The sequence below is a fragment of the Zingiber officinale genome, chromosome 8A, assembly GCF_018446385.1.
Source record: "Zingiber officinale cultivar Zhangliang chromosome 8A, Zo_v1.1, whole genome shotgun sequence".
Taxonomy (NCBI): Eukaryota; Viridiplantae; Streptophyta; class Magnoliopsida; order Zingiberales; family Zingiberaceae; genus Zingiber; species Zingiber officinale.
Genome location: NC_056000.1, coordinates 61,113,385 through 61,185,473, shown reverse-complemented (window position 1 = coordinate 61,185,473; position 72,089 = coordinate 61,113,385). Strand labels below are relative to the sequence as shown.

The window sequence follows — 72,089 nt, the reverse complement described above, 5'->3', positions numbered from 1 at the left end:
AGTTAGTTCCACTGGGTCAAATGCACCAGGTTGAAGTCATATTTTCCTAGACATGCATAAACAAAGTTTCCTTAACCTACTATTATCCAAAAACTTCACCAGTATCGTAGGTTAAGTTAAACTTTTGTCTCTTTCTAATCTATTCCTAATTAACCTATCGGGAAAGTTATTCTTTTAGAGGTGTCATCTAATTTAGAGTCTCCTCCTAAATTATTGATTTTCCTTTTAAAATTTTTGTATAATTAAAGTTAATTTTATTTGAGATTTAATGTTCAATTTGTAATTTAAATTTAAGTTTTTAATTTTGAATTAATTAAATTCGTCAGATTATTCTTCTTTAAAAGAGTGTATTTAATATTTAATATTTAATATTTAATATTTAATATTTAAATTTTCTTTCAATCTAAAGTTAAGGTTATTTTTAGTGTTTAAGTTTTTATTAATTTTTAAATTTAAATTGATTAAATTGTTTGAATTATATTTTTTAAAGGTTTATCTTTTAATTTTTTTAATTATTAATTTCAAATTTTCTTTAATATTTAATTTTGAATTTATTAAATTTATTTTTGATTTTATTGGAGTGTTTGAATTTATTCTCATATTTTCTTTATCTTTAAGCTTATATTATTAATTGAATTTATTATATTAGTCTATCTTTAATTTTTTTTTTGTTAATTAAATTATCTTAGTTTTAGATAGAATTTTTTAGACTGATATTATCTAGATTATTAAATACTTTATTAAGGTATTTATTGATTTTATCCAAATCCATTTTCTCATTTTAACTTTTAAATTCGAATTTATTTTAATGTTTGACTTACTTATGTCTAAATGTTCACTTAATTTTAAATTTTATGAATTAACCAAATTATTTGAATTGGTTTGGTCATTGTTCTGTTTGACCAAGTTAAGGTTGATGTCGAATTGATCAAAGTCTTGATTAACTTGATTAGAATCTAGATTATTTTGTGGTTTTGAATTTAAATCATGTAAATCTAGATTATCTTGTACCATACTTGGGATAATTTCATATTTATCTGAATTATCATACAGATTATTTAAACTTCTATTGTTAGGGGGTATTTTGGTAAATTATACTAACCTTAAGTGCATCCCCTAATTCAATAGGCTTTTCGATTGGATTTGACTCGAGTCCATATTTGATTTTGACTTTATCCTCTAGCTCTAACGACTCCTCATGTAGCTTGATCAACTGGGTCCAAAGTTCATGTGCGTTATTGTACTTTTCAAGTATGCATAAAACATTGTTAGGTAAATATTACAAATAAGTTTACTTACATTTTTGTTCAGTTCTGAGTCCCGAGAAGACTTTCTCAATATCAACAAATTATCAAAATTTAGACTTCCTAAGAACCATTCCATTGCTCGCCTCCAGTAGTTGAAATCTTCTTGATCATATTATGGTGGTTCATGGATGTTTCGCCCTTCTTGAATATACATTGGTATACTTGCAAAAAAAATAGACAAGAAGCAAATTCCAAGACTTTTGTCTTGGGGTAAGTATTGTGTGAGATACAGAAATGAAGATATTTCATCATTTTTCTTAATAATAAAATATTAAAATAATAATAACAAGTATTATGACAAATTTTACCATAATGGTTATTTTGTCAAGTTAAACTAATAGTGAAAAAAAAATGAAGTGAATTTTTCAAAAAAAGATTGGAGGGAAAAAACGAAAGTCGTAATAATAATTTTTAAACGAAAATGATATTAAAATTTTCTTTTGAAAAGGACCCCGTTTGCCTAATTGGTGGTTGCACCAATTCAGAGAGGTACCCGCTCTGATACCACTTGTTGGATCGTAAAGAAACGCTAACGGGGGGGGGGGGGGGGGGAAATCAAGTACGTAACGGAAGAGAAAAATTGAAGCAACGCTAACACACCAAGGTTTACTTAGTTGAGAGCCTTCGTTGACTCTTACTCCAAGGCCTGCACATGAGAGTGCTTTCAGTGGACAATTTACTAATAGTTCGGAAAAGTATTATATGATAAGTACAAGAACTATAAAAGTTATCGACAATAAAGAAAACAAAACTGAGTCGCAGGTTGTCTGAGAAGATTCGCAGCGTCGCAGGAACATCTTTGGAGCAGCGCGCAAGAGCGCAATCGTAGAAGAAAGTTGTTTTACGGCTCTTGGTGGAAGGCTACTTATATAAGCAGTTCTGGGCGCTTGGATCCCTTTCAGGTGCCTGGACCGTGACATCGGTTTACCCAATCAACACGCTCCAAGCTGACAACAAAATTAGTTTTGGCATTCCGGGCGCCCTGACCAGTTTTGGGCGCTCGGACCAGCTCCGGGCGCCCGGATCCCTTCCGAGCACCCGGACCCCCATTTTCCAGCAACTCGTTTTCCTACAAAAAAAAAGATTAGTCCGAGGTAATAAAAATTATACTACCCTGCGAAGCAAAGTTAGCACAATATAATGAATAAAGTAGTAATTAGATTCTGCCTGCTTGAGACCATAATCTAGTCAAGATATCAATTTAGATTTCCCAAATTGATCTAAGTTGGATCGATGCCTACTATTCCCTCAAATGGGGAATGCGTCCTCACAAGTCACTCCCTTCCAGTGACTTACCTTAACTTACCGCCTTGCCAGACATCTGGTCAGCTCGTCGACCTGTCCGAATTTCGTGCTAGCTATCCGGTCAACCCGTTGACCTAGGTGGACTTCGTGTCAGATATCTGATCAGCCCGTCGACCTATCTGGAATTCGTATCAACTATCCGGTCAGTCTGTCGACCTAGCTGGATTTATTGCCAGATATCCGATCAACCCGTCAACCTATTTGGACTTTTCCTGCACACTTAGTTACATCATTAGATCATAACAAACCTAACTTAACTTACTTTGTCATTCATCAAAATTTGAGTTTGACCGTTATTGCAACCTGCACCAACAATAACAACTTTAAAAATAATAGGTATAAAGGCAGAGTTTATTTGATTACAATCTAGGTGGTTGTTAATCCAAAATAGATGAAAGCGTACTAAAATTTTTCTTAGTTGAAGGTGGAGAAATCTCTTGCACTATTTGAAAGCTTACAAATTAACTAGAAGTTTAATATAGAAGTTATTGTTCAAATTATTTTAATTACTATTATCAGGAGGCTTTTTGTAACCTCCTGGGATAAACTAGCCGTTGCTTTTCGTTGCTCGGAGGTGCCTTCAAGGAGATCCAAGGCGCCTCCAAGAAGATAAACTTTACCCTCTAGAGATAAAGCTCTATAATCTTCCAACGGCTATTGAAAGCACCTCCAACATGTTTGAGGGTGCCTTCTACATACTTGAAGGTGTCATCCATGATCAGACATTGAAGGCGCATTCTATCTCCTTGAAGGCGCCTCCAGCAGCTGCTTGCATATTCTAAAGTAAACCTCGAAGTTGGCTTTTCTTCGCGTGGGTGATACTTCGGCAGTCCGAAGTTGAGCTCACTCTAACCCAACTCCGACTTTTTCCTTGAGCAGGATTCCTCCTCGGCTTCTCGTCTCTCGGTTACGTCGTGTGGGTCCTTCTTGTCCATCGATGCACTCTTCCGTAGCTACTCGTCCCTTGGATACGTCTAGCCCGTCAACTCTCCTCCCATGCCATCCTTCTCGTCCGCTATGTCTTCCGCTCGACTTCTTGTGTTCCTAAGTTTCTGCACACTTAGACACAAGGATCAAACACAACATGACCTAACTTGACTTGTTTAACTACATCAAAATCAACTCGGTGCACTTACAGCTATAAGCGATTCTGCACTTGTGCCTGTGGTCCAGACTCTCATGCTGCCCAGACGAGTTATAAACGACCATGCCCTCACACCTGTCCCATACTCTCGTGTCGTCCGACCGAGGTATAAGTGAGCATACCCTCACACCTATGTTCTAGATTATTGTGTTGATCGACCGAGTTATAAGCAAGTATGCTCTCGCGCCCATGTTCTAAGGCATTCATGTCATACACTGTGCTTCAATCTCCAAGTATTCAAGTCATACACGATGCTTTCACTCTCCAAGGCATTCTGGTCATACACCATGCTTCCAGACTATCATGTCGACCAACCGACAAAGTTATAAATGAGTATGCTCTCATGCCTATCCCAAACTCTCGTGTTGTCTGGTCGAGTTATAAGCGAGTATGCCCTCGCGCCCGCCCCGAACTCTCGTGTTATTCGACAGAGTTATAAGCAAACCCACCCTCGTGCTTGTGCCTCCAGACTCTTGTATCGTCCGACCGAGTTATAAGCAAGCATGCCCTCGCGCTTTTATTCTAGACTCTCATGTCGCCTGGTCGAGTTATAAGGGAGTTTGCTCTCACGCTTGCCCCAGACTCTCGTGCCGCTCGACCGAGTTATAAATGAGTCTGCTCTCGCTCTTGTTTCAGATTCTCGTGTCATCCGATCTAGTTATAAGTCTGCTTGTTCTCACGTATGTTCTCAACTCTTATCATAACTGTGAACTATTCGAATGGGCAATGCTTCCAGATAAAACTCGAACAATAGAAATAAGATCGAGTGTCTGAGCCAATGACACTAAAGAACATAAGTGTCCAGTCAGTCGAGTTTGCAACCACCTTTGATTAGACTTGAAGGGGAGGCTAGTGATACGATGAGTAAGGTGGGATCCTCGAAGTTGGGTTTGACATCAAGAAAGTAAGATGATGTGGCAATCAAAGTCAAGAGGAGGTCAACTCTCGGGTTGTATCAATGTCATCCTGAAATAAGTTCAATGTTACTACCAAGTGCTCTAGTTGATTAGACCAAAGGGTCGATCGGACACGCTAGGTGCATTGCTCGGCTAGACTGAACTCTATATTCAAGTATTGAAACCGAGTGCAAGATGAACCCCAACATAAATTAAAGGTCAATCAGACATATTGTTCGAGAGGATGCCGAATCCCCAGTCTACAGTCGGTTGGCCTAGAGTCGGTTGAACTCATAGGGCTTGTCTCCCCACTACGCAAAGGCATGACCCCTAGTCTATATCTAGTCAGCCCCATAGTTGATCAAACTTACAAGGTCCAGCTCCCCACTTATCCAAAGACAAAGCTCTCAACTTACATCCGCTCGGCTCTAGAGCCAGTCAGACCTCCAGGGCTCAACTTCTCACTCATGGGCATGACCCTCAACTTACATCCACTCATTCTCGGTGCTGGTCAGACATCCGAGACTCAGTTCCCCACATGAGCATATATAGCTCCTAACCTATAACCGGTCAAACTCTCTTTAGGAGATAACATTATCAGAGAATTGTAGCAACCTGTCAGAAAATATGTTATTATTTCGACATATGCATGCAATGAAATCTTCCTCTGCCTATAGAAAGATTATCGTACATACTCTGACATCTCATTAATGCGGAGGTTATGAGAAGCAATATTAAAAGGGCTCCTTTCCATTAGCTAAGTACGTGCATAAATGCATACACATTCACACACTCATGCATTTACATTATTGTTCCACTATTCATCATCTTCTTCATTTCTCGCTTGGTTATTGTTTTGACTTTGTTGGTGCAACATCCCTCAGGTCAAGGTTGACCTGGGTGACCAAGCTGAGTCTTGGTTTGAGTTTAGATGTTTGACAATAAGAAATTGATTGAAGAAGAGTCAAGTAGGTCAAGGTTGACCGGATACTTGACAGGGAAGTCCTGGTGAGTGAAGCCAGACAGAAGGAAAACCCTAGTGAGTGAAGCTAGGTGAAAGTCCTGGTGAGTGAAGCCAGGTGAAAGCCCTAGTGAGTGAAGCTAGGCAGAAGGAAAACCCAAGTGAGTGAAGCTAGGTGAAAGTCCTGTGAGTGAAGCCAGGTGAAAGCCCTAGTGAGTGAAGCTAGGCAGATGGAAAACCCTAGTGAGTGAAGCTAGGTGAAAGTCCTGGTGAGTGAAGCCAGGTGAAAGCCCTAGTGAGTGAAGCTAGGCAGATGGAAAACCCTAGTGAGTGAAGCTAGGTGAAAGTCCTGGTGAGTGAAACCAGGCAAGGGAAAATCCAGATGGATCAGGGATGATCGGACATCTGGTGTTGGGAAGTCCAAGTAGGTCAAGGGAGTGACCAGATACTTGGCATGAATAGAAAAGTCTAAGTGGGTCAAAGGGATTGACCAGACACTTGGTGGGAAGTCCTAGCAGTCAAAGGGTGACCGGATGCTGGGCATGATGTACCAACAGTCAAGGTTGACCGGATGTTGGTTTGAGAGGCTTGGAACTTGGTTTTAGGCAAAAACCAAGTGTTGGATCGATCGATGGATCGATCCGGGATCTGATCGATCGGTGGATCGATCCGAGCTTTCCAAGCGAGCGAGAGCCTGCGGATCGATCCGTGGATCGATCCGGATGTTCAATCGATCGGTGGATCGATTGGGGCCTGGAGTTCGCGTGCAAGGATCGCGAGAAGAGCACAGAGGCGCTCTGGATCGATCCGTGGATCGATCCAAAGCCTCCCCGATCGATTGGGAACATTCGAATCGATCGGGATCCGACCGTTGGCGTCGATAAAGGCCGCAGGCGTTCATTTCCTTCGGTATCCCTTCTCCGATTCACTCCAGATTTCTCGCCAGCTCCTCCACAGCACTCACAAAGCTCAGATCGCCAGTTCTTGAAGGATCTGGGAAGGTTTCCAAGTCAAGAGGCGGATCAAAGTCAAAGAAGAGAAGCTAGGGTTAGGGTTTGTACTTATTGTAAGCTTGTAAGCTTGTATTTCTTGTATCCTTTCCTTCTCTTCTTGTATTGAGTCTTGTAGGGCTTCTCCGCCCTTGGTAGTTACCATAAAGGAGAGTTTTATTTAGTGGAGGGTGTGTGTGTTGGTGTGGATCCTTGGATTAGTCACCTCTTGTGAGGTGGATACCAAGTAAACCAACCGTGTTAGCGTTGTGTGATTGTTTCTGTATTTTCCGCTGCACATCTTTGAAGAAACAAGCACCGAGCGAACGCGACGAGCTATTCACCCCCCCTCTAGCTACTTTTGGTCCTAACAAGTGGTATCAGAGCGAGGTCGCTCTTCACCGGAATCATCACCGGAAGGGTCAAGCATAACAAGAAAAGCTAGAGGGGTGAAAAAGTTGGAGCAAATTCTTCAAGTTCAAGATTTTATCAAGCTCAACTTCAAGATGCAATTCCAAGATGGACTTGGATTTGACACAAGGGTGGCTCCACCATATTCATCTACAAGCTTCGATTCTTGGAAATCAAGAATCGAAAATTTTCTTATGATGGAGATAGAGCAATGGTTTGCTCTCATGGAAGGTTTTGAAGCTCCCACAAATTCCAAGGGCAAAGTACTCAAAAGGAGCAAGTGGAGCAAAGACCAAATCCAAAGATGTGAGGCCAATGACAAAGTGACCAAGCTTTTGGTCAATTTATTGCCAAGCAACATCTTGGAACAAATTGGAGAGTTTGAAGATGCCAAGGAGCTTTGGAGCAAATTGGCAAGAATTCATAAGACCCCCTCCACTGTACCAAATCAAGGAGAATCCAAAGAGGGCGACTCATTGGATCAAGACCAAGAGGAGGACTCCGAGGTTGAGAGATGCTCAACCTCCGAAGAAGAAGTTCAAGAAGAAGCTTCATCTTCAAGGGAATGCAACGAAGGGAACAAGGAGGGAGCATACTCCTTGTTTCATATTCAAGATGATGAAGCCTCCACCTCTAGGATTGAGGGGGAGCAATCCTTGGTGACACCGGATCAAGAAGAAAGAGAAGCTTCTACATCCGGGTCAAGAGATGAAGAGATTGAAGAAGCTTCTACCTCCACGAGTCAAGAAAAATCAAATGGAGGAGAATCAAGATCGGATCAAGAGGAAGCTTCTACCTCCGGATCCAAAGGGAAAGATGTCACCCCTACAAGCAAAGGTATAAATATTTCAATTAAAAATAAAAATCATATTATATGCTTTGAGTGTAGGAAACATGGGCACTACAAGAGCAAGTGCCCTAAATTGGCCAAGAAGAAGGGCTAAGTGGCACAAAAGGGCAAGGCGAAGCCCAAGGAGACCATCCCCGGAATAAAAAGGAGCAAGGAGCACATTGTGTGCTTTTCTTGCAACCAAAAAGGGCATTACCGAAGTCAATGCCCCAAGGGGAAGAAGATGGTCAAGGCTCGAGGAGGCATTCGTTAAGGGGGAGCCTCCAAGGTAAAGAAGAAGGTAACATTTATTGAGCCTACCCCTTTACATTATGGTAAAAAGCATGATAGTTCTAACTTATATCATTTTAATGCTATTTACCATGAAAATAGAAAGCATGATAGCGTTAAAGAAAAACATATAGCTTTTCATGCTAAAACCACTACACCTAAGGCTAGGAATGTAGGTAAAAGTCTAGGCAAGAACTCTAAGGATTTTAGATACAAGCCCAAGAACAAATATGCTCATGAATCAAATGAAAAATCTAAAACTAAGGACTTAGTGATAGAAAATCAAGTCTTGAGGTCAAGGCTTGATAAAATGGAAAGGACCCTAAAAAGGATGGAAAATATCCTAAAAGGGCAAAATGAGCATAGCCTAGGTCTAGGAGCACAAAGGTCATCTAATGGCCATAGAGGTTTGGGATACAAACCAAAGGCTAAGAAGGATGTGCCCTCTTACCATAGAGTTCCATATAGTTATGGAACAAACCCTAGGTCTAGTGGTCAAGCCAAGAATACTAGGGAAGTCATCCCTAAGAGTATTTTTGCAATAAATGTGACTAAGACTTCTAAGAAGTCTAAGAAAGTCACAAAGAAGGTTATAAGGGAAGCTATCCCTAGAGTTGACCTAGAAAATGTGACCAAGGCTTCTAAGAAGCCCAACATGGTCACTAGGAAGGTATCTAGGGAAGTTATCCCTAGTGAGTACCTAGAGCATCCAAGGAGCACAAATAGGTGTTGGGTTCCTAGGAGCATCTTCTCTACCCCATAGATGGGTTAGAGAGTGTCAACTCCGATTAGAAGGGTAGTTAACCTGACTTTGAGGAAATTGACACTCAAGGAGCATTTTCAAGGTTTTTGTTAACCTTTGAAAATGAAGTGGATCTTTGTTTACTCCTTGAAAGAGTAAAATGTGCCTAATGGTGGAAGAATTGATTTTAATCTTAAATGACACATATTGGGAAATTCATAAGAACTATCAAGTTGGGATTTTGGTATGTTCTTAGGCAATTTAAGGCAATCCGGGCCTTAATTTAAAAGTGCTACTCTTGAGGAAAAATAGAATATGCCAACATTTGAGGACATGTTTATTTTCAATTGGCATACATTAAATCAAGGAAATTAGAAATGCCAATTTAGGCTTTGGCATTCTCTTGTAGCACTTTAGGGCAATCTAGGTTTAAGGTGTAAGTTTAGCTAAGACTTTAAGGATACTTAGATAGTTAATCTAGGTATATTTTATTTATGCTAAATCTTGCCATGATTGTTTGCCCATCATATGCCATGACATCATGTCTAGTTTTGCATTCATGTTTTATTATGAAAAATCCAAAAATACCATGTCATGACATTCATACATCATGTAGTAATAGGATATTTTCTTTTGATGTATGCCATAACATAATCATGCATTAAGTTTAATTCCTTGTAATTAAGGACAAATGGCATTTAACGACACTTATTGACAAGTGACATCCTAGGTGGATGTCTAATATTTCTAAAATGCCTAGATAGATATGCATGATCCCTAGATTAGGGCAAAAACCAAAATTTACATCTCACAAAGACTATAAGGTGACTTGTATGTGATTAGTGCACATTAGATACAAGTGAGATGTTAGGAAGATGAACAAAACTCAAGATGTTGATTTAGTGCATTCTTTTGAGTTTTAGGTTCATCAAAACACATAGTTATGTGTTTTCCCATCATTGGGAAAGCTAATGTACAAGTCATGTGCATTATGCCCAAGGAACATGATGGGATATTGGTTTTGAAAATATTTTTAAAATGTTTTTGGAAAACCTTGGTGAAGGCTATCTTTTGATAGTAATCACCATTGAATAGTTAGACACAAACTTGAAGAAAAACACTAAAGTTTTTGCAAGTTTTCAAGTTTGTGTCAATCTTTGAAAATATGATGTATTTTCATAGAAAGCTATTTTTCCATGATAGTATATGCCCTAAATAATGTCTACACGAAATTTCATGATTTTTGGATTTTTGTAGAATTTTCTAGGGGTTTCTGAAGTTGACTGAAATGGAATTTCAGCAACTATCAGAGCTCCGATCGATCCATGGATCGATTGGAGTGCCCGAATCGATCCGTGGATCGATTCAGAAGGCAAGTCTCCCGCGAGCAGAAGCTCGCTGGATCGATCAGCCGATCGATCCAAGTAGTCTGAATCGATCAGTGGATCGATTCAGAAAGGTTCAATCGATTGGAACCCAACTCCAATCGATCCAAGTTGCTGATTTTGGCTGGGAAGGCTTGATTTCAGCATCTTTGAACCTCTTTGAGTCTAGGTAACCATTCCAAACCCCTAAAATACATTTGTATACATACAAAGGGTGTTTTCATGAGAAAACAAGGATGGATTGGTTAAGGAAGGCTTCATTGAAATTTAGGTTGAGGTCTGTTTCAAATTTTGAGTATTTGAACCTCAAAACTTCTAAATTTGGGTTTCCTAAAGGTTTAGGGATTCCAAGTCATTGTTGGTGCAATGACAGAAGTCACCACCATGTCTTTAGGGGGAGGGACTCTTTAAAGACATGAAAAATTACTTTTCATGAACCTTGGAAGGTGGTTAACCTTCTTTAAAGAAAATGCTCATGTATGAGCTTTTGAACTTGAAATGGGGAGTGGATCTCCTCATTATTTCAAGTGGGAACTCAAGTGGTTAGATAATGCTCAAGGTTGGGTATTTGTCTACATTGAGGGAGAAGTTAAGGATAAATGAAGGGTATGGGACCTTCATTATCGTGTTGATCACAACGAGTGATGTTGTGAACAATGATGAGTAACTCTTCATGGGGAGAGTCGTCAACAAATGGATTTGTTGATGTGTACCCAAAATTGGGGCATGGGTTGATGTGTGCCCAAAGATGGGTTGATGTGTGCCAATAGGGGAGAATGAAAGGACCTATGAATGGGTGTAAGTTAGGCTTTCATTACCTAGAGGGAGTGTGCCCTCGTAGGGGAGAATGAAGAGCTTAATTTATATGTTCATTACCTAGTGGCATGAAGATTGAGGCTATAGGATTAGCCTAACTTACATGTGGTATTGTAAGTGTTATTGTGGTATTGTCAAACATCAAAGGGGAGATTGTTGGTGCAACATTCCTCGGGTCAAGGTTGACTGGTGACCAAGGTGAGTCTTGGTTTGAGTTTAGATGTTTGATAAGAAATTGATTGAAGAAGAGTCAAGTAGGTCAAGGTTGACGGATACTTGGAAGTCTTGGTGAGTGAAGCCGGCGGAAGGAAAACCCTAGTGAGTGAAGCTAGGTGAAAGTCCCGTGAGTGAAGCCGGGAAACCCTAGTGAGTGAAGCTAGGTGAAAGTCCCGTGAGTGAAGCCGGTGAAAGCCCTAGTGGTGAAGCTAGGCGGATGGAAAACCCTAGTGAGTGAAGCTAGGTGAAAGTCCCGGTGAGTGAAGCCGGTGAAAGCCCTAGTGAGTGAAGCTGGGCGGAAGGAAAACCTTAGTGAGTGAAGCTGGGTGAAAGTCCCGGTGAGTGAAGCCGTGAAAGCCTAGTGAGTGAAGCTGGCGGATGGAAAACCCTAGTGAGTGAAGCTGGGTGAAAGTCCCGTGAGTGAAGGCGGTGAAAGCCCTAGTGGTGAAGCTAGGCGGATGGAAAACCCTAGTGAGTGAAGGTGGGTGAAAGTCCCGGTGAGTGAAGCCGGGCGAGGAAAATCCAGATGGATCGAGGATGATCGGACATCCGGTGTTGGGAAGTCCAAGTAGGTCAAGGGGTGACCGGATACTTGGCATGAATAGAAAAGTCTAAGTGGGTCGAAGGATTGACCGGACACTTGGTGGGAAGTCCTAGCGGGTAAAGGAGTGACCGGATGCTAGGCATGATGTACCAACAGTCAAGGTTGACCGGATGTTGGTTTGAGGCTTGGAACTTGGTTTTGGGCAAAACCAAGTGTTGGATCGATCGATGGATCGATCCAGGATCTGGATCGATCGGTGGATCGATCGGCTTCTCCGCGAAAGCCTCCGGATCGATCCGTGGATCGATCCGGATGTTCCAATCGATCGATGGATCGATTGGGGCCGTCGCGCGATAAGCGCCGGATCGATCCAGGGTTCGATCAGAAGCTCGGATCGATCCGTGGATCGATCCAAAGCCTTCCCGATCGATTGGGAACATTCGAATCGATCGGGATCCGACCGTTGGCGTCGATAAAGGCCGCAGGCGTTCATTTCCTTCGGTATCCCTTCTCCGATTCACTCCAGATTTCTCGCCAGCTCCTCCACAGCACTCACAAAGCTCAGATCGCCAGTTCTTGAAGGATCTTGGAAGGTTTCCAAGTCAAGAGGCGGATCAAAGTCAAAGAAGAGAAGCTAGGGTTAGGGTTTGTACTCATCGTAAGCTTGTAAGCTTGTATTTCTTGTATCCTTTCCTTCTCTTCTTGTATTGAGTCTTGTAGGGCTTCTCCGCCCTTGGTAGTTACCATAAAGGAGAGTTTTATTTAGTGGAGGGTGTGTGTGTTGGTGTGGATCCTTGGATTAGTCACCTCTTGTGAGGTGGATACCAAGTAAACCAACCGTGTTAGCGTTGTGTGATTGTTTCTGTATTTTCCGCTGCACATCTTTGAAGAAACAAGCAACGCCAAGCACCGAGCGAACGCGACGAGCTATTCACCCCCCCTCTAGTTACTTTTGGTCCTAACAGACTTGAGCGTCGGAGTACCTATGCCAGAGATCCCTTCCTTAGTTCTCGCTCTAATGTTTCCGTTGACTTTATCTATGATGTGCATAGGTCCATAACTCATAGCTCCAGAGTCACTTAGTACAATCTTTTTTCAACTCACAGTTTTCTCCCAGTTAACGTACAAGGCACTTGACACCACGCCTAATCAGCGCGCCATCTCTCTCACTTCCATAGGCGCGCTGCCTCATTTCCAGACAGAATCAGTGATATTGAGCCATTTATACGTTCCATTTGTATCTTTTAATTTACCCTGATAATTAATAAAACACCGGTCTAAATCAAACCCTTTGCCCTGTGAGTTCTGTTGTTGCAGAGAAATTCTATATTTTCGTCCCTCTAATAGTCTAATATGCGCTGAAAGTAAGAATATTTTCGGGATAAAAAGAATATAACGAGACGTTTATTATAATAAAAAGGCTTTTATACGTGGCCGTCCTTTTGATTTTTGTTTTTTATAACTAATTATTTAAAAATAATAAACGTAAAGTTTTAAAAGGACAAGTGACTGAATTATATTATTTTATATAGTTCGGAAAGTACAAAAAAAATTCTTATACGGAATTAAAAAATACAACATATAAAATACATACTATTTTTAAATTATCCCTCAAATTCTCATTATTATTAAAGTTATCTTTTAATATTTTTTTACTCACTTCAATTACATCTTAATATTTTATTAGACCTTTAATAACTAATTTAGATTAATCCTAAAATAAAATTATGTTATTTTTATATTAAAAATAAATTAAAATATATTAATAATTTTTAAAATTATTTTATATAAAAAATGTATATTACAATACTGCGAGGGAAAATTTTTTATAAATATTTTAAAATATCTAATATAAAAAATTAAATTTATTTTTTTATAAAAAATCTGTTATAATAGTTTATTATTATGATTATTATGATAGCTTCCATTTATTATAGTAGGCATTACTGCCTAAGGGCAATAACATTATCATTATTATCACTCATGACAATAGATTATCTTTTTAAGTCTTTATCATTTTAGAAATTATAATTATAATTTGAGCGTAGTTTTTTAAAAACAGCAAAATCTTGAGGCCTTTTGAAAATTCGCCATTTTAACTTTGATGAGGCTATTCTGGTCATTTAATACTTTTTTTAATATATATTCTGAAGACCTACGAAAGAGAAACGAAAGAGAAAGCGAAAAGAAGAAAGAGAAAAGAGGGATTAGAGAGAGAGAGAGAGAGAGAGAGAGAGGGATACGGAGAGCGGGCGATTTGAGTTTGGGCAGCCGCTCCGCCTCCCTGGAGCCGCCGTCAGACGGCGCTGTGCCGGTCATCGCCATGGTTTCCGATCAAGAGATCGCCAGCTGCATCGAGTCCGTCCTGCGGCAGTCAGCAGATCCTGTCGGCACCCTATCCGGAGTCGTCCGCCAGGTCGAGGCCAAGCTAGGCGTCGACCTCTCGCACAAGTCCACCTTCATACGAGACCAGATCGAGCTCCTTCTCGGCCCCTCCAGGGCACCTCCGGCCGCCCTTCTTGCTCCGCAGCAGCCTCCTCCCACTGCTTCCCCGCATAACCCCTACTTCCTCCTGCCCCACCTCCAGCTACAACATCAGATCGCCAGTCAGCAGCCAGCTTCCTCCGTGTCCCCAAATCCTTTTCCCCCTCAGCAGCACCCTGGAATCGCCTTCCAGTATCCCCCGCCACCGCCTCTGCCAGCTGCTGCTGTCATGGCGGCATATCACCTCCAACAACAGCTCCACCAGACACCGCAGGGCGTCTCTTCTGCTATCCGCACCCCACCTGTGGCTGTCGCTCTGTCTGCTCCCAAGGAAAGGTACTACCTTTTGCTCGTAGCACATTATACACATCAACCGCGTTATTTTGAGGCTTGTATTGAGCCACCCCTTAATTTTAAACTATCGATGCTCCACCCTTTATTTGATCCTATTTCCATTATATATAGATATATTTCTTTTTCCTTATTTGAGCATGGAGATTAATGGTTTGGGCGTCCATAATAAGGAGTCGGAGAGTTTGTTCAACATATTAGTTTATCTTTAGACGCGTGAGTGAGTTAAATGTGTATCACGTCTTGTTGTTATTTTGTGGGCTCATCTTAAGATTTGGAACATCCAAGCTTAGACAAAAAAGATAAAACAAAAGAACACGAAGAAAGAATATACTGCAAGATCATAGTCGCAAATGCGTGCTTGAGAACTGCAGTTTTTGTAATTTTGTGTTGGTGAACTAGAGTGCTATCAAACATTTAATTGATTGCTACTTTATTTGCCAAGCCCCTCATGATCCTGGCTGTTTACCTATGTAAGAGATTTGAAAAATCAAATTCTGGTTTCTCTACTTCTCTTTATTCCATTCATGGCTTGTACCAATTCACAAGGCTTGCAGCAGTTTGGAATAGGTAGACCCGTAATGCAATGTGCTTAAGCCTTAATACAGTACTATTTGTAATTATACTTGATTTGCATGTAACAGAGAATTTTGGTCTTATTCTTACAATTTTTCAAGAGAAGATTTGTTCTCTTTTTTTGTGTATAGATTGGTAACTGAACCTACTCATGTCATAATCTTAATCATCATCGTCATTATAAGGATTAAATTATTGTTAGTCCCAAGGATTTGAGGTCAGATCCTTTGGCGAACCATATAGAAAGCTACACCATTAGTAACCTAATCTGTTAGTCTTACCCTCTAGAAAAAGGATCTACTTATTCCACTTCACTATGGCCTTTGTTTCCCGACCCCTCCCTGGTTCCTTGATGATTTTATAGGGAGGGGTCGAGGAAAAGTGACCCTTCCCTCTCTTGACTCATTATGTCAATTATGTTTCAACCCATTTTTATATTGTGTAATTAACTTGAGACAAGAACCAAAACATATACTTCATGAATATTTCATGCAAGGATGTATGCTGGGCCTTTGTTTTTTCGAATTTTATTGGGGAGGTAATCAATTGAAGGGGAGCCTTGGCGCAACGGTAAAGTTGTTTCTTTGTGACCAAAAGGTCACGGGTTCAAATCTTGGAAACAGCCTCTTGCAAAAAAAGTAAGGTAAGGCTGCGTACAATGGATCCTTCCCCGGGACCCTGCATAGCAAGAGCTTCGTGTACCGGGCTGTCCTTTTTTTTTTTTATTTTTTTATTGGGGAGGTAATCAATTACTAATGAACTTGAATTGGTAGTGTTGTGGCAGATAGATGTTGAGCCTCAATGACAGCAGATAGATAGATGTTGAGCCTCGTGTTCTGGGACCAACCTTCTCTTGCATTTTTAATTTTCATAGCAAGATAGATGTTTTTTTTGTAAAAAAAAATTATTTATAGTTCATCAATACATTCTGTCGATGAATATATTAAAAAATGCATAAATTTGGTACTTTATGTATTATTCTGATCTGTGGGGTTCTGTGGTTGGTATTGTTTACTGTTATTTCATGTACGGTACAGTGCACCACCTAAGGCTAAAAGAAAAGGTGGTCCTGGTGGTCTAAACAAAGTTTGTGGCGTTTCACCTGAACTCCAGCCCATTGTTGGTGAGGCAGCAATGTCAAGAACTGAGGTCCTTCTTACAATCAGCAAATTCACTGTTCCAAACCTTGCTCCAACAGTTGCTATTGTTCTATATATACTCATCACACATCTCACTGCAGATTGTGAAGCAGCTCTGGGCTTACATCCGAAAAAACAATCTCCAAGATCCTAATAATAAGAGGAAGATCATATGTAATGATGAACTGCAGCGGGTGTTTGAGACTGACAGTACTGACATGTTCAAAATGAACAAACTGTTAGCTAAACATATTCTTCCTCTTGATTGTGCAAGTATGCTGTTTATCTTGCATATTTGTGTGTGCATCTTTGTCATGAAAAACTGAAGAATAGAATGTTTTGTTTCTTACTCAGAAGAGACTGCTCCTGAGATTAAAAGGCTAAAGGCTGAAGAGACTACACCTGAAGTTTCTGAGCCTGGTTCTGATGGATATCCTCTTTCTATTTCTGATGCTCTAGCAAATTTTTTTGGATGTGAGGAAAGAGAAATGCTCCAATCTGCTGCTTTGAGCCGTCTATGGGACTATATAAAGGCCAATCAGCTGGAAGTAAGTTCAAACTATTTGCATGAGATAACATTGTCAGTTTTCATCATATATGTATAGTTTGTTATGCCTAATATATTCTGCTCAGAGGCCAATAATTTCTGTTTGCATAGTTATTTTTGCTTTTATGAGTATTTAAAGATAGATGTGTGCCATTACAACAGCAAACAATAACAACAACCAAGACTTATCCCATTAGGTGAGATAGATGTGTGATGTTACTAAATAAAAAATACTGTGAGAAAGTAGGTTAAGGTGGAATGAGTATGCTTACAGCGATAATAAATTCTATCAGTTAGGAAAGTTGATCTGATTAGATTTGAAGGTGTAAAGGCGGGAGGGAGAGGGAGGGAGTAGTTAACACAATCAGAAGTGATTTAAGAAATATGAAGATTTGGTGTTGTTTATTTGATCATAATCTTATTTAATCTAACTTTTTTGATGCTTATAATGCTTTTGCATTTACAGATTTTGAAAATTTACCAACTTCATTTATAATTTAGGATCAGCTGCATCTATCTGATATATCCCTTGTTTGCCAACAATTATTATTTGTAACCAGATATGCTTCCTTATTTTTTGTAGGATCATACAAATATGGTGATTACATGCGATACCAAGCTTGAAGAATTGTTTGGTTGCAAGAGTCTTACTGCCACAGGTGTAACTGACATGTTGGCAAACCATTTACTCAAAAAATCATGATCGTCTTAGGTAACCTGGTTATATGATCTATGATTATCATCTCCTCTTTGCACTGTTTTTTTTAATCTGTTGTTTGTCTCTATATACTCTTTTCCCTCTTTGTTGATCTGAGGATATGCTGACAATTACTGAGACTTGTTTACTCTGGATGAAGTCTTTTTTTGATTGTATGCACTCTTACATGGTGAGATGAGTTGATGTCTAGTTTATATTACCAAATTATACTAGACTATTGTAACCATTATCAATTAGGAAAATTTTGTAGCAGCCTTTTTGTAGAATTTTCTAGACTAATGCTTTGAAATCTCATGTTGACATGTGTTGCACTCTCATGTTTCATCTTCTGACTTTGCAATTCAAATTATCATCACAAAAGCACAAAAACATGGTCATTCTGTTAGTGTGCCTGTGCAGTAATTTTTTTAAATTCGGGTTTCCCATTTTTCATGTTGCTCGCAGAAGTTAAAATGTCATGTTCTCCTTAGTATGCATATAGTTGAATTCAACATAATCCTTAGCTTGTTATGATTTGCTTTCCATAAAATTGAAATCATGTTTGGACACTCAGCGAAAAGGGCATGCCTTTGCTTAGAAAAAGCAACGTATACATTTCTATAAGTACCACATATAGGTCAATCTACCATATCATACCCGTTTTAATTATTTTTACCAAAATACATCTCTCATTGTTGAAGGAGAGTCTTGGCGCAACAATACATGCTCTTACCAAATGTAAGGTAAGGCTGCGTACAATAGGGTCGACCCTTCCTCGGGACTCCACACTAGCGGGAACTTCGTGCATTGGGTTGCCTTACATCTCTCATTGTTATTGTTCCTATTTTACATCCAATTTCAAATATACCTTCAGAACTTTCTTTTGTCTATTTTTGCAAGTTGATTTGTAGATTCACCTTCCATGTGATTTTCACTCAAATCATCTTGTTTTTGCTCCTCTTCTTGATGCACAAGGATGGATTATTATCTTGAACTCATGATCCAATTTTTTGACCCCTTGTTGTACGTCATCAAAGCTATCCTTGTATCTACTCATGCAGAGTGTCCCATTAGTGCCACAAGACTCCCTATTCTTCCTGAAGATTTTTAAGTTACTTTATATTGCTTTCCTAATCTGGAAATATATGTTTTATGCATTGAACATCTTCTGCTGCTTTATTTATGGTCACTCCCTGCTAAAGATGAATGTGTTTTTCATGATTTATTGCACATATTCATTGTCCTTCATGGGCAGATCTTTGCTTAAGCTTGAAACTGCTCTATGGATCTTAAGAGCGAGATATCTGGATTACCAAAAAAAGAAAATTAGAATGTCTGCTTCCGACTTTAGCTTAATTGGACTGCTAGTTTATAGAGAAATTTATTGTTACTTTCTACTAAAGTTGACTTAGTTCTTCGTGTCATCAATGCACTTTATAATTATATGACGAAGTGGTGCATATCTCACTCTTTGATAATCATTATCAGTTTTATTTTTGTATAATTCTTATCGACGATCTGTTAGACAACCATGATGCTGTATTTGGTTGTTCTTTATATCTGTCGATGACTGATGTGTAATAGCTTCTCATTGCGCAGACATTTTTTGGTTTTGTCAGGTTGGTCTTAACACTCACAAAGCTGGAAAAAGGGACTCTACTACCAAGTGTTCTTACTGGTTGTATGTTACAATGTTAGAAAGTAGTTTCTAGTTAGGTTGTTATGTAACTTATTCACTGATGTTCCTAATCAAGACAGTTGACTTCAATTACTTTCTTTCGATTCTACCTTTATCTACATCGGAGCTACTGACACGAATCGACCTTACTAAATTATATCATTGTAAATCGAATGCTTTGGAGATAGATGAATACAGATTGCACCCTCCACCTCTCGTGAGAATCTACTTCAGATGGATAATCTTTCTTGGTAAGTTGAAAGCTTCTCCTCTAACATTGTGTCTGGTTATACTCCTGTTTGAATCGCTTGAAATTTCAGGCAATGCCTTATTCAGGTGGTTTTTGTTATTTTTCTAAGTTGATGAATACAGGCGCTCCTTCCATTGGAAGAACCAATTTTTGATATTCTATCTTTTTCTGTATGTTGAAAGTTTAACGTTTCATGTTGAGTTTACATCGTCACGAGTTGGGTTGTAGTGTAATCTTTCTTCTATCCTAGTTCAAAATTTTGCTTGATTTCTTTGCTAATATAGTTAATGTCACCCAATTGATCAATGATTAATATAGATTAATTTTAGCATATACTTTTTTTTTTCAGATTTAATTGTTGTCAAGGAAAACTTCACGTAAAATATTATTAATGTGTGATTTTGCTTTGAAATCAATCTTAATTTTGAGCCGTCAGATTTATGCGGTTGCTACTTACGCTCCTCATCTAGTTCGGTTATCATCGACAATCGCAAATTATAGGAACGTGCGCAGAGATGGACTAATGCGGCAGAAGCCTTCTATTACGTAAGGAAACAGAGCGAGCGGTGATGGCGGCGGACTCATTCGACGCCCACTCTGAGGTCGCCGATGTTCTCTCTGGCTTCCTCTCCGACCCCTCTAACGCCTCCTGCTTCCTCCTCGATGACCTCCTCCTCCACCCTACACTACCTGACTCCGCCGCCAGCTGTGGCAGCATCCACCCATCCTTCTCTGCCCCTTCCTCCCTCTTCGCTCAACCGGCGGTTCAGGAGTCCAGCGGCGTGGCCCTGTTCCGGCATTGGCCGAAGCGCCACCGGAGTTGCGGCGAACGGTATAGCCACCGCCGGATGCCGGCGCCGGAGAGGAGGGCGGAACTGTCAGCGCAGAGCACGGCGGCTCGGGCGAGGAGGAAGAGGATCGCAGAGAAGATGCAGAGCTGGGGCGGCTGATTCCCGGTGGTAACAGGATGACGACGGCGGAGATGCTGCAGGCTGCCGCAGGCTACGTCAAGTTCATGCAGGCCCAAGTTGGGCTTCTTGGGCTCTTCGGCGGCCCAATTAAGGTCCAATTAATTAACAGTTTTTTATATAAAAAAATAACAATTATTTAAAAATGATAACCATTTGATTTTCTTATTACATTGTAGGATTGGATCGCTCCATTAGAGATTGAGAGGAGGACTCGAGTCCTCATGTCATCGATACAAGTGCAAGAACAGTTGGCTGCGGAAGGCCGGTGCGTGGCGCCAAGAGAGGTGGTTAAGACTATGGTGAAGGACGGCGATATCATGTCAAACCTAGCCATTGCTTGCGACCTAACTCGATTCATCGAGTTGATCAACATTGGACTACATTAGTCCTCAACTATAGAGTTACCTATTGTATGTATATATGCCAATATGCAATGTTTTACTCTCAAGGAAGAGGTTGTATATACGTAATTTCCACGCGACCAAACCTAACAAGTAACAACACTACTCGATACATAAATTTCACCCACATAACTATTATAGTTATAGGGGAATCCAAGATCATATCCTCCCTCAAATTATTATTACCCTAAATTTTATAATTATAAATCAATCGCATCTTTAATTTAGGAAACTAATTCTAATTTGTTCCTCTCTACTCGAATCTAGGTTCATCACTAGCCATTCAAATCATAATATGTTATAATCAACACGGTACTTTTTTCAGCATGATAAAATTATCAAGAATCAAATGAGGTCATCTAAGAAGAATGAGCTTAGCTTCTTAAATGTAAGATAGCGAAAACTATTCCTAATTACTTTGGTTGGAAATTAGAAGTTGAGAGAAGACCAATAGGGCACGTTAGAAGACTTGAGGTGGTGCGTGAAGGTCATTTTTTATTTGCTATTTTAATTTACTAGTCGATTGAAATTAGCATTTATATATCGAGAAAATTTAGCGTCATTCTCTTTACAAATAAACTAAGAATGACTAGAAATCGGAAAAAAATTCACAAAGAAAACAAATGTAAAAATTACCATGGATTAGCTAATAAAGAGTAGATAAAATTTGCCTTTTGTAAGCCCATGCTTGATTTTGTTCTTCTATTTCAAACGATCTTCTAGTTTCTTCTTCCTTCTCTCTTTCTCTCTTAATAGAACTTGAAAGAGAAACCACCAACTTATAAATTTGAACTTATCGTCCTTGTCGAACTCAAACTCTCCTATGGCCACCACCACTTCCACCACCTTGCACAATTTGTCTCCACCTTTGCAAAAAGCCCTCCCGCTCATCGATCAACTCATGACTCCGACTAACGGCGAAGAAAAGAGAAAAGGAGATATCGAATTCATCGCGGAGGAGGAGGAGGAGGAGGAGAGTGTGGCACTTCAAATAGGATTGCCAAGTTTCAATGGAGTCGATCTCATCTCAAGAGACTCAATTCCTAATGACCCTTCTACGACATTGGCAATCGAGGAATTAGAAAGAAAGACCACAAGGGGTACCGAGTATTGGATCCCTACCCCGTCGCAAATCCTCAGTGGGCCAACTCGATTCTCCTGCTCCGTTTGCTCCAAAACTTTCAACAGATACAACAACATGCAAGTAAGTGTCCAATTCACTTTCAATAGATACAACAACAGCATGCAAGTAAGTGTTCGATTCATTTTGTTCTGGTTAATGGTACCGTGTAGATGCACATGTGGGGGCACGGGTCGGAGTATCGAAAAGGGCCGGAATCCCTGAAGGGGGCGCACGCGAACACGCCGGTGCGCAAATTGCCGTGCTACTGCTGCGTCGCGGGGTGCCAAAACAACATCGCGCACCCGCGCGCGAGGCCGCTCAAGGACTTCCGCACCCTCCAAACGCACTACAAGCGCAGGCACGGAGCCAAGCCCTTCGCGTGCCGCAAGTGCGCCAAGGCCTTCGCCGTGCGAGGCGACTGGCGCACCCACGAGAAGAATTGCGGCAGACTCTGGTGCGGTTTCGATCGGTCTAAGCTCGAGCGTGCACTTCGTTATGCATAATTAATAATGAATTGGGGTTAATTTATTAGGTACTGTGTGTGTGGATCGGACTTCAAGCACAAGCGATCGTTGAAGGACCATATCGAGGGATTCGGCACCGGCCACGCGGCCTACGAGATCGACATCTTCGAAGATGTCGACAATGAGCCCTCGTCAAAGATTGATCAAGGTCGTAGTGTCCTCGGAGAACAACTATCTTTCTCCTTTTAATATATATATATATATATATATATATATATATATATATATATATATATATATATATATATATATATATATAAAAGAATGAAAAAATTTGTCGATTAATTTAATTAATTATATTAAATTAAACTCGGCTGAATTCATTTGGCTTAATAGAATTTGATATGGCGATTGGGATGTCCCTGAGTCAGAGTTAAAATCCAAGAGGATTGTTGACATGATTCTTAAAGTCAAGATATAGTCAAATCTTGAAGTTAGCATAATCAATTTTCACGGCTAAGAGATTATCAGATTGGATCAGTGGACTGATCAGATGCTGAACCTCTCAATATTGACGAATATCTCAAGAGGAGTTAACACTCTCCAGAGCCCAGATTTCTTTAAGATAGTAGATAGCTCGGCTGAACAGTTTAGCTAATCGGAAATACAATTCGATCGGATAGAATGGACGTTCGATCGGATTAAACTTTTTGGTTAAAATCAATAGACTAAGTAAATGACGAGTTCTCGATGACATTCTATATATGCCCAGTCGGCCAAGCCACTATCGGCCGAATCAGGGGAAAAGCTCTATCGATTTGCCAGGGAAAAAGGTTGCGGGTCCCCTAGCCCAACTACCTCATATTGCTTTTTGATATTTTTGTACCATAAAGGACAATGAATATTCTATATTGAAGTTGTACATTAGAAATTTTTTCTTTGTCAAACGCAGAGATTGTGAATATATTTTAGGAAAGGTGTTAGAACATCTCTATAATATGTTCTTTTTTAAAAATGTTTTGAGATTTGTATATAAATAAACAGTAATATTATAAAAGGGATTCTTGTACATGCATAAATAGACTCACATTACGCAAAACTACGTAATTTTTACTGTTCATAGCTTTTTACCGATTACCGACTTCAGAGTCGGATGACTTACATTGATAACCTCTTATCTAATACAGTCAGTAACACTCCTCTTGATACGTTTGAGTACTTGGAAATTTTTTTTAGATAGCTAAGAGTTTTTATTTCATCAACATCTGAGCTATACGAATTCAACCTTTCGTCTCCATCGATATTAGACATTATCAGAATTAATTTAGCCAAAACAATTATAGTGGTCGAAAAGAATAACAATCATTGATAAAAACAATAATATTAGATTCGAGAATGGTAATACATGATATAATATGATATGATAATAACGCTTAATGTTTTTCTTTATTCTTTGTATAATGCTTGATATGATAATATAATGCAATTCATGCGTTTTTCTTAAACTCTCTCCGTCTAAAAGAAAAAAAAATTGAAGGAAAAAGGGAAAATTATTATATAAAATTTCTATTATGATAATGTATACTATGATGAATCAAAGTTTCAATTTGTAATTTTTTTTTATGCTACTCTAGTCCTTAATTTGTTTTATTATAAATCCACATTTGTTGATCATGGGTCGGATCTAAACCGAACCTCCCTTTGAACAATAACTGAGTTCAATTGCCCACCCGATTTAAGAAACCTAATCCATAATCGGCTTATTTCTAGACAAGCCCGATTAAGGAAAGGTTATTAATAGTTATTTAAAAAATTATTTTTTTAAAAAATATTTTAGGTTTTAAAATTATTTAATAATATTTTAATAATATTAATGAGGTAGTTCAATATAAATTAACTTATTTGTTTATTTTTTTTAATATGGGACTAAAGTCAAATTTTCAATTTAATTTATTTATCTTAAATCTTCTAATGGGATGATTATATATTTAACTTATTAAATTTATTAATCTAAGTCTCTTATCAATAAGTTATTTATTGATTTAATTCTATCCTATTAAGGCGAACTAGAGGGGAGAGGGTGATTTACTCTAATCACTTCGTCTTGTTGAATTGTTGCAGGAGAAACTCGAAGCAATGTTAACACTTTTGATTTTACTTGGTACTCACCTCTCCTTGATTCACCCTTCTCACTCAAAGTATACTATGAAAACCTTTTTCTCGGAGACAAAGAAACCTCGTACAAGTACAATACGAGAAATACAATAAGAAAAAGCACATGCAAATACAAAGAAAATCAAACTTGATTTACTACAATGAACTCTTACTTAGCTTATCTTCTTCTTGCTTGGATTTGCCTCTTGGTGGTAGAAAATGTAGCAGCACTTTATCTCCAAACACCAAAGAAATCGACGGACAATGGCAGAGAAGAAGGGCTATCAAATCCTTTATGAAAACACCTTTTTTTCCCGTTGATAGGTTCCCAATCGATTAACTTTACTCCCAATCAATTGCCACATCAAATCCATTCGTTCAAACCTCGTAACGACTCTTTTCTGCTTCTCTCAATTGAACCTAATCGATTACTTGATCGATTGACCTCTTTGAAAACATCTCAATCAATTGGGAACCTTCCCAATCGGTACAGAATACCGTGTTTCATGAAAAACTAGCTCTCAATTGATTGATCAATTGATTGGATTGACCTTAATTGATTATCCAATCGATTAACGTACCTTCTATAATGTGCTTCACGAAATAATTGATTACCTGATCGATTGACCCTCCTAATTGATTACATAATTGATTGGCAAGTAGTAAAAAGTGTAGAGCTCTAAACAAGCTTCATTTTGCATCTGAGATTACCTCGTTTTGGTATCCGAGTCAAAAGTTATGATATTTGAAAGTTTGATATGTTAGAGCTTCCTTGTTTCATGTCAACTCTCTGTTGGACTTTCGACCGCCAAGTGTCTAGTCAACTTTTGACCTACTTGGACTTTCTCTTAGCCAACTTCCCATTGGACTTTCGATCACCAAGTATATTCCTCCTTGACTCACTTGAATTTTTCTCTTGTCTAACCTCCAGCTAGAACTAGTCATTTAGTAGACATCCACTCTGCTTATCCTCAGTTAGGACTTTCCCTTGCCTAACCGCAGTTAAAGCTTTCTTTGCCAATGTACGATCCTCCTTGACCCACTCGGACTTTCCTTTATCTAACCCTCGATGTAGGACTTTGTCTTGCCTAACCGCTAGTTAAAACTTTTGTTTGCCTAATCTCTAGTTAGAGCTTTCCTTTGCCTAACCTCCTGTTAGGACTTTCCTAGCCAAGTATCCGGTCCTCCATGACCTACTTGACTTTTCTCTCACACATTTTTAAGTATCCAATCAATCTTGACCTACTTGACATCTTCTCATATATTGTCCAAACATAGAAATTCATGCTTGAATCCACTCGAACTTAGTCCAATTGGTTAACCTTGACCCAAAAATGATTGTACCAATAATCTCCCAATATATCTTTTCATATATCTAATAATAAATTTATTGATATAGTTTATTCAATTATATATATATATGTATATATATGCATACATACATACATATAATGCAGTGATAAGGAGGGGCTCCACCCCGTGGAGGATAGCTGCCACGGTGGAGGTCAAAGTCGAGGCGGTCAACGCTCAAATATCATCGATCGGTCGGACGATCAGTTCAACGCTTAGATATCATCGGTCGGTCGGGCAACAAGGAGGAGAAGGTTCCGGCCTGATCCTGCCTTTGACACGGGGAGGTGTCAAATGACCAATACTCAATGGAGTATTGGACGTCGGACGGAGGAGGAGTCGATGTGCAGAAGTCGGGCCGAGCAGCTATCCCGCTCGGCCAGACAACAGGACTCGACATTGGCATAGTGGAGTTCCGGTCTATTGGTGCAGTAAGCATCCGACGATCGAACCTCAGTTTTGATAATGACAAAGTGATTCAAAGTTAAAGTTCCTTGTTATCTAACGTGGTTAAATAAGGTTTCAGGAAAGTCCAAACTGCGGTTAGGCAGGGGAAAATCCTAAGGGGGGGGGTAACCTTAGGTCCTAGGGGGTGGTAACCCTGGGTGAAGGAAAATCCTAAGGGGGGGGGGTAACCTTAGGTCCTAGGGGGCGGTAACCCTAGGTGGAGGAAAACCCTAAGGGGCGGTAACCTTAGGTCCTAGGGGGCGGTAACCCTAGGTGAAAGAAAATCCTAAGGGGGGGGGGCAACCTTAGGTCTTAGGGGGCGGTAACCCTAGGTGGAAGAAAACCCTAAGGGGCGGCAACCTTAGGTCCTAGGGGGCGGTAACCCTAAGTGGAGAAAAACCCTAGGGGGCGGTAACCCTAGGTCCTAGGGGGTAGTAACCCTAGGAGGAAAGTCCAGTCGGTCTGGAGGACCGGACTGGCATCAGGTAAATCTCCTGAGTGGAGTAGGTGAGGATGCGTTCCCCGCAGAGGGAACAGTAGGCGTCGGGTCGACCTAGGGTTTCCGGTTGGAAACCCAAAGTCAGACTTGGACAGTCCGGAGACTGTCTATACTTCATTTATCATATTTATTGTGCTAATTCTATGTTGCAGGATAGTGTTTGGGACTAACGTATCTTGCAGGTGCAAAGGAGGAACCTAAAGCCTCGGATGAACAATGTCTGAGGCGCCTCCATGGAGCTTGGAGGCGCCTCGGGTGCAAAAGCTGACCTGGCTGTGAAGGTTCAATGGAGGCGCCTTGAAGGAGGTTTAAGGCGCCTTGGAAGGCGCCTTGAGCGGGTATAAGACGCCTTAAACAGATTAAGTTCGACCAGTTCAAGTTTCATCCACGCGGAGGACTCGGCAGCATGGAGGCGCCTTGAACAGCTTTCAAGGCGCCTTGAACACCCTTTATAAGAGGGTTTCGACCAGCACTTCAATTAATCAAGTTCCAGGCTTTCTTTCTTCAACGTGCTGCTAACACAATCATTCCGAAGTGCTGCTGCAACATTCCGACGACCCGGAGCTCTATTTCCTTCTTTCTTAAGTTGTTGGTACAAAGTTATTTTAATACTTTCATTGTAATTTGTAATTCTTATCGAGCTTATAGTTGTTGCCCACCGGAAGCGATCAAGGATCGCGGGCCTTCGAGTAGGAGTCGCCTTAGGCTCCGAACGAAGTAAATCCTCCGTGTTCTTCTATGTGTGTTTCTCTATTTCATTTCCGCTGCATTAATTTTTGAACGAGGTTTTAATTACTCTGATAGTTTTACGATTTCGATAAACGAACGAAATAGCCACGAGCGCTATTCACCCCCCCTCTAGCGCGTCTCGATCCAACAATTGGTATCAGAGCGGGGTCGCTTTGAACTGGTGCAACCACCATTCAAACATTTTTTTTGTGGCTTTGTCGCTTTGTATTAGTATCAGAGCGGGGTATCAGGCGATCCAACAATTGGTAACGCCTTTCGTTTTTCCCTCCAAAATTATTTTCGAAAAACTCATTCTCATCTTTTCACCATAAGTCAGCATTAGCGAAATATCGCAATTTCAGAAATTTGAAATAATATTTTTTAAAAAATATTTTATTATATTTTTTAAATTCGTGGACTTCTATCCTTCCATACCGCACTGCTAATCCAGGATCAAGTCCTGGTACATTTTTTTTGCTATTTTTTTGTGTGCAAGGTTCTTTTAAAAATGGCATTCCAAGAAGGATTCTACACCGTCCGACCGCCGCTCTTTTCTGGCGAGGACTTTGGATACTGGAAGAACCGGATGGAATACCACCTCAAGATGCAAGTCGAGATGTGGATCATCATCCAGACCGGACTCGAACATCCACGTGACGACACCGGAGAACTTATCTCATGCATCAACTGGGATTCTAGCACAATAAAAAAAGTTGAAGCCGATGCCAAAGCAACCTGCATGCTACAATGTGGCCTAACCAATGAAGAACTGAACCGCATCGGCCCCTTCGCAAGTGCAAAAGAGTTGTGGCAAAAGTTGATGGAACTACACGAGGGCACTTACGACGCTCAAGTAAGTAAGCATAATTTAATAAATGATTTATTTGAATTAGATGAGCAGAATAATACTACTTCGGCCGAGGAAGGTATTACGATGGTTGCAGGTACAAGTAAGACAGAGGAAAAGAAATGGTCCGAGTCTTCAGATGAATCCGGGTCCGACGAAGAAGAACCGACGAGCTTCCTTGCTCTACCAGTACTAGCAACCGTGGCGGAAACTGAGTCCGAGTATGAGTCATAAACCGAGAGCGAATCCGAGACTGAGTCTGATCGAAGCCACGAATCCGTATTCGTTTCCGAAGGACCAAAACCCACTGTAAGTTCACTACTCGCAGAATTTCAATTAGATAACTTGCATGAATTATTACCTTACTTAGTAAAAAAGTTGGCTAAATCCAACGTCCAGGTTAAGTCGCTCCAAAAGGAGGTAACAACCCTTACGGAAGCGACTGACTCGAGCTCTTTAACTGAGTCAGTTCAAATTGGAAGTTCAACTCAAGTCCAACAACTTGAGGAAGAAAATTCCAATTTGAAAGCTCAAATTAAAGAACTCAAGGACACGCTGGAACGGTTCACCTTGGGCTCCAAGAACTTGGATCTGATTCTTGGAAAACAGCGAGCCATTTATAACAAAACTGGACTTGGATTTAAAACTAAAATAAAATACAAATCATATTTATCGCTAGTTAATAGAAATAATAGAAAAATTGTCCAAGCATGGGTGCCAAAATCCAACTTGGTTAATCAAGTTGGAACTGGTCACTATTGGGTCCCCAAGGATCAAGTCTATTACCTTGATAGACCATATCGAGGCTATGATCCAGGGGAGCTAATAGAAAAACAATATTAGAACATAATTCAAATTAAAATTCAAATTAAATTTAAAATTCAAAATCAAATTAAAAATTTGAAATTAAATTCAAAATTCAAAATTAAAAATTCAATTAAAAATTTGAAATTAAATTAAAAATTCAAAATACAAAACTCAAAATTCGAACTTAAATCAAAATTCAAATAATTTGAATTCAAATCAAATAAAATATAGATGGAGGATCCAGACTCGCTAGCACCCCCAACTGAACTACCCGACAGGGTAACTGAACATAATCTACCCGAAATGGGTAAAACAAGAGTAGGCTACCCGGTAGGGTAATTAAGGTTAAATTAAAACGGGCTAGGTTTAACTTGACCCACAGTACTGGTGAAGTTTTTGGATGATAGTATGTTAGGGAAGCTTGGGCATCGCATGTCTAGGAAGATATGGCTTCGACCTAATACATTTGGCCAAGTGGAACTGACTGAAGCTACCCTTAAATGGATCATAACTAGTTAGACCAAGGTTTAGTATTAAGTTCAATGGGTAGGACTATTTGGAAAACTTCGAAGGCATGGTTACTTTAATGAGTTCCTTGTGACTCACCATAGCCCAGAAGTTTATCCAAAGAATGCTTACTTGTTGAACCCAAAGCTAAACCTGAATCTAACACAAAGTTAAACCTTACCCTAAAATTCAATCATAATTCATCTCATAACAATTATAGGGTTCCCTGATTGAAAATTTAGATCGGGTGAGATGACTAAGAAATTAAAATTGACTTGTACTTAATTTTAAAACTATTTTAAAACTTAATTTTAAAAATCATTTTAAAATTCTTCGAAAAATTCTTTTAAAATTTATTTGAAAAATCATTTCAAAATCATTTCAAAATCTTTTAAAACTTCATTTCAAAATTATTTGAAAAATCTTTTCAAAATCATTTCAAAATCTTTTAAAATTCTTTTAAAATTTATTTGAAAAATCTTTTCAAAATCATTTCAAAATCTTTTAAAACTTCATTTCAAAATTATTTAAAAAATCTTTTCAAAATCATTTCAAAATCTTTTAAAAATTCTTTCAAAATTATTTGAAAAATCTTTTCAAAATCATTTCAAAATCTTTTAAAACTTCATTTCAAAATTATTTGCAAAATCTTTTCAAACTTCATTTCAAAATTATTTGAAAAATCTTTTCAAAATTATTTTCAAACTTAATTTCAAAACCCTTTTCAGAAGTTATTAAATTCTTTGAAATTCTAAACTCAATTAATTTTTAAATCTTCAAAATAATGGTCACTTATTTGGAATTCTAACTGATATTTTCAATGTTGTAAATTAAAGTAAACTCCATCTTACACTCACTCATATGCTAAACATCACTACAACAAAAATGGCTTTTCGCAGCGCGCAAATTCATTTTCCGCAGCGCGCATTGTGCGCTGCACAATTAAAAGCTGTTGAAAGTCATAAATTATCCGTGGCGTGCTTTGCGTGCTGTAGAAAATATTTTCCGCAGCACGCAATGCATGCCGCGAAAAATATTATCCGCGACATGCGTTGCGCGCTGTGGATAATATTATCCACGGCATGTGTTGCGTGCTGCAGATAATCTTTTCCGCAGTGCGCAAAGTACGCCGTGAATAATATTTTCCGCGGCATGCAAACGTACGCTGTTGATAGTCTTAACTATATTAAAAAAAATTAATTTGACAAAAATAATAAATCAAAATTTTACAACAAATTTGGTGCAAATCAAATCCATGCAAAATTAATAAAAGTCATAGTCTTTTATTATACCAATAAACTCTAAAGATCTAAAACAAGATACGAAATATCTAACAAACTAGCAATTACATAATAATTGAACTTACAATCCACACAAATTAGTATAATATGTACACAATATTATAAATTTAGACAACCATGCGACCATGCTTCCTATTGCATCATCGAGAAACTGCATTTCATCATTTGGTCGAATTAGGTCCACCTTTTCCACCAAAACCTTATCAACCCAAACTTTCCAACATGATCCACCAAGAATAACATGATGCACTTTTGTGTTTGGATCTGTGGATGCAATTCGACCTTTTGCAACAACTAATTCATCGGCAGACCAATGAAGCAGCTTACATTTAGTATTAGCACAGATATCTCCATAACTCACATTTCTCAAATTTGACTGCAAATAAAAAATAAAAAATATTAATTCAATAATGTATATTTTTGTAACAATTTTGTGATTTAGAAATACATAATTTTACGATAATTACATGGAAAGCATGACCAAAACCACCACTATTTTTTGCACCAATATTGGTACCGCTATTGCTACCAAAATCATTCCCAATACCACTACAAATGTCACCACTAGCAATCTAATTTTATAACCAAATAGTGCCAAACAATGTCATCATGATAATTCAAAAGCATTTAAGTGTACATATCAAACTTATTTTATATATGTTGTTTATTTACTAACCTGTTCCGGATGATTTTGTTGCCTCGTACTTTGTAAAAACATTGACCTCATTTCTTGCATTTCTAGTTGATTTTGTTGCCTCATTTCTTGCATTTGTTGAACATTCTGTACGATAGTTTGAAGTTGTTGAACCGTTCCATTTTGTTGCACAGAAGCTCCAACTTTCGATGGTGTTACTCCAGAGCCCATTCCGCGCACTCTACTCCGAGCTTCCTTGCCAAACACAATGCTAATTGCATCATCAACAATACTAGTTGTGTTTTGAGATTCGGGTGAACATTCTAATATTTTTTCTGCAAAAAAAAAAATTCAATATATTATTATTAATATAATAGATGACTATAAGGGTGACATCAACATATAATACATGTAATTAAAACATATAATGTATGTACTTCAATGAAATCAACATATAATGTATGAACGTGGTGAAGTTATAACAGTGGTGAAGTTTGACTTTTCTTATTCATTCTCTACTTATGTCAACATATATATATATATGCACTAATGTAAAGTGGTGAAGTTATGACTTTTCTTATTCATTCTCTACTTATGTCAACATATCTGATGTAAAGACATTTAGATATCACCTTATGATACATTGTATTATCTTTATATTTATTTATGCTTCTAACACGTGGATAATATTTCAATACTATTTTAGGATCCATATCAGCTAGAAGGTGCCATTGTTTTTAAACCAGTACATGACTATAAGAAATCTATAGCAACAATCATTAAGCTACAACTCAATCTATAGCTATCATTTTGTAACGCCAAATAATCAAAACAACAGTACTGATTAATAAGTTTTGTTTCTTTTGAAAACATACTAATGTTGCACATGCAACAGCTAATAGATGGATAGTCATGAAACTGAACACATGTATCAACTCACAAGTAAAAAACAGCTTGAACACATGTACAAAGAGATATAGAAAAAATATTTTAGGCTGTAAAATATAATATATTGTAATTATAATAGATGAATCATCTTTTATAGAGTTGATATTACGGAGATAATGGTAAGAGTATAAATAGAGATTTTAAGCATAAATGCTTATGAAAAACAAGATCAGTGGAATAAAATGCCAAAAAAATCTAAAATGAGTGGACATGCGTACCATTTTCTCTCCAACAGCTTGAGTACTAGGTTCCCCACTTTTTTTTTGCGCCCATTCATTCTTGTTACTCGTATCAATCATTGTCTCAAATGATATACTAGTGTCAAAAGATCAAACAAAATATATCAATGCCAAAAACTATATAATGTGCATTTCATGTAGAGCAAGGGTGACATAACTAATAGAATTGTATTAATATATTCATTTAACACACAAGATCAGTCAACGTGCATTTCAGTCAATTCTATGCATGTAACACACAAGATATAGAGCAAGGGTGACAACAAATCGAAGCATTAAGCAATCAAAACTATAAAAATCTTTTACTTAGATCGCTCACAAAAAGACGATGTGAAATTGCAATTATTAATTCAACTCCTCCACCACACTATAGAATTGATCATCCCTAACCGATTCTGTTAAATCAGAGCATTTAAAAATCTTTGATCCATTTCTAAAATGGGCATTTAAGTGTACAACAATCAAAGTAGAACAAAGTTCACAAAAAGTGAAAGCATCAAACATTGTCGCCCAAATAAGTTTAGGGACTTAGAGATTAGGGTTACCTTTGACTTTGAGCTTTTGGCTTGATGCAGAGTGTGGAGTGGTTAGTAGAGGGCTTGCTTACTCTTGCTGTGGTCCTATGATGCGGAGTGATGGAAGTATTGCGGCAGACGACGGCGAGTGCGGAGAGACAGAGTGGAGTTGTGCGGCCGGCGATGGTCAGTGCGGAGAGGCAGAGAGGAGTCCTACGACCGATGGCGGTGAGTGTGGAGAGGTAGAGAGGAGTCCGGCGACGGTTGTGAAGAGAGGCGGAGAGCTGTTGCGGAGTGCGGCGATGGCTTCGGGCGGTTTCGATTTGTTTTTTTAACCTAATACAATTCGTGCGTTCATATGGTATTTTTTATTTAGTTATTACATTTTTATTTTACTTTAATTTTTCTTTACTTATTTTTTAACCAACGATTACTTACATTTTTAATCAATGTGTTTTTTTATTTAATTTTTTTAAAGGTAACTTTAGTTTATTATTATTGTATTTTTTACTTTAATTTTTCTTTACTTATTTTTTAACCAACGATTACTTACGTTTTCTTTTTTCTTTTTATTTTTTTTAAAGATAACTTTATTTTATTATTGTCTTTTCTTATTTTTTTTTAAACTAACCGCAGCATGCTACATGTTGTTGATAATAAATAAAAATATTCACAGCGTGTCTATTTTTTCATATCGTTATTGTTATTAAATATTTATAGTATTAACGACATGCTTTTAATGTGCGCCGTTAATATCTAGATGCAATTTTTTTCTTCTTTAAGTTTATACTATTAACAGCGCGCATCAACATGCACGCTGTTAATAATACTATTAACGTCATGCTTTTAATGTGCGCTATTAATGCTTGTTAATCTAGAATGAGTGAGATAGAAAATTAGGAAAATAATTTTTTAACCCCTCATGCTTGAACTCCTGAACTCAAAAATTTATTAAGGCATTAATTAAGGGGTCAGTTTTAAAATTAGTTTTTCTTTAAAAATTTTAACTTGACCTCAAAATTAAAAACTATTTTTGGCATATCTTCAAAAATTCAAGCTATTTTTAACTTAGCTTTAAAATTAAAATTATTTATGACCTGACTTTTAAATTATAACTCCTCTATAAGCTAAATGTTTTCAAAACTAAGTACTTAATTAAGTTTTCTCTAACTAAACTTAGTTAAATTATTTTCTAAACTTAGCTACTTGGCAAGATATTTTCTCAACACAATCATTTTTAAGTTGAAAACATAGCTAAGTATTTTCAAATTTAGCTAAATATTTTTTTTCAAAAACATATAGCTAAGTACTTTTTAAAGTGTTTTTTTTTTAAAAAAAATTTAGCTAAGTGTCTCTCAAAGCAATTATTTTCAAATGCTAAGTTCTGCTGAAAATGCTAAGTATTTTCCAAAGCATTCTCAAAATTTCATCAAAACAGTTTTTTTTTGAAAAACTAAATCTTTTTGAAATCACAAAAATTTGCTAAGTTTAAAAACAAAATAACTTTATCTCAGCTAAAAGTATCTCTCAAACTAAAGGAAGAATTTTGCTTTCAAAATTATGATTTCACCTAGCTAAAAGTCTTACAAGAAAAACTAAGTGTTTATCAAAAGTATGTTTAACCCTCTATTTTTCTCTTTGAAAGATAAGATTGAAAATTATCTTTGAAAGTTATGCTAAGGCCTAGATTTTCTTCACTCTCTTGGGTATTTTTTGATATATGGCAAAGGGGGAGAGTAGGAAGAAATTCAAAGAAAATTATAAATTAAAATTCAAAGAAAATTAAAACGAAAATTTTGTTGTGAATGTGCCTATGCTTTATTTATGCCTGTGCTTATTTATGCGTATCTTTATTGCATTTTTACTTAACTTTGAATTTCGGTTGCCATAATCAAAAAGGGGGAGATTGTTGGTGCAGTAAGCATCCGACGATCGAACCTCAGTTTTGATAATGGCAAAGGGATTCAAAGTTAAGGTTCCTTGTTATCTAACGTGGTTAAATAAGGTTTCAGGAAAGTCCTAACTGCGGTTAGGCAGGGGAAAATCCAAAGGGGGGGGGGTAACCTTAGGTCCTAGGGGGTGGTAACCCTAGGTGAAGGAAAATCCTAAGGGGGGGTAACCTTAGGTCCTAGGGGGCGGTAACCCTAGGTGGAGGAAAACCCTAAGGGGCGGCAACCTTAGGTCCTAGGGGGCGGTAACCCTAGGTGAAGGAAAATCCTAAGGGGGGGCAACCTTAGGTCCTAGGGGGCGGTAACCCTACGTGGAAGAAAACCCTAAGGGGCGGCAACCTTAGGTCCTAGGGGGCGGTAACCCTAGGTAGAGAAAAACCCTAGGGGGCGGTAACCCTAGGTCTTAGGAGGTAGTAACCCTAGGCGGAAAGTCCAGTCGGTCTGGAGGACCGGACTGACATCAGGTAAATCTCCTGAGTGGAGTAGGTGAGGACGCGTTCCCCCAGAGGGAACAGTAGGCATCGGGTCGACCTAGGGTTTCCGGTTGGAAACCCAAAGTCAGACTCGGACAGTCCGGAGACTGTCTATACTTCATTTATCATATTTATTGTGCTAATTTTGTGTTGCAGGATAGTGTTTGGGACTAACGTATCTTGCAGGTGCAAAGGAGCAACCTAAAGCCTCGGATGAACAGTGTCCGAGGCACCTTCATGGAGCTTGGAGGCGCCTCGGGTGCAAAATCTGACCTGGCTGCAAAGCTTCAATGGAGGCGCCTTGAAGGAGGTTTAAGGCGTCTTGGAAGGCACCTTGAGCAGGGTATAAGGCGCCTTAAACAGATGAAGTTCGACCAGTTCAAGTTTCATCCACGCGGAGGACTCGGCAGCATGGAGGCTCCTTGAACAGCCTTCAAGGCGCCTTGAACACCCTTTATAAGGGGGTTTCGACCAGCACTTCAATTAATCAAGTTCCAGGCTTTCTTTCTTCAACGTGCTGCTAACACAATCATTCCGAAGTGCTGCTGCAACATTCCGACGACCCGGAGCTCTATTTCCTTCTTTCTTAAGTTGTCGGTACAAAGTTATTTTAATACTTTCATTGTAATTTGTAATTCTTATCGAGCTTATAGTTGTTGTCCACCAGAAGCGATCAAGGATCGCGGGCCTTCGAGTAGGAGTCGCCTTAGGCTCTGAACGAAGTAAATCCTCCGTGTTCTTCTGTGTGTGTTTCTCTATTTCATTTCCGCTGCATTAATTTCTGAACGAGGTTTTAATTACTCTGATAGTTTTACGATTCCGATAAACGAACGAAATAGCCACGAGCGCTATTCACCCCCTCTAGCGCGTCTCGATCCAACACGGTCAAGCGGGCGTGACATAGGCATAGTGGTGTTCTGATTGAGCGGGCGTGACACAGGCACATTGGAGTTCCGGCCGAGCGGACGCGACACATGCAACAAAGTCCCGACTGAGCGGGCGATACATAGGAACAACAAATTCTTGACCGAGCGGCTATTTTACTCAGCCTAGCAACTACGTCGTTGTGTTATCCCTCGACATACTTTTGGGAGTTAGTGTCGCTGACATCGAGCATAGCTAACCAGAAGATCGTACGACGGAAGCTTCCACTGTTACATCAGAGATATGCTCGGCCTGTTAAGGTATTGTGTCAGTGACACTTTACTGACAAGTCTTTTTAGGAAAAACTTTAAGAAGCGTACTTGCCTTGGGGAGCGTGTACGCACGCTATAGGAGCTCTATATAAAGGGGGGTCCAAGCATCGATGGAGGTTTGCAATAGACATTATTCGTGCTACATTGTTCATTCTTGTTATTGCTTCGCCTTCTACTTCATCGCCGATAACTGACTTGAGTGTCGGAGGGCGAACGCCGGGGCCCCTTCCCTGTCTCGGTACTAACATCATCTGTGTTGCAAGGCAGAGCAGAGTCTACAGGCGGTCAATGGGAGCGCCACATCCCCAGCTTTCCATTTCATCGACTTTTGGACAGGATCATATTTGGCATCATCTGTGGAAACTTAACCTACATCCGAGTTGAGAAGATGGAGGACACTGGACGACTCATTACCGTGACGCTCACCAAGGAGGAGATGAACATGCTCGTGCAAGCCTGAGCGACGAAGATGAATGAGCAACAGCAACAGCAGGCACTAGTCGATCGGCTAGTACAACAGCTGGTGACGTCGGCAGCAGGAGGGCGAGCAGGATTGGAAGACCAACCGGAACTAGTTTCCATATGAGGGCAGAATAGAGGGCTGACTGTCACGCAGGGTGAAGCCCGCACCCATCCCCTTTCATCGCGCCTTGTTCCAAACCCCCTCAGAAATAGCTCAGTGGAACCAGGAAAGGGGGTTGTCTTCGGACGACGTTCCTGTTTGGGATGCACAAAAAGGAAAGGCGCCTAGAAGCCACGCTTCGCTCAAATGGATCAATTTGCAGTTCTCTCAAGAGATCTTGTGTGATCCTCTACCTAGGCACTATACCCCACTGACGATCGGGGAATACAATGGAACGACCGATCTAGATGATCATCTGGATAAGTTTGATGGGTTAAGTGCCGAGTCTTTCTCACTATTCTCTCCGGCTCAGCGCAGCGCTGGTTCCGAAGACTTTCGGACGGATCAATACGTAGCTTCAAGGACTTTCGATCTGCATTCCAGTAGCATTTTGCCAACAGCCGATGCTATCAGAAGAGGAACATCAGCCTCTTTGCACTGAAGCAAGGATCGAAAGAAGCACTCCGAGCCTACATCAAGCGTTTCAATGAATACATAAATGTGGAAGAAGACCGACCGACCCTCAGGGACTTCATCGTGGTGGAAGATCGACCGACCGATCGGCCAATGAATACACCACCAGGGACTTCATCGTGGTGGACGTGCCATCGGGCTACAATGTCATCTTAGGCCGACCGTCCCTCAACGAATTCCGGGCAGTGGTGTCTACATACTGCCAAAAGATCAAGTTCCTGGTGGACGACAGGGTGGGCAAAGTCAAAGTCGATCAACTGGCCGCTCGGCAATGCTAAGTCGAGATGGTCAAGTCCGAAGCAAGAAGCGCTCGGAAGTATCCGCGCTTGGAGGTGAACGCAATCACTGAAAACCTCTTACACTGGTATACGAGGAAAAGGAGGAGGTTCAGATCCACCCAAGTCGGACGGAAGCAACCACCTTTATTGTTGCCGACCTGGAGGACAGGAAGAAGGCAGAGCTGGTTGCATGTCTCAGAAATAATCACGATATGTGTTGGCACAACGGGCCAGTAAGAGGGCGCAACATCTGTTAAAAAATAAAACAAAACTTTTCTCTATTTTTCCAACTAAGATTAGTAGCACTATCATAATAATTATAAACTCAAATGAACAACTAATACAATTAAAAGAGGCTAACGAGTTTAACTTGGTTACAACCTAGGTAGTGTTAATTCAAGGCGGTTGTAAATCTTGTTGGTGCAATATCTCACAGGTCAAAGTTGACCTGGTTGACCAAGATTGAGTCTTGGTTTGAGTTTAGATGTTTGACAATACAAGACTTCGATGATATGGACAAGTGCAGGTGCAGTTGTTCATTTGGGGAGATTGTTTGGTGCAATTCCCTCTGATCAGGGTCTGATCAGGTTGGTTGAAGAAGAGTCAAGTAGGTCAAGGGATTGACCGGATACTTGGCACGAGGAGAAAAGTCCAAGTGAGTCAAAGGGATTGACCAAACACTTGGTGAGGGAGTCCTAGCAGGTCAAGGGTGACCAGATGCTAGGTATGATGTACCAACAGGTCAAGGTTGACCGGATGTTGGTTTGAGGGGCTTGGGACTTGGTTTTGGGCAAAAACTAGCAGCTGGATTGATCAACCGATTAATTGGCTGGAGCCCAATCGATCAGTCGATCAATTGGGGAGTCCCCGCGAGAAGCCTTCGTCCCAATCAATCAGTGGATCGATTGGGAGGCAATCGCGAGCGCATAGAAGCCTGCTGGATTGATCAACCGATCGATCCAGAGGCCCCAATCGATCAGTGGATCGATTGGGAAACTGCGATTTGTCGTGATAAGCCCTGGATCGATCCTTTGATCGATCCAGGCATTTCCTGAGAGCACAGAGGCGCTCTGGATTGATCAGTGGATCGATCCAAAGCCTCCCCGATCGATTGGGAGCAATCCAATCAATCGGGATCCGACCGTTGGCGTCGTATTTAGCTGCAGGCGTTCGATTCCTTCAGCAGCGCTTCACCGATTCATCTCAGATCCTCGACAGCAACTCCACAGCTCTCTCTAAGCTCCAGATCGCCAGTTCTTGAAGGTTCTTGGAGGTTCTTCCAAGTCAAGAGGCGGATCAAAAGCAAGAAGAAGAAAGCTAGGGTTAGGGTTTCTTGTATTCATTATAAACTTTGCTTATACTTTTGTTCCCTTTCCTTTCTTTCTGTATTGAGAGTCTTGTAGGGTTTCTCCGCCTTCGGTAGTTACCGAAAAGGAGTGTTTATTAGTGGAGGTGTGTGTGTGTGTGAGTGGATCCTTGGACTAGTCACCTCTTGTGAGGTGGATACCAAGTAAAATCCATTTGTTAGCGTTGTTGTAGTTGTTTCTTCTATTTCCGCTGCACATCTCGAAGAAACAAGCAATGCCGACCACTAGCACGCGACGAGCTATTCACCCCCCCTCTAGCTATATTTCGGTCCCAACAAATCTCCACTAGAAATATCTCCTTCGTGTAGGCGGAGAAGCCTCTTACAATTTATGAAAAGCTCATAAAAGACTAGGAAATTGATTACAATAGTTGTTATATATTTCCTAGGTCCAGGGATCATTTTATAGCCCCTGGAAAATCTTATCTGTAGTTTGAGGGCTCCTCCAAAGGGAATGGAGGGCGCTTCCAGCGAGGTAGGAGCGGATAAAGGTTTATCCACTACCAACGACTACTTTGGTCAGGTCGAGGGTGCCTTCCATAAACATGGAAGGCGCCTCCCTTGCTTGAAGGAAGCGGAGGCGCATGGGGTGCCTCGGAGGCGCCTTCTATTCCTTTAGAAGAAGCTTTCAGCAAATTCTCTAGCCTCCATATGGTCTTGAGCTGCTCTGATCGCCTGGGTGACTGCGGCCTACTGAAATAGACTCAATTTTCGACATTCTCCTCGAGCAGGCTTCCGCATCGGAATGTCGTGTACGTTCTTCTCGTCCACCGGTGTACTCTTCTGCAGTACTTCTTCCCTTGGATGCACTGAGCCCGTCGGCTCTCTTCCCGTGCCTTCCTTCATGCTAGTTGCGTCTTCCGCTCGACTTCTTGTGCTCCTAAGATCCTGCACACTTAGACACAGGGATCAAATCAAAACATGACCTAGCCTAACTTGGTTGATCAAATCAAAACAACCACGGGGTTTAACAATCTCTTCCTTTTTGATGTGCATCAACCCAAGCTCAAGTTAGGATAAAACAAACAAATAAAAAAAATTATAAAACATTTTAAATATTAAATTACAATATAAAAAAAAACTGCAAAAACAAGTATAATGCCATTTGAGTTAGAAATATTCAAATTAAAAAAAAAAAACCTCACTCCCCCTAAACTTATATCTTTCCTCCCCCTTTAATCACATCAAAAAAATACTAAGAATTTTTTTTTTGAAATTAAATCTTTCGGGGCACCTTAGTAATAAATTTTGCTAGTTAACTAATTTTCTAAGTCATGAAATTTTCAAATAATTGATAATATTCAAAGCATTATTTATCTAATTTGACAAGCTTATTAGTTTGTCAATTAAATATTTAATTCAGTAATTATCTTGCAGGCTGTGGTGAGGCACTACATCTTCTTAGTTATTGGATCATCAACTACTTCTAAACAAAGTCTTTTAAAGAATTTAAATATTTAATTTTTCTGAAAGTTAAAAATAAATGTTTAATCTAAATAAGTTTTTGGAATCCAATACAGGTTCCTTCTTACTGGGTTAATCAAAAATTAAGGGGGTATATAATTTTTTTAAAATTTTTCTAATTTGACGTTGGTGATGTCTAATATAGCAGTTTAACCTACCATGGATTCTAAGTTTTGATTTTTTAAAGTTATTTAATTTTGAGCATGCACCTTTTAAACTGTCGATTTGCATTTTCAAGTTATCATTTTCAACATTTAAATTGTTTAATTGTCCTTTTAAATCATCGCTCTCTTTTTCTAATTTTGCCAAATCTTTGGTAAGAATTTTAATAAACTGAAAGGACTGCTTGGGGGATAGAGCACGCACCCCACTTACCTTAAGTTCTGATGCTCCCCCTTCATTGTTGCTTTCTTCTGATGATCCTCTCCTTTCATCTATGCTCATCTCTGAGCTGGTCTCATCTTCTTCTTGATGGATTACTATTAGGGTTAGTCCGGCGTATGTTTCGATTTCATATTCGGAGGATGACGACTCGTCCCACGTGGCTTTGAGATTATGTTTGGGTCGAGCTGGCTTCTTATTCTTTTCCTTATTTTTGTTCTTCAATTCCGGGCAGTCATCTTTGGTGTGCCCTTCTTCATTGCAATTGTAGCATCGGACGGTCCTTCTATTTCAAAGATGCTTTCTCGTCTACGATTTAAATTGACTGGATTTAATAAATTTATCGAACTTTCTTACCATAAGAGCTGCTTCAACTTCATCGAGGGATGCTTTGGAGACTTGATCTTCTGTCTTTGCTTTTAGGGCAACATTGAGATTTGTCTTTTCTATTTCTTTAGGATTTGCAATTTGAGATTCATGAGGTTCAAAAGTGAAAAACAAATTCTCTAGCTTACTTACCTCATGATCCTTAGAGACGTAGTATGCATCTACTAAGGACTCCCATTCTGAAGTTCTCGAGAAGGCGTTGAGCGCATACCGGATTGAATCTTGGTTTGTTACCGATTCTCCGAGATTGTTTAACTGAGTAATCAGTTCCTTGATTCGTACTTGGAGTTGTGTTACCTTTTCTCCATTGTTCATCCACAGATTTGTCAACTGGGTTCAGAGGATATCTCACCTTGCTAACTTCGCTTATGAAGTGCCCTCATGGAGTTCTAGGAACTTCTCCCAGAGCACTTTGGCAGAGTCATAGCTGCCGATTCGATTGACTTTCTGGGGTGGAAGAACGTTGACCAGATGGAATTCTGCTCTACCGTTCACCATGAAGTCGGCTTGTTCCTTCTTCGTCCATTGATATTTTTCTTTATCTTTTGGAACTATAAAATTATATTTCATTATTAATAGAATTTCAAAATCTGTTTTGAAGAATACCTCTATCCGACATTCCATTGTGCGAAGTCTTCCTCGAATTGGGAAGGGGGGGGGGGTGAATGCTTGCACCGGCCTTCATCTTGATCTTGATGCTTCAGTCGGCGGTTATTCCTTCTGAGGTGGTTGGGCTATGATACCACTTGTTGGCGCAACGGGGGTGGTAAGAGGGTGCAACGCCTGCTAAAAATAAAACAAAACCTTTCTCTGTTTTTTCAACTAAGATTAGTAGCATTATCACAATAATTTTAAACTCAAATGAACAACTAATGCAATTAAAAGAGGCTAACAGGTTTAACTTGGTTACAGCCTAGGTGGTTATTAATCCAAGGCAGTTATAAAGCTCCACTAGAAATATCACCTTCGTGTAGGCAGAGTGCCTCTTACAATCTATGAAAAGCTCAGCAAAGACTAGGAAATTGATTACAACAGTTGTTACATATTTCTTATGTCCAGGGGTCTATTTATAGCCCTTGGAAAATCTTATCCGTAGCTTGAGCACGCCTCCAAAGGGAATGGAGGGCGCCTCCAGTGAGGCAGCAGCGGATAAAAGTTTATCCGCTGCCAACGGCTACTTTGGCGAGGTCGAGGGCGCCTTCCATAGGCATGGAAGGCGCCTCCCTTGCTTATGGAGGGCACCTTCCATGCCCATGGAAGGCGCCCTCCGCTTGAAGGAAGCGGATGTTGGTTGGTCATAGGAAGATCGTACCAGTTCCACCGTACAAAAATTTTGTACAAGTGTCGAATCTTTTCCTAAACAACCTATTGTGTTATTTAGAAGTTAAATTAGGAATCGCAAACGGAACTTAACATTATTGATTCCAAATTTAACTTATCTGTTCTTAATGGTTTAGACTTAGATCGCAAGCGGAACTTAACACTATTGATCCAAATCAACTTATGTTATAAATTCAATTAAATATTAATTTCTAAAATTATCTTCCAGGACTGCATGGCGAGGCACATGCCCTTCTTGGGTATGGGAGCATCCACCACCGCCTAGACAAAGCCTTTTACGGAAAGCTAATATTTAATTTCCTTATATAACTCTAGGTTTAACCAAAAAGAACAATTGAATCACAAATTCGAAAGATAAAACAAAAGAAACACAAATTCAAAAACTCTAGAATCATAGCCTCTCCCTCTCGTGTTTGGTATTTCCAAAAATAACTATATAAAGAAAACTAGTATGATGCGGAAAATAATTACTAGTTATACCTTTCTTTGTAATCAAATAACCTCTTGATCTTCTACCGTATTCCTCTTCTTATCCCGGACGTTGTGTGGGCAACAATCTACCGAGATGAGAACCACCAAAGCTCCTTCTTCTCCTTGCAAGATTCGGCCACCACAAGTACTCCAAGAATAGATGTGGTTCGACCACCACCACCAAGCTCCAATGGATGCTTCCTTTCTCTCCTTCTTCTCCAAGCTAAAATCCGGCCACCTTCAAGCTCCATGAAATTATAAGGTCCGGCCAATGAAGAAGAAAGAAAAGGAAGAAGGGAAAACCAATAGGGCTGGCCACCACCAAGGAGGAAAAAAGAGGAAGAAAAATAGAATATAGTTGTTCCCGATGAAGGCACCTCTATCTCTCTTTTATAATCCTTGTCCTTGGCAAATAAGGAAATTTAAATAAAAACTTCCTTAATTCTTTTGCTATGAAAAGGAAAATTTAATTAATTTTAAAAAATAAATTACTTTTCTTAAACAACATGCCGGTCACCTATTAACTCCTAATCAAGGAAAGTTTAATTCACACAAGAATTAAAACCTCCTAATTTGTTTCCGAAAATTTATTAAAAATTTCTCTAACAAATTTTCCCTTCATGGTGGGTTATAAAAAGAAATTTTATAAATTAAAATCTTTCTTTTAAACATGTGAATGATTTCCAAAAAGGAAAGTTTTCTCTAAAAATTAAAATCTCCTTTCAATCTACAAAAAAGGAAAAATATCAAATCTTCTCTTAATCTTTTGTATAAACTTATAAAAAGGAAATATTTAATTTTAAAACTCTCTTTTAAATCATGAGCATGGTTACAAAAAAGGAAAGTTTTCTTAAAATTAAAATCCACCTTTCAATCTATAAATAAGGAAAGATTTCAAATCTTTTCTTAATCTTTTGAAGAAAGCTATAAAAGGAAATATTTAAATTTTAAACTCTCTTTTAAAACCTTGTTATCCACATAAGAAAAAATTTAAATAAAATCCCTTTTATATTATATGTGGCCAGCCACACCTAGCTTGGACTCCAAGCTAGGGCCGGCCACTAATCTTGGCTCAATCCTTGGTCTTGGCCGTCCCTAGCTTGGGTTCCAAGCTAGCTTGGCCGGCCACCAAAGAATGGGTAAGAAGGTGGGTATAGGTGGGTATAATTCTCTACATACAAGAGCCTACGATAGGGACCGAGAGGAGGAATAGGTTTTGGTCTCCCGATGAAAATAAGCTTCCCGTGTTCGCCCCGAACACACAACTTAATTTCATCAATAATAATTCATATCACTAAAGAATTATTATTGAACTACCGCACCAATCTCAAATTATATTTTGGGCTCTTTCTTATTATGAGTGTGTTAGTCTCCCTGTGTTTAAGATGTCGAATGTCCATTAATTAAATGATTTACTGACAACTCACTTAATTAATATCTTAGTCCAAGAGTAGTACCACTCAACCTCATCGTCATGTCGGACTAAGTCCACCTGCAAGGTTTAACATGATAATCCTTATGAGCTCCTCTCGGAGTCATTCTCAACCTAGATTACTAGGACACAATTTCCTTCTATAATCAACAACACACACTATAAGTAATATCATTTCCCAACTTATCAGACTTATTGATTTATCGAACTAAATCTCACCCATTGATAAGTCAAAGAAATAAATACTAAATATTTGTGTTTGTAATTATATTAGGATTAAGAGCACACACTTCCATAATAACTAAGGTCTAGTTCTTTTATCAAGTCAATATAAAAAGAACTTATCTAAAATGGTCCTACTCAATACACTTAGAGTGTACTAGTGTAATTTATTAGTCAAGATAAACTAATCCCTAATCACACTATGACTTTACCGACGGTTTGTTCTTTTCCATCTTAGTCGTGAGCAACTGTTTATATTTTATAAAGAACTGATAACATGATCTTCTGTGCGTGACACCACACACCATGTTATCTACGATATAAATTAATTGAACAACTACACTTAACATAAATGTAGATATTTTTGGCCAATGTGATTATTTATTTCAAAATAAATGTTTACAAAAGCTAGGCTTTTAGTATACATTCAACAGCGGAGGCACATGGGGCGCCTCAGAGGCACATGGGGCGCCTCAGAGGCGCCTTCTATTCCTTTAGAAGGCGCCTTTAGCAGATTCTCCAGCCTCCATATGGTCTTAAGCTGCTCCGATCGTCTGGGTGATTGCGACCTACCGAAATAAGGCTCATCCGAACCTAATTTCCGGCCTTCTCCTCGAGCAGGCTTCCGCTCCGGCTTCTCATCCCTCGAGCATTGTGTACATTCTTCTCGTCCACCAGTGTACTCTTCCGCAGTACTTCTTCTATCAAATGCACCGAGCCCGTCGACTCTCTTCCCGTGCCATCCTTCTCGCTAGCTGCGTCTTCCGCTCGACTTTCTGTGCTCCTAAGCTCCTGCACACTTAGACACAGGGATCAAACCAAAATAGAGCCTAACCTAACTTGGTTGATCACATCAAAATAACCACGAGGTTAAACAATATGTTCGCCTGGTTGATACACAAGCTTCCCGGTATCTCCCCGAGTGTGGCTCAGCACGAGCTTCACGTCCGAACGGACGCACGACCGGTGAAGCAAAGAAAGAGGGACTTCAGCGCATAACAGAATTTGATCATCCGGGTAGAGATAGTGAAGTTGTTGGAGGCTGACCATATAAGGGAAGTCCAATTTCTGAGCTAGCTCGCTAACGTCGTGCTAGTCTCCAAACCGGGCAATAAATGGAGGGTCTGCATCGACTTCCGCGACTTGAATAAGGCGTGCCCAAAAGACTTCTATCCGTTACCCAAAATAGAGCAAATGGCGGACTCAACGGCGGGTTGCAAGCTGATCTGTATGCTCAATGCATACCAAGGGTATCACCAAGTGTTGCTCGCCCGAGAAGACTAGGAGAAGGTTAGCTTCATTTCGGTCGATGGAACATACTACTATAACATCATGTCGTTCGGACTCAAGAATGCAGGAGCCACTTACCATAGGCTGATGAATAAGTTGTTCCAATGGCAGATCGGTCGTAACATACAGGTATACATCGATGACATATTAATAAAATCCCTCCGAGCTGCTGACTTGTGTGCAGATATCAAACAAATCTGTCGAACGCTGAGGGCTTATGGAATAAAGTTGAATCCAAGTAAGTGTCTATTCAGCACGAAGAGTGGTTGCTTCCTGGGTTACATTGTCACCGAGCGGGGCATTGAAGCCAATCCAAGCAAAGTCAAAGCGTTACAAGACATGCCACCACCTCGGAACATGAAGTAAGCTCAACAGATGACTGGTCAGATCACGGTACTATCCGGATTCATATCCAAGTCATCCGACCGGAGCCTTCCATTCTTCAAAGTGCTTCACCGAGCTATAAAATTCCAATGGGACGACGAGTGTGATCCGGCATTGGAAAAGCTTAAGGAATATCTAAACTCCTTACTTGTATTAGCCAAGCCAATTGTTGGTGAGATATTCTGGATTTATCTATCATCCAATGAACATATCATTGGATCAACTTGAGTTAGGCAGAACGGCCAAGAGTAACAGTCTGTATACTTTTTAAGCTATATATTGAAGGATACAGAGTCTTGCTACACCAGTCTAGAAAAATTAGCTTATGCTTTGATTCTCGCTGCTCGGAGGCTTCGTCCGTACTTCTTAGCACACACAATCATTGTGCTAACTAATAGCGCCTTGGTATGAGTCCTTCTCAACCCCGAAGCATCAAGAAGGCTAATCAAATGGACGACCGAGCTAAGCGAATTTGACATACAATATCAACTCCGAGCGATAATCAAGGCTCAGGCCTTGGCAGATTTCGTTATAGAGGTTCAGAATGTCGAGCCAGAGGCAACGTGGAAGATATATGTTGATAGCTCATCCACTCGGTAAGGTAGTAGAATCGACATATTGTTCATCTCACTACGGGAAGACCGAATGCAGCTTTCCATTCAGCTTGACTACCGCACCACCAATAATGAAGCTGAGTATGAAGCATTGATAGCCAGCTTACAGGCAACCCGGCATGTGGTGTTAGAGTTTTCGGGCCGCGAAAATCGCTTTTTCGTGTCGCGGAAACTCCGAAACCCCCATGCCACCGGATCCGTGCGAAAAGTATAGAACAAAAATTTACATGTACGAATTTACTAACTAGATCTACACTTAGATCTACATGTTTAGAAAGTTACCCTTGTTGCGTGCCCTTTGCAAATCCCGCTTGTCCAAGGTACGCCGGATCTCGAGTGTGTTCAAATGTACACACCTCTAGTAGTATCCACACGAACAAGAAGTGTTCTCTAACACTCAAGGATGGAGAAGAGAACACCACAAGTGTGCTAGCACTTCTTGATGCTCTCGGATAGGATTAGAAGATGAAGAAAGGAAAAAGAAGAGAACACACTCCTCTAAAAACTCTATATGACTTTCACTAACCTTTCTTCTTGGATTAGACTCACTCACCTTTCTTCTCCCTTGCTTGAAACCCACGACAACCACAACCAAAAAGGAGAAAAAAATCCAAGGAAGAAGATGCAACTATAACCACACTTGAATGCCACAAAACAAAAACTCCTCTAACATTAGTGTGGCCGGCCACATCTTGTAACCCCTTCATTTAATGTGGCCGGCCACATTAAATGGAATGGATGTGTAACCTCCATGAGGTGGCACACCATGATGAGGTGGAGATGATGTGACAAGGTTAGTCATGCCATGTAGGATGAGTCAACCTTCATGATGTGGCAATACATCAAGTCAAACTTGATGTTTCAAATTCCATTTGGTCAAGTCAAAATTGACCAATTCTCTTCCTTGTTTAGTTAAAACAAACCTTTGGTTCAAGTCAATTTTAATCTAATAAATCTCAATTCATTAATATAAATTGACTCAATGAATCAAATTTAAATTAGACTCATTCAACAATTGAATCTAATTGAGTCTAACTCAATAAGTCTAATTTGAATTAATCTGAATCCAATTTTTGGTGCATCATATGAACCTAATCTAATTGGTTCATCATATGAACCTAATCTCCATCCACTTGTTCTTTGTGTGTGACCCAATAGGTTCTTGTAACGTTGGCAATGTTTCTAAACTCCTTTAGAAACATAAGCAATGAGCGACATCTAGCAATACATCATTGCTACCCAAGTTACAAGAATGTTGAGATCCAACATCACCTTGTGACTACTAATTGTGACTCCTCACAATATATGACAAGTGTCCTTCTATCCTAGACATCTAGATTGATCAATGTGAGGCATAGACCGTGTCATCCTCTGACCAATCTAAATCTTGAACTCCAAGTAGACTCACTAAATCAAATGAGCTCAATATCTCATATTGACTCATTTGGGCATGGCCATGCACTTCGTGGTCTCACTCTATCAAGAATACCGATGTCTCTCCCGTCATATAGGAGGGATAGATCCCATCTACATCACTCACATTCCTTCGCATAATTTGTTACATACCCAGTAATCGCCTTTATAGTCCACCCAGTTACGGGTGACGTTTGACGAAACCAAAGTACATAACTCCTTATGTAGAGAACCATGGTGACTTCAGGTCTAAGGACTAGTAGTCATACTAATAGCCACATGAGAAAGTATATGACACTCATATAATGATCCATGATACTTTCTCATGGCGGGTCATTCAGTATACATTCTCTAATGCATACCCATGTGTCAACTTGATATCTCTATATCCATTACTTGTGAGATCAAGTCATCGAGTTGACCTATATGCTAGTCTTATTGCATTAACATTGTCCCTGAATGTTAATACTCGACTAGGAATGATTAAGAGTAGTGTTCCTTATATCATCTCACTATCGATTCAACCAATCGATTGATACAGGTAAGAACTTTTTACTCAAGGACGTTATTATACTTAGTTTATTTGGCACCAATATAAGTAATTATAAGAACCAAAAACCAAATGCCTTTAAATATATAGAATATGATACAACAAGTCCATAATACAATCATCAAATGATTGGTTCTAGGGCTCTAGCTAACAATCTCCCACTAGCACTAGTGCCAATCAGTGTAGGCTCTAAGCCCCAATGACCTAGTGTGACCATCACGCTTCCTCTGTGCCAAAGCCTTGGTCAAAGGATCTGCGATGTTAGCCTCTGTGGGTACTCTACAAATCTTCACATCTCCTCTCTCGATAATCTCTCGAATGAGATGGAAGCGTCGTAGTATGTGTTTGGTCCGTTGGTGTGAGCGAGGTTCCTTCGCCTGTGCTATAACTCCATTGTTGTCACAATAGAGGTCAATGGGGTCAGCAATACTAGGAACCAGCCCAAGTTCAGTGATGAACTTGCGGATCCAAACTGCCTCCTTTGCTGCCTCTGATGCAGTAATGTACTCGACCTCTGTTGTAGAATCAGCAACTGTGTCCTGCTTCGAACTCTTTCAGCTCACAGCACCACCATTAATGCAAAACATGAACCCCGACTGCGATCGATAATCATCCTGGTCGGTCTGGAAGCTAGCATCACTGTAACCCTTTACAGCTAGCTCATCATAGCCGCCATATATCAAGAAATACTCTTTAGTCCTTCTTAAGTACTTAAGAATATTCTTGACTGCTATCCAGTGAGTTTCACCTGGATCTGACTGGTATATGCTCGTCATGCTCAAAGCATACGAGACATCAGGTCGAGTACATAACATGGCGTACATGATCGATCCTATGGCTGAGGCATAAGGGATCTGATCCATGCGGTCTCTCTCTTCTCTAGAAGAGGGACCCTGAGTCTTTGAAAGACTCACGCCATGTGACATCGGCAGAAAACCCTTCTTGGAGTTCTGCATGGCAAACCGAAGGAGTACCTTGTTAATATATGTACTCTGACTTCGGCCAAACAATCTCTTAGATCTATCTCTATAGATCTGTATCCCTAGAATGTGGGATGCTTCACCTAAGTCCTTCATTGAGAAACAAGTCCCTAGCCAAGTCTTGACAGACTGTAGCAAAGGGATGTCTTTTCCAATGAGCAGTATGTCATCCACATACAATATGAGGAAGACAACTGTGTTCTCTACAACCTTTTGTAAACACAAGGCTCATCTTCGTTCTTGATGAAACCAAAATGTTTGATTGCATCATCGAATCGAAGATTCCAGCTTCGAGAGGCTTGCTTTAGTCCATAAATGGACCTATGCAGCTTGCATACTCTGCCAGTATGCTGTGGATCTATAAAACCCTCAGGTTGTGTCATGTACACATCCTCGAGCAGGTTTTCATTCAGAAACACGGTTTTGACATCCATCTGCCAGATCTCGTAATCGTGGTAAGCTGCAATAGCAAGCATGATTCGAATGGACTTAAACATCGCTACTGGAGAAAAGGTTTCATCATAGTCAATACCATGAATCTGCTTGAAACCTTTAGCTGCCAAGCGACCCTTATAGATAAATCCATCCATGTCAGTCTTTCTCTTAAAGACCCACTTGCACCCAATGGGTTTTACCCCTTCAGGTGGATCAACCAAAGTCCATACTTGGTTGGTGTACATGGATTCCATCTCGGATCTCATGGCTTCTAGCCATTTCTTGAAATCTGGTCTCATCACAGCTTCCTGATAGGTTGTAGGCTCATCCTCTATGAGCACAACGTCATCATGGTCAGACAAGAGAAATGAGTATCTCTCAGGCTGACGACGTATCCTATCAGACCTGCGAAGAGGTATGTCTACTTGAACTGGTTGTTGTTCCTCAACTCTTTGTGGAACAACATCATCCACAACACTTTGTGGTTCCAGTTCAACTTCCATCGAGGCTTCAGTGCTAGGATCCGCATCTTGAACTTTTTCAAGATCGAATGTACTCCCACTAGTCTTTCTAGAAACAAAGTCCCTTTCTAGAAAGACTCCAGTCTTTGCCACAACTATCTTGTGCTGATTGGGAATGTAGAAGTAATATCCCTTAGTTTCCTTGGGATATCCTATAAAGTAGCACTTGTCGGATTTGGGTCCTAATTTATCTGAGACTTGACGTCTAACGTAAGCCTCACAACCCCAAATCATCATGAAAGACACCTGGGCATCTCTCCCAGTCCATATCCTATATGGTGTCTTTATCACGACCTTGGATGGAACTCGGTTGAGTATAAAAGCTGTCGTGTCTAGAGCATAGCCCCAAAGGAATGTCGGAAGATCTGTGTGACTCATCATAGACCGTACCATATCTAATAGGGTACAATTCCTCCTTTCGGATACACCATTCCACTGTGGTGTTCCAGGAGGAGTGAGTTGGGATAGAATCCCACACTCAGCTAGATAGTCACGAAACTCATGGCTAAGGAATTCTCCACATCGATCTGATCGAAGTATCTTAATACTCTTGTCAAGCTGGTTCTGTACTTCATTCTTGAATTCTTTGAACTTTTCAAAGGATTCAGACTTATGTGTCATCAAGTACAAAGAACCATATATACTGAAGTCATCAGTAAATGTGATGAAGTACCTATAACCGCCTCTAGTAGCGACATTGAAAGGGTCACATACATCACTATGTATAAGTCCTAACAAGTCAGTCGCTCTTTCGCTGTGCCCACTAAAGGGAGTCTTGGTCATCTTGCCTAGTAGGCATGACTCGCACGTCTCATAAGATTCAAAATCAAATGAGTCCAGCAAACCATCCTTATGGAGCTGGGATAAGCGCTTGTCATTTATATGACCTAAGTGACAGTGCTAGAGATAGGTTTGGTTCATGTCATTTGACTTGAACCTCTTGGTACTAATGTTATAGATAGGGCTCTCAAGGTCTAGAATATAGAGTCCGTTTATCATAGGTGCACTACAATAGAACATTTCGTTTAAATAGATCGAACAACATTTGTTCTTTATTATAAACGAAAAACCTTTCTTGTCCAAACAAGAAACAGATATAATGTTCTTAGTTAAGGCAGACACATAACAACAATCATCTAATTCTAGTACAAGCCCAGAGGGCAAAGATAGATGGTAAGTTCCTACAGCAATAGCAGCAACCCGTGCTCCATTGCCTACTCGTAGGTCTATCTCACCCTTCGTCAATGCACTGCTATTTCTCAGCGCTTGTACATTAGTACAAATGTGCGAAGCACATCCGGTATCTAATACCCACGATGAAGAAATAGAGAGGTTGATTTCTATAACATGTATACCTGAAGTAGAAATCTTATTTCTCTTTTTCTTAAGATCTTCCAGGTATTCTTTGGAGTTCCTCTTCCAGTGCCTTGCTTGTCCTTGATATAGGTGACAAAGATGTTCAACCATATCATAAGCACCCATCAACTCATGTTGCTTCTGAAGCTCAGAGTTCATGGTCGTGAGCATAAGACAGGACACATCTAATGCATCATCTTGATGCTTCTTGTAAGCATCTCGGTCTGCTCGCGTGGCAGTGGCAGGAGGAGCCTCCAGAATGGGCTGCTCCAGAACGTACAGTTTACGTTCTTGAGTGAGAACTATTCTCAAGTTCCTATACCAGTCCAGGAAATTTGCTCCGTTGAGCTTGTCCTTCTTAAGGACAGAACGCAGGGAGAAATTGTTCGTGTTTGACGTCATGGTAATCTACAACAGAAATAAATGCAGAAATAAATATCATATTCTTAATCATTTAATTAGGCCTTTAACTAAATGATGCTCCCACTGAATTCTATAATTCATGTGGGACAAGATCCACATCATACTAACCCTTGAGTTAGCTTTGGCTAATACGCCCAAGATTTAGTATGATCGGTAGGTAACGATTATCAATTACATCTCTATGCAACTCTTGTTTATAGGATCATTATCGGCAGTTATATTAAAACTTGAGTTAGCTTTGGCTAATACGCCCAAGAATTAATATAAATGTGATTTATGTCCTATCTTTCCAACCATTGGAAGAATGCCTATAGTTGTACTCGATCCAACCGAGTAAACTATGAATACTCAATCTAATTGAGTTTGTACTCGCCCATGCGTTGATAAGAGGGACCAAGATTGTCCCTCCGTACCCTACCAAGATAATATGTGTTGCTCTGCTTTGGCAGATTCAACAACACATGGATCGAGGTAGTGATAGGTATCACGACACGGTAGGCATTAGAGTCGACGTGATTTAGATCTAATCTAATCAATGATGCGTATCATATACTTGATTTAGATCTAATCTAATCATGGGGTGCATCATGTGCACGATTTAGATCTAATCTAATCGTTAGGCACTAATTAATTACTATTTTACTAGCGTGCATCACATACACACAAAAGCAATTAATTAAATTAATTTTGTGATTATGTCATGGCCCTACTACGATCTTCTCAAGTCAATGAGAAGATCGGATGGTCAACCTAAGGTCAACAACTTCTCAAGCGCCTTCCTTTTGACCACCTTGTGTTGCTTGCGCCTTCCTTATAACTCCGTCTTAAGTGGACCTTCCACCGCTTCAAAATTTACATTACAATTTTGAAACTCGAGTTACATTCGAGTTTAAATCTAATTTATAACCAGAATATAAATAGGGAGGCATGACGCGCAGGTCGCGTATAAAATACAGCACACATAAACACATGACGGCACGCAGGCCGTATTATAAATTACAACACAAATCCAATCATATTGGGTCTTTTTGGGCCATGACTATCACAAAAATAATATATAATTCTAAATTATATATTTTTCATAATTTTCTATAATTTTTCATAATTTTTATAATTTTATGAGTAAATTTTTCCCGGCGGACCCGATTAGCGATTTCGGGCGCAATCGCGGAGCAAATCCCCTTGCGGGGTTAGGGGCAGTACCACTACCCGCGATCTAACCATCGTGAGTTGCTCCTAAGCGATCCTACAGTGTCTTAGCCCGCTGTCCCAAAAAGTTTTGGGTCGAAACATTGCCGTTACCGAAAAATCTTCTCGGTAGTCGAAGCCTACAAGTGTCTAAACACTTGTGCTTCGCTTCTACGAGAAAAATACCCTTTAAAACTATAAAATCATGAAATTACAGAAATTCACAGAAGCTATATTTTTCATAAAAATACAAAATAAAATCGTACATGTCTTCGTACGTGGCTCTGATACCACTGTTGGATTTTTCGGGCCGCGAAAACTGCTTTTTCGCGTCGCGGAAACTCCGAAACCCCCATGCCACCGGATCCGTGCGAAGAGTATAGAACAAAAATTTACATGTACGAGTTTACTAACTAGATCTACACTTAGATCTACATGTTTATAAAGTTACCCTTGTTGCGTGCCCTTTGCAAATCCCGCTCGTCCAAGGTACGCCGGATCTCGAATGTGTTCAAATGTACACACCTCTAGTAGTATCCACACGAACAAGAAGTGTTCTCTAACACTCTAGGATGGAGAATAGAACACCACAAGTGTGCTAGCACTTCTTGATGCTCTCGGATAGGATTGGAAGATGAAGAAAGGAAAAAGAAGAGAACACACTCCTCTAAAAACTCTATGTGACTTTCACTAACCTTTCTTCTTGGATTAGACTCACTCACCTTTCTTCTCCCTTGCTTGAAACCCACGGAAACCACAGCCAAAAAGGAGAAAAAACCCAAGGAAGAAGATGCAACCATAACCACACTTGCATGCCACAAAACAAAAACTCCTCTAACGTTAGTGTGGCCGACCACATCTTGTAACCCCTTCATTAAATGTGGCCGACCACATTAAATGGAATGGATGTGTAACCTCCATGAGGTGGCACACCATGATGAGGTGGAGATGATGTGGCAAGGTTAGTCATGCCATGTAGGATGAGTCAACCTTCATGATGTGGCAATACATCAAGTCAAACTTGATGTTTCAAATTCCATTTGGTCAAGTCAAAATTGATCAATTCTCTTCCTTGTTGAGTTGAAACCAACCTTTGGTTCAAGTCAATTTTAATCTAATAAATGTCAATTCATTAATATAAATTGATTCAATCAATCAAATTTAAATTAGACTCATTCAACAATTGAATCTAATTGAGTCTAACTCAATAAGTCTAATTTGAATTAATCCGAATCAAATCTTTGGTGCATCATATGAACCTAATCCAATTGGTTCATCATATGAACCTAATCTCCATCCACTTGTTCTTTGTGTGTGACCCAATAGGTTCTTGTAATGTTGGCAATGTTTCTAAACTCCTTTAGAAACATAAGCAATGAGCGACATCTAGCAATACATCATTGCTACCCAAGTTACAAGAATGTTGAGATCCAACATCACCTTGTGACTACTAATTGTGACTCCTCACATTTATGACAAGTGTCCTTCTATCCTAGACATCTAGATTGATCAATGTGAGACATAGACCGTGTCATCCTCTGACCAATCTAAATCTTGAACTCCAAGTAAACTCGCTAAATCAAATGAGCTCAATATCTCATATTGACTCATTTGGGCATGACCATGCACTTCGTGGTCTCACTCTATCAAGAATACCGATGTCTCTCCCGTCATATAGGAGGGATAGATCCCATCTACATCACTCACATTCCTTCGCATAATTTGTTACATACCCAGTAATCGCCTTTATAGTCCACCCAGTTATGGGTGACGTTTGACGAAACCAAAGTACATAACTCCTTATGTAGGGAACTATGGTGACTTCAGGTCTAAGGACTAGCAGTCATACTAATAGCCACATGAGAAAGTATATGACACTCATATAACGATCCATGATACTTTCTCATGGCGGGTCATTCAGTATGCATTCTCTAATGCATACCCATGTGTCAACTTGATATCTCTATATCCATTACTTGTGAGATCAAGTCATCGAGTTGACCTACATGCTAGTCTTATTGCATTAACATTGTCCCTGAATGTTAATACTCGACTAGGAATAATTAAGAGTAGTGTTCCCTATATCATCTCACTATCGATTCAACCAATCGATTGATACAGGTAAGAACCTTTTACTCAAGGACGTTATTATACTTAGTTTATTTGGCACCAATACAAGTAAGTATAATAACCAAAAACCAAATGCCTTTAAATATATAGAATATGATACAACAAGTTCATAATACAATTATCAAATGATTGGCTTTAGGGCTCTAGCTAACAATCTCCCACTAGCACTAGTGCCAATCAGTGTAGGCTCTAAGCCCCAATGACCTAGTGTGACCATCATGCTTCCTCTGTGCCAAAGCCTTGGTCAAGGGATCTGCGATGTTAGCCTCTGTGGGTACTCTACAAATCTTCACATCTCCTCTCTCGATAATCTCTCGAATGAGATGGAAGCGTCGTAGTATGTGTTTGGTCCATTGGTGTGAGCGAGGTTCCTTCGTCTGTGCTATAGCTCCATTGTTGTCACAATAGAGCTCAATGGGGTCAGCAATGCTAGGAACCACCCCAAGTTCAGTGATGAACTTGCGGATCCAAACTGCCTCCTTTGCTGCCTCTGATGCAGTAATGTACTCGGCCTCTGTTGTAGAATCAGCAACTGTGTCCTGCTTCGAACACTTCCATCTCACAGCACCACCATTAATGCAAAACATGAACCCCGACTGCGATCTATAATCATCGTGGTCGGTCTGGAAGCTAGCATCACTGTAACTCTTTACAGCTAGCTCATCATCGTCTCCATATATCAAGAAACACTCTTTAGTCCTTCTTAAGTACTTAAGAATATTCTTGACTGCTATCCAATGACTTTCACCTGGATCTGACTGGTATCTGCTCGTCATGCTCAAAGCATACGAGACATCAGGTCGAGTACATAACATGGCGTACATGATCGATCCTATGGCTGAGGCATAAGGGATCTGATCCATGCGGTCTCTCTCTTCTCTAGAAGAGGGACCCTGAGTCTTCGAAAGACTCACGCCATGTGACATCGGCAGAAAACCCTTCTTTGAGTTCTGCATGGCAAACCGAAGGAGTACCTTGTCAATATATGTACTCTGACTTAGGCCAAGCAATCTCTTAGATCTATCTCTATAGATCTGTATCCCTAGAATGCGGGATGCTTCACCTAAGTCCTTCATTGAGAAACAAGTCCCTAGCCAAGTCTTGACAGACTGTAGCAAAGGGATGTCTTTCCCAATGAGTAGTATGTCATCCACATACAATATGAGGAAGACAACTGTGTTCTCTACAACCTTCTTGTAGACACAAGGCTCATCTTCATTCTTGATGAAACTAAACTGTTTGATTGCATCATCGAATCGAAGATTCCAGTTTCGAGAGGCTTGCTTTAGTCCATAAATGGACCTATGCAGCTTTCATACTCTGCCAGTATGCTGTGGATCTACAAAACCCTCAGGTTGTGTCATGTACACATCCTCGAGCAGGTTTTCATTCAGAAATGTGGTTTTGACATCCATCTGCCAGATCTCATAAGCGTGGTAAGCTGCAATAGCAAGCATGATCCGAATGGACTTAAACATCGCTACTGTAGAAATGGTTTCATCATAGTCAATACCATGAATCTGCTTGAAACCTTTAGCTGCCAAGCGACCCTTATAGATAAATCCATCCATGTCAGTCTTTCTCTTAAAGACCCACTTGCACCCAATGGGTTTTACCCCTTCAGGTGGATCAACCAAAGTCCATACTTGGTTGGTGTACATGGATTCCATCTCGGATCTCATGGCTTCTAGCCATTTCTTGAAATCTGGTCTCATCACAGCTTCTTGATAGGTGGTAGGCTCATCCTCTATGAGCACAACGTCATCATGGTCAGATAAGAGAAATGAGTATCTCTCAGGCTGATGACGTACCCTATCAGACCTGCGAAGAGGTATATCTACTTGAACTGGTTGTTGTTCCTCAACTCTTTGTGGAACAACATCATCCACAACACTTTATGGTTCCAGTTCAACTTCCATCGAGGCTTCAGTGCTAGGATGTAAAATACCGAAAAAATGTCAGATAATGATAAGGGAATTTTCCGGAATTTTTAGAAATTTTCTGGGAATTTTTCGGAGCTCGTATGGTCGAGTTAACGGGGATAAAAACAGGGCCCAGAAAAGGCCTGTTTGGGTTACCCCACTTAAGTGAGGAAAAGTTGAATTTCTTAATTCCTTTTCTTTATTTATTTTGTTTTTTTTTCTCTTCTTTTATTTCCGCCGTTTCCTCTTTCTCGCCGAACCGAGCGCCGAATCCCTTCTTCCTCGTCGCCGTCTCCGAGCCATAATCGCCGGCCCGGCGGTTTCTTCCTCCCCGGAGTCTTAAACCCTCGGCCACCTCCTTTTCTTCCTTCTCCTCTCCACTGCCTGCACCGGCGCCCTCTCCGATCTCCTCACGGCGCCACCTTTCCGCTGTGCCCTAGCCACATCCCGCCGCCGACGCCCTCTTCGGTCTCTCTGTGCTGCCACTGCCGACCACCCCGTGCCGACGCCACTTCTTCCCTTGCCCTCTCTGCCTTCGTGTCGGCTGCCGTCTTCTTGTTGTGCCCTGGCGCCGCTGTCGACGCCAACAGACACCACCGGACCCTGCTAGTTCTTCACTGCCGGCTGAGGGTTGTTGCTCTTCTTGGTGACGACCACTGGACTTGAAGAGCATTCCGGCCACTGTTGCTTGCTTCCATCGCCGGAGAAGGTCAGTGAACAGCAACATGAAGTAATTCGTGTTGGATTTATGACCATGAAGAGCATTGCTGATTGGAACGTGAAGCCAACACAAGAAACTGATGCAACATTGATGATCATGTTGTTGACCAAGCATCAACATGTTGGAGAACAATTGTTGGTCCTCCAAGTTGAACGTTATTGATTTGGGTGGTTCTTCTAAGCAACCAAGTTGTGGTTCTGTGCTGATCAAGAGAGGGATGTGCTGCTCTTACTTCTTCGGTTGTGTATCACAGTAGTGGTTTGGTGAAAAGAAAGTAAGTGATTGATTTTTATGAGGTAATGAATAGGGTTTTGATTTTGGTTATAGATCATGGTGTAATCTAGATTATATGATTACGTTGTTGTGAGGGATTATAATTGTTGCAAGTTCTAATTTGTAGGAATTAGTTATGAAATGATTGAGGAGTTGATGATCCCATTTAAGGTTTAAAATTGGATTTTGATTTAGGTTAGTTTTTCGGGAATATGATTTATCTAATTAATTAATATGTAATTAGCTAAATCTGTATATCGTGTTGTTACAGGACTGTGATTCGAGACGGGCGTCTCGACATCGGGTTGGTTCGATTCGATCTATATCAGAGGCGGGTACCTCTTGACTTATCTTTTATGATATTGTCTTTGGATATGCATAGTATTTTATAACTACAAGCAATGAACATGTTTGTCTTTGGTATGTCACTGTTTGATATCCATAGCATGTTAGGTTTATCGCCTGTGACGTATCCGTGCTTATATCATGTGATTTATTGCCATGAGTACTGTATTACCATAAGTATCTTAGTTTCTAGAATAAGTGACATACCATGTTTTACTGAGGTAAGGACTAGGTTCTGGATTTTTGGTTTCAGTCATATGTATCGAGATTGTCTGATACTTAGGTTTTATGCCATGACTGGCTTGTGTACCTCTATTTGTATATCATATATGATTCATGTACCCAGACCTTGATTCTTGATATGTGCATATTGTTGGTACGTATGTTATGGAAGGAGATATGTTTAGGATCTAGGTTGCTATACCATAGAGGACCTGTATGCCCTAGATCCGTGGATTGACCTACTGATACTGTGGTACCCATATTATGTATATATGGATTTTTCTATGCTGATCAGGATATTCCATACTTATTATGTTCAGGACATAGGTTTTTGATATTCTATCTGACCTGTGTATTCTAGATTTTGGTATGTGACCATCACTTTTACAGTACCCATTTTGTATATATGGATATGGTTATGTTGATCAGTTTTTGTTATGCATAGTGACATGCATCATGATTGCATGCTGTGCGATTGTCGGCTCCACTATGGTTGAGCCCATCGCCAGTTACATGTACTGCACACACCACCACTCATGGATTAGTGGTATATCAGGCAAGTGTGTGGCAGTTCTGCTGTTTGGCTCCGTTGGTCTGAGGACTCAGCTGTTTGGCTCCGCTGGCATTTAGTGTAGCAGCGTAGTAGCCGGCAGACGGTGGACTCTGTTTGGCTCCGTTGGTCAGGTGACTCAGCGTGGTAGCCGGCAGAGATACCTCCCCGTCATCGTGTACCGGGAGATGAGAGCATTGAGCTCCCCCATTTATGATTTGGGGTCACAGGACAGGAGTACTCCGACAGCATCCCGTCCACTCGGTCACTCATCAGGAGCAGTGACGACAGAGTGCACGGTTGTCACAGCCCTACCCACTCGGTCTCACCATTTGTGTGTGAGATGACTGACTGGCGTCAGGGGTGACCAGGACGCATCATTAGCATCATATGCATTGATGCATTTATATTCTTATGATTGTGTTTGCTGCATTTGGTTGCTGCATTTTGGTTGGATACATACTTTTGACCTGCATACAGGATTATTGACACTTTCGGTTTGACGACCCTTTTGTCTGGATAGGAGTTCCTGGTGAGTACAGCTTCCTCAGTTACCTTTCAGTTTTGCATATTCCCTATATATGATTAGGAAGCTGTATTCCATGTTTTGTTGCTGTTAGATATATCTTACTACTCATGTCCATTGGTATTCGCTGAGTTGTTGAACTCACCCCCGTTGATACTATCTTTTTCAGGTACCAGGTTGGTTTTGGTGTCGCTTGGAGTATCCTGTCTGCTGGTCCCCACGTCACATCAGAGGACTTATCGGTGTCACGTATGTTTTATTTGTTTATGTATCAGTTTGTTTAGCTCTGTACTTCGGTTTTGTTTTTGGAGTGTTGATGTTGTTATGTGGTATTTTGTATTTGTTGTTGGTTGTGTAAGCCTAGCCGGCTAGCAGTTTTTGTGCTTTGGTTTGTATTGGGTTTCTGTCATTTTAGTTGTGTTGGTTTTATTCCAGCCGTGTGGCTGATGATATATATATAACTGCGTGGTTGTGTGTATATATTCCAGCCGCCTGTGGCTGATGTATATTGTGTATGTAGAAAGTGTCAGATTGTCCGCCGTACAGGGGAGGTGCTGCCGAAATTTCTTCGGACAGGGACTCCTCTGGGGCGTGACATAGGATTCGCATCTTGAACGTCTTCAAGATTGAATGTACTCCCACTAGTCTTTCTAGAAACAAAGTCCCTTTCTAGAAAGACTCCAATCTTTGCCACAACTATCTTGTGCTGACTGGGAATGCAGAAGTAATATCCCTTAGTTTCCTTGGGATATCCTATAAAGTAACACTTGTCGAATTTGGATCCTAATTTATCTGAGACTTGACGTCTAACGTAAGCCTCACAACCCCAAATCCTCATGAAAGACACCTGGGCATCTCTCCCAGTCCATATCCTATATGGTGTCTTTATCACGACCTTGGATGGAACTCGGTTGAGTATAAAAGCTGTCGTGTCTAGAGCATAGCCCCAAAGGAATGTCGGAAGATCTGTGTGACTCATCATAGACTGTACCATATTTAATAGGGTATAATTCCTCCTTTCGGATACACCATTCCACTGTGGTGTTCCAGGAGGAGTGAGTTGGGATAGAATCCTACACTCAGCTAGATAGTCACGAAACTCATGGCTAAGGAATTCTCCACATCGATCTGATCGAAGTATCTTAATACTCTTGTCAAGCTGGTTCTGTACTTCATTCTTGAATTCTTTGAACTTTTCAAAGGATTCAGACTTATGTGTCATCAAGTACATATAACCATATCTACTGAAGTCATCAGTAAATGTGATGAAGTACCTATAACCGCCTCTAGTAGCGACATTGAAAGGGTCACATACATCACTATGTATAAGTCCTAACAAGTCAGTCGCTCTTTCGCTGTGCCCACTAAAGGGAGTCTTGGTCATCTTGCCTAGTAGGCATGACTCGCACGTCTCATAAGATTCAAAATCAAATGAGTCCAGCAAACCATCCTTATGGAGCTGGGATAAGCGCTTGTCATTTATATGACCTAAGCGACAGTGTCAGAGATAGGTTTGGTTCATGTCATTTGAATTGAACCTCTTGGTACTAATGTTATAGATAGGGCTCTCAAGGTCTAGAATATAGAGTCCGTTTATCAGAGGTGCACTACAATAGAACATTTCGTTTAAATAGACGGAACAACATTTGTTCTTTATTATAAACGAAAAACCTTTCTTGTCCAAACAAGAAACAGATATAATGTTCTTAGTTAAGGCAGACACATAACAACAATCATCTAATTCTAGTACAAGCCCAGAGGGCAGAGATAGATGGTAAATTCCTACAGCAATAACAGCAACCCGTGCTCCATTGCCTACTCGTAGGTCTATCTCACCCTTCATCAATGCCCTGCTATTTCTCAGCACTTGTACATTAGTACAAATTTGCGAAGCACATCCGGTATCTAATACCCACGATGAAGAAATAGAGAGGTTGACTTCTATAACATGTATACCTGAAGTAGAAATCTTATTTCTCTTTTTCTTAAGATCTTCCAGGTATTCTTTGGAGTTCCTGTTCCAGTGCCTTGCTTGTCCTTGATATAGGTGACAAAGATGTTCAACCATATGATAAGCACCCATCAACTCATGTTGCTTCTGAAGCTCAGAGTTCATGGTTGCGAGCATAAGACAGGACACATCTAATGCATCATCTTGATGCTTCTTGTAAACATCTCGGTCTGCTCGCGTGGCAGTGGCAGGAGGAGCCTCCAGAATGGGCTGCTCCAGAACGTACAGTTTACGTTCTTGAGTGAGAACTATTCTCAAGTTCCTATACCAGTCCAGGAAATTTGCTCCGTTGAGCTTGTCCTTCTTAAGGACAGAACGCAGGGAGAAATTGTTCGTGTTTGACATCATGGTAATCTACAACAGAAATAAATGCAGAAATAAATATCATATTCTTAATCATTTAATTAGGCCTTTAATTAAATGATGCTCCCACTGAATTCTATAATTCATGTGGGACAAGATCCACATCATACTAACCCTTGAGTTAGCTTTGGCTAATACGCCCAAGATTTAGTATGATCGGTAGGTAACGATTACCAATTACATCTCTATGCAACTCTTGTTTATAGGATCATTATCGGCAGTTATATTAAAACTTGAGTTAGCTTTGGCTAATACGCTCAAGAATTAATATAAATGTGATTTATGTCCTATCTTTCCAACCATTGGAAGAATGCCTATAGTTGTACTCGATCCAACCGAGTAAACTAGGAATACTCAATCTAATTGACTTTGTACTCGCCCAAGCGTTGATAAGCGGAACCAAGATTGTCCCTCCTGTTGGTTAGTCCTAGGAAAACGTACTAGTTCCACTGTACAAAAAATTTTTGTACAAGTGTCGAACCTTTCCTTAAATAACCTATTGTGTTCTTTAAAAGTTAAATTAGAAATCGCAGACGGAACTTAACATCATTGATTCCAAATTTAACTTATCTGTTCTTAATGGTTTAGATTTGAATCGCAAGCGGAACTTAACACTATTGATTCAAATCTACCTAAGTTATTAATTCCATAAATATTAATTTCCAAAATTGGCTTCCAGGACTGCATGGCGAGGCACATGGCCTTCTTGGATATGGGAGCAACCACCACCGCCTAGGCAAAGCCTTTTAAGGAAAGCTAATATTTATTTCCTTAAATAACTCTAGGTTAACCAAAAAGAACAATTGAATCAAAAATTCGAAAAAGAAGAAAACACAAACTCGAAAAGAAAACTATTTCGAAAACTCTAGAATCATATGCCTCTTGTGTTTGGTATTTCCATAAATAACTATACAGAGAAAAACTAGTATGATGCAGAAAACAATTACTAGTTATACCTTTCTTTGTAAGCAAAAATAACCTCTTGACCTTCTACCATATTCCTCTTCTAACCTCGGACATTGTGTGGGCAACGATCTTCCGAGATGAGAACCACCAAGCACCTTCTTCTTCCTTGCAAGTTTCGGCCACCACAATTCTCCAAGTGAAGTAAAGGTCCGGCCACCACCACCAAGCTCCAAGGGATGCAAGAAACAAAACCACCTTTCTCTCCTTCTTCTCCTAGCTAGAACCGGCCACCATCAAGAGCTCCAATAGAGGTTGCCGCCGGCCATAAGAAGAAGAGAAGAGGAAGAAACTAGGGCCGGCCACCAAGGAGGAAAAGAGAGGAGAAGAATAATAGAGTTGATCACCCGTGAAGACACCTCTACCCCCTCTTTTATAATCCTTGGTCTTGGCAAATAAGAAAATTTTAATAAAAATTCCTTAATTCTTTTGTCATAAAAAAGAAAAATTATTTTAATTAAAAAACAATTTTCTTCTTTTAATAATAATGGCCGACCACTTCTAATTCCCCAAAACAAGGAAAATTTAATTCACACAAGAATTAAAACTTCCTAATTTGTTTCTAGAAATTTATAAAAATTTCTCCAATAATTTTTATCCCTTCATGATTGGTTAATAAAAAGGAAATTAAAATTCTTCTTTTAAACATGTGGATAATTTCCAAAAGGAAAGTTATCTCTAAAAATTAAAATCTCTTTTCAATCTACAAATAAGGAAAGATATCAAATCTTTTCTTAATCTTTTGTAGAAACTAATAAAAGAGAATATTTAATTTTAAACTCTCTTTAAATTATTATCATGGTTAAAAGAAAAGTTTTTCTTAAAAATAAAATCTCCTTTCAATCTACAAATAAGGAAAGATTTTAAATCTTTTCTTAATCTTTTGTAGAAAGCTTTAAAAGGAAAGATTTAATTTTTAAACTCTCTTTTAAAACTATGATATCCACATAAGAAATAATTTTAATAAAAAAATCCTTTTTAATATGATGTGGTCGGCCACCTAAGCTTGGGCTCCAAGCTATTGGCCGGCCACCTTAAGGCCAACCTTTAGGCTTGGCCGGCCCTAAGCTTGAGCTTCAAGCTTAGCTTGGTCGGCCCCTATTGGTTGGGTAAGAAGGTGGGTATGTGGTGGGTATAAATCTCTATATACAAGAGGCTACGATAGGGACCGAGAGGAGGAATTGGTTTTGGTCTCTCGATGAAATTAAGCTTCCCGTGTTCGCCCCGAACACACAACTTAATTCCATCAATAATAATTCATTCCACTAAAGAACTATTATTGAACTACCGCACCAATCCCAAATTACATTTTGGGCTCTTTCTTATTATGAGTGTGTTAGTCTCCCTGTGTTTAAGATGTCAAATGCCCACTAATTAAGTGAGTTACTGACAACTCATTTAATTAATATCTTAGTACAAGAGTAGAACCACTCAACCTTATCGTCATGTCGGACTAAGTCCACCTGCAGGGTTTAACATGACAATCTTTATGAGCTCCTCTTGGGAACATTATCAACCTAGATCACTAGGACACAGTTTCCTTCTATAATCAACAACACACACTATAAGTGATATCATTTTCCAACTTATCGGGCCTATTGATTTATCGAACTAAATCTCACCCATTGATAAATTAAAGAAATAAATATCAAATATATGTGCTTGTTATTATATTAGGATTAAGAGCACACACTTCCATAATAACTGAGGTCTTTGTTTCTTTATAAAGTCAGTATAAAAGAAACGACCTCTAATGGTCCTACTCAATACACTCTAAGTGTACTAGTGTAATTATATAGTTAAGATAAACTAATATCTAATTACACTACGACCTTCCAATGGTTTGTTCCTTTCCATCTTGGTCGTGAGCTACTGTTTATAATTTATAAGGTACTGATAACATGATCCTCTGTGTGTGACACCACACACCATGTTATCTACAATATAAATTAATTGAACATCTACATTTGGTATATACAAATGTAGACACTTGACCAATGTGATTCTTATAAATGTATATACAAAAGATAGGCTTTTAGTATACACTCCAACAATCTCCCACTTATACTAAAAGACTATGCTGCCATACATCTGATTCCAACCCTTCAACATGCCCATCAAAAAGCTTTTGCCTTAAGGACCTCAGTGAAAGGATCTATTGGTCATCACCTGATGCAATCTAGGCGGCAACAACTTCTCCACGTTTATACGATTTCTCGTATTGGGTGGTACTTGCGCTCTATTGTGTTTACTTGCCTTATGGACTTATGGCTTCTTTGAGTTTGCTACTGCACCAATATTATTACAATAAATTGTAATAATCTTTGGATAAACCAGAAATCATATCTAAGTCTATCTCAAGGTTATTGAGTCATTCAGCTTTTATGACTACCTTAGAGGTTTGTCATATACTAAGCTTCTATGGTGGAGTCCAGAAAAACACCTATGCTTATCACTCTTCCATAGTTATGACTTTACCTCATAAAGTAAACACAAAACCCCGAGGTCGACTTTCTATTGTCCCTATCCGATTGGAAGTCAAAATCTATGCAACCCACAGGGACCAAATTAACTGCCTAATAAACTAGCATATAATCTCAAGTGCCTCTAAGGTACTAATATATGCTTTACTGCAGTCCAATGTCCTTGTCCAGGGTTACTTAGATATCTGTTAACTATGCCCAAAATAGATCTCTCATCTCGTGCATAGCATGCATTAGGCTTCCGACAGCCGAAGCGTAAGGAACTACCTTCATGTCCTTTATTTCCTTTGATGTCTTCTGAGACATCTCTTTAGATAAAGCTACTCCATGCCTAAAAGGTAAGAAACCTTTCTTGGAGTTCTGCATGCTAAAACGAGCTAAGATTGTTTCGATTTATGAAGCTTGGGATAAGTAAAATATATTCTTTTCTTGCGATCCCTTTGATCCCAAGAATATATGCATTCTCCCAAGTCCTTCATATCAAATTGTTTGGACAACCATACCCTTACTTCCGACAACACTTTGATATTGTTTCCAACTACCAAGAATGTTATCTACGTATAGTACAAGAAATACCACCACGCTTCCATCACAATTCTTGTATACACAAGACTTATCCGGTAACTAAATCCATAAGACTGGATTACAACCGGATGTTCCAAGACCTTGAAGCTTGCTTCAGTCCATAGACTGATTGAGCTTACAAACAAAAATGCTCTTTGCCCTTTGCAATGAACCTCTCTGGTTGCTTTATATGAATGCATTCTTCAAGACTTCCATAAAGGAAAGCTGTCTTATCATCCATTTGCCTAATCTCATAGTCTATATGAGCAGCAATAGATAAAAGAATCTGGATAGAATTAAGTATGGCTACCGATAAAAGGTTTCCCCTTTTTTAATAAGCCTTGCTTTGAAAGTTTCTACTTTCCCATCTATCCCTTTTTTTCTATTGTAGACTTATTTTCACCCTATGGCTTTTACACCACTTGGTGGTACTACAAGCTTCCAGATTTTATTAGAATACATATATTCTAATTTTGTATTCATTGCTCTTGGCCGAGATATGCATCTTTATCTTGGAGTGTTTTGTCATATGTCCGGGGATCAGACTCATGTTCATTTGAGATCAAGTCTAAAGTCTTTCTCAAAACATGAATCTTTTAGGTTGTTTAACAACCCTCCCACTACGATGAGGCACTGCCTATAATTGTGTATCAATTGTGATACGTGTTACAGTTTCTTGTGATATTTCATCTTGTACAGTTGGTACTAGATTAGACGTGTCCTTTATTATTTTCTTAAGAACAAATTTACTTATGGGCTTGTGGTTCATTTATATAGTCCTCTTCTAAAAATCAGTTATTGATGCTAACAATAACCTTCTGATTTTTAAGACTATAAATCTACTTTCGTTTATCTAGGATAACTCATAAACAAGTGAACTCCTTCCCAACTTATCATTGTCTCTCTTCAACATATGTGCTGGACTACCCGAATCCGAATATGCTTCAAAATAGGCTTACACCTATTCAGCAATTCTATATGAGCAGAGAGTTCTGATTTGAAAGGTACTATGTTCACTATCGTTTTCAGAGTATATCCTTAAAACAAATTTGGTAATTTTCTGAATAACTCATCATCAATCTACTCATTTCCTTAAGATTCTTATGCCTTCTACTACACCATTCTATTGGGGTGTACCAGGTGTAGTTAGTTGGGATTAAATTGTTGGTGCCTACGCGGAAAACCTAGAGGTTCCACTGTACAAAAATTTTGTACAAAGGTCTGAACCTTTTCCTAGCTACCATGTGTTCTTTTAAATTAAATTTTGGATCGCCTGCGGAACTTAACACGTTTGATCCAAAACTTAATCTATTTGTTCTTTTAGGTTTTGACTTGGATCTCCTGCGAAACTTAACACGTTCGACCCAAATCACCTTAAGTTATTAATTCCATTAAATATTAATTTCCATAATCGGTTCCCAGTACTGACGTGGCGAGGCACACGGCCTTCTTGGATATGGGAGCAACCACCACCGACTAGACAAAACCTTTTATAGAAAGCTAATATTTAATTTCCTAAAATAACTTTAGGTTAACCGAAAAGAACAATCAAATCACAAGGAAAAGAAAAAAATAAAAGAACACAACATCGAAAAACATATTCGAAATTCTAGAATCATAAGCCTCTTGTATTTGGTATTATTTTCATAAATAACTAGTATGATGCGGAAAGAAAAATTACTAGTTATACCTTGTAGAAAAACCTCTTGATCTTCTACCGTATTCCTCTTCTAACCTCGGACGTTGTGTGGGCAACGATCTTCCGAGATGAGAAACCACCAAGCACCTTCTTCTTCTCCTAGCTAGGTTCGGCCAATCACAAAGAAGCTTCACCAAGGATGAAGAACAAAACACCAACCAAGCTCCAAGGGATACAAGCTTTCTTTCATTTTTCTTCTTCTTCTCCAAGTAGTATCCGGCCACCACAAGAACTCCAAGCAAGAGATAAGTTTCGGCCACCACAAAAGAGGAAGAAAGAAAGAGGATGGCCGGCCACAATAATTTTCTTCAAGGATGAATAATTTCGGCCACCACCAATGCTCCAAGGGATGCTAGAGATGAGACTTGCTTTCTCTCCTTCTTCTCCTTCCTTGATCCGGCCACAAACAAAAGCTCCACCAAGAAGATAGGTTTCGGCCAACAAGAGGAGAAGAGAGAAAGGGAAGGGCCGACCACCACACCAAGGAAAAGAGGGAAGAAAAATAATAGAGGTTGTTTTCAATGAAGGCACCCCTACCCCTTCTTTTATATTCCTTGGCTTTGGCAAATAAGGAAATTTATTTATAATAAAATTTCCTTAACTTTCCTGGACAACAATTAATTAAGAAAAAATTAAATAAATTTTCCTAATTAATTGTATGTGGCCGGCCACCTCATGTAGAGCAAATAGGATAATTTTAATCAACAATTAAAACTTCCTTTTTTGTCTTTGGAAATTTTAAAAAATAAAATTTCCTTTTAAAATCCCTTCATGGTTGATAAAAAGAAATTTCTATAATTTTAATTTTCAACATGTGAATAATTTTTCAGAGAAAATAAAATATCTTTCCAATCTACAAATAAGGAAAGAGATCTAATCTCTTTCTTTTAATCTTTTTGTAAATCTTTTTAAAGAGAGATATTTTAATTTTAATTCTCTGTAATAAATTATATCTTCCACATAATAAAAATTAAAATTAATTTTTTTTTAATTTAATGGGGGTCGGCCACCTAAGCTTGGGTTCAAGCTAGGACCGGCCACCCATGAACCAAGGCTTGGCCGGCCCCCTTCTCATGGGTATGAAGGTGGGTATAGGTGGGTATAGTACTCTATAAATAAGAGGCTACAATAGGGACCGAGAGGAGGAATTGGTTTTGGTCTCCGATAAAATTAATGTTCATTTCGAACACACAACTTAATTTTATCAATAATAATTCATTCCACTAGAGAACTATTATTGAACTACCGCACCAATCCCAAATTACATTTTTGGGCTCCTTCTTATTATGAGTGTGTTAGTCTCCCTGTGTTTAAGATATCGAATGTCCACTAATTAAGTGAGTTACTGACAACTCATTTAATTAATATCTTAGTCCAAGAGTAGTACCACTCAACCTTATCGTCATGTCGGACTAAGTCCACCTGCAGGGTTTAACATGACAATCCTTATGAGCTCCTCTTGAGGACATTATCAACCTAGTATCTCTAGGACACAGTTTCCTTTTATAATCAACAACACACACTATAAGTGATACCATTTCCCAACTTATCGGGCTTATTGATTTATCGAACTAAATCTCACTCATTGATAAATTAAAGAAATAAATATCAAATATATGTGCTTGTTATTATATTAGGATTAAGAGCACACACTTCCATAATAACCGAGGTCTTTGTTTCTTTATAAAGTCAGTATAAAAGAAACGACATCAAATGGTCATACTCAATACACTCTGAGTGTACTAGTGTAATTATACAGTCAAGATAAACTGATACCTAATTACACTACGACCTTCCAATGGTTTGTTCCTTTCCATTATGGTCGTGAGCTACTGTTTATAATTTATAAGATACTGATAATATGATCCTCTGCGTGTGACACCACACACCATGTTATCTACAATATAAATTAATTGAACAACTACATTTATCATAAATGTAGACATTTGACCAATGTGATTCTTATTTCTAGATAAATGTTTATACCAAAAGTTAGGCTTTTAGTATACACTCTAACATAAATCCCAACTTCTGATTAGTGACTCCTAAACTATCCTAAGAGGTACTTGTTACTACGATTTCACCATAGTATCTTGATACTTTTACTTTGACGTTACTCCACATCAGCTTAGTATTCTTTGAACTAATCAAAGTACTAAGACTTGTGGCGAGTCAAGTAAAAGTATCCTTATCTCGAATAGTTGTCTATAAAAGAGACGAAATATTCGATACTACCTCTTGTCTGGATAGTCATAGGATCACACAAATCAGAATGAACCAATTCCAACATATCTTTGGCTCCATACCCCTTAGACTTAAAAGCTTCTTAGTTCTTTTTCCTTCCAAGTAAGACTCGCAGGTTGGAAAGATTTCCACTTCCAACGAACCCAAGAGTTCATTGGTTATTATCCTTTGAATCCTACTCAAGTTAATATAACCTAGCCTTAGATGCCAAAGATATAATTGGTTCAATTCCGAAGGTTGCTTTCTCTTAAAGTTAGAAGATGTGTTATTTAATTTGCATTATGGGAGTTATTGGATTTATAAATTGCCATCTAACGTACCAGAATAGATATCTTTCCTATTTTCTCGATAACAACTTTGTTATCAAAA

The 72,089-nt window shown here is 39.5% G+C and overlaps 2 protein-coding genes across 2 annotated transcripts; both read left to right on the top strand.

Moving 5' to 3' along the window:
* The first annotated feature begins 13,999 nt into the window (after positions 1 to 13,999).
* On the top strand, positions 14,000 to 19,427 carry LOC122009229. Its single transcript, XM_042565308.1, has 6 exons — positions 14,000 to 14,656; positions 16,285 to 16,396; positions 16,488 to 16,659; positions 16,741 to 16,934; positions 17,517 to 17,645; positions 19,250 to 19,427. Exons 1-5 carry the CDS (start codon positions 14,160 to 14,162, stop codon positions 17,634 to 17,636), a joined length of 1,095 nt encoding a protein of 364 aa, XP_042421242.1. The 5' UTR covers positions 14,000 to 14,159; the 3' UTR covers positions 17,637 to 17,645; positions 19,250 to 19,427.
* A 740-nt stretch (positions 19,428 to 20,167) lies between these two features.
* On the top strand, positions 20,168 to 33,829 carry LOC122010894 (zinc finger protein WIP6-like). Its single transcript, XM_042567362.1, has 5 exons — positions 20,168 to 20,262; positions 21,789 to 22,134; positions 22,224 to 22,507; positions 22,586 to 22,725; positions 33,555 to 33,829. Exons 1-5 carry the CDS (start codon positions 20,168 to 20,170, stop codon positions 33,827 to 33,829), a joined length of 1,140 nt encoding a protein of 379 aa, XP_042423296.1.
* Positions 33,830 to 72,089: the final 38,260 nt, after the last annotated feature.

Bases quoted from the DNA above. Each gene is read 5' to 3' on its own strand.
- LOC122009229 (XM_042565308.1), top strand. From the start codon at position 14,160: ATGGTTTCCGATCAAGAGATCGCCAGCTGCATCGAGTCCGTCCTGCGG. The intron at 16,397-16,487 runs GTCCTTCTTACA...ATCTCACTGCAG, and splicing joins CAGCAATGTCAAGAACTGAG to ATTGTGAAGCAGCTCTGGGC. The intron at 16,935-17,516 runs GTAAGTTCAAAC...TATTTTTTGTAG, and splicing joins TAAAGGCCAATCAGCTGGAA to GATCATACAAATATGGTGAT.
- LOC122010894 (XM_042567362.1), top strand. From the start codon at position 20,168: ATGTTCTCTCTGGCTTCCTCTCCGACCCCTCTAACGCCTCCTGCTTCC. The intron at 22,135-22,223 runs GTAAGTGTCCAA...GGTACCGTGTAG, and splicing joins ACAGATACAACAACATGCAA to ATGCACATGTGGGGGCACGG. The intron at 22,508-22,585 runs GTGCGGTTTCGA...TTAATTTATTAG, and splicing joins AAGAATTGCGGCAGACTCTG to GTACTGTGTGTGTGGATCGG.